We start from the raw sequence: 72089 nt of genomic DNA on the forward strand, positions 1-72089 counted from the left end.
ATTTTAAAAGACTATAATTAAAAAAAAAATATGTTCAAACATGTTTCAAATATTTATTCATATTGAATACAATAAATATATATATTATATACTATACTTCATTAACATATTATAAGAATAATGAAAATTATTAACTCTCATCAAAATAAGTTAAATTTCTGATTCAATTCTTGTGGGACATCAGCTAGTAATCATATAAAATGCAAATATTTATTAGATTGTGGGAATGATCCTTCCTTAAGGATTTTATTTATTAATAATGGAGGCCATAAAGCACTCCTTGGTAAATTGTTATCCACAGAGTTTTGAATGTTTGCATCTTCTCATGATATGGATCAATTCTTTAAGATGATCCTAATTATAAGAAAATATTTTTTGATACAGGTACAGGGTAGGCAGGGATCCAAACCGAACCTGAACCAAACCGTTAAACCTCTAAAAACCGGTATTTTATATTGAACCTAAACCGAACATAAACCGCTAAAAAATTCTAGCCGAACCTGAATCGAATCGCTAAAATGCCTCTGAACCAGTTTAATATGCCTATAAAATAATGTGTAAGTTATTACTAGCATATTGCAAAAATTTTAAATATATTCGAATTGTTTCAAAGATTATTATCAATCACATTTGATTGATAGGTGTCAGTCATAATTTTTATAAACTTTAGTATATTGCCATTTTACGGCATTTTTTAAATATTTTGAGCTTATAAATTAATGCCTATAAATAATTTACATATAGTATTATAAATGACCCATCAAAATGTAATATTACTGATTGTCAAATAAATATGAAAGACCATCATAAATCTTGTGGGCCACCTAAAAAGAAACCATCATCTAGAATTCGATAAAATTAACAAAATATCACAATAAAAGTCTAATAAAATAAAAAGGTTTATGCACTAAGCCAACAGGCGATAGAAGAAGCATTAAAAGAACAAACAATATCAGTGAAACTAAAATAAATAATAATCGATGCTTGTACTGAGTTGATCACAATGGCAGATCATTCAAATAATCGATGATAGCGATTTTAAAAATTTTTTGATCCTATATTAGAAGACTTGGGTAATATTAAAATTAATTCTCAAATATTTAATCTAATAGTGCAGAATAAGCCTTAAGTATTTGGCAAAATATAATAAAAGAAATAAGTGGTAAGTTATTATTTCTATAAATTGACTGTGTTACTTGTCTAGACAGGTCCATTATTGGGATTAATCTTCAGTATATTTAAAAAGCAAAAATTGTTTTAAGAACACTAGCAATTAAAGAAATTTTTGAACGGCCCATTGCAGAAAATTTACATACTTTTAATAAAAGTATTAAAGGATTATGAAATCAAAACATCACAAATATATACTATAACAATTGACAATGGACCTGATGAATTAACAATCAATCTTAATGATTATATTATAAATATAAGATGTGCATTTCATACCTTATAACTTGAAGTAGATTATGCATTAAAAAATTGCTCAGTTTCTAATATTATTATTAATGCTCGTCTGCATCCAAGAAGCTAGGAGACAAAATCGATATCAATCATACTAAAAAAATTTAACTTAAAAAGATCTAAATTGGATTATCATAGATTGTTATCAACCTGTGACATGAAAAGGAATGAATTAAAATGTATGTGTGAGGAATTATCAGTATCATACATGAACTTTATTTTACAGCTTTGGAATGGAGAGCAATTATATGGTTGATAAAATTAAGAACTTACAACTTAGGCAGATAACCTTAGGGAAATTTTATGGCATATGTCTAAAAGTTAAATTAGACATTTATATTTTACTTAACCCTTTGCTGGTTCAATAATAGATGCTATGAATTTTAGAGAGCAACTTTTAAACAACAATGCCTTTTGTCATGCCTATATCTATGTTTAAGCTATGTTTTAAAAATATATTATATATTATATCCTATATAAATTAAATTAATAAATTTATTTACCTTAATTCATAATTTTATTTTACTTTATATATTTTTATATCTATTCATAAAAAATAATAAGATTTTTTTAATAATATTTTTATTATTATATAGATATCAAGTGCTTCCGACTAAAAAGAAAAACCAAGTCTAGAGAGCATATTATTAAAATATGGCATAACATGGAATTAAACTATGTTATAAGAGTGAAAGATTCTAGTGAAGGTGAATCAATGCCGGTTAATGTATCTTCATCTGAAGAGGATTTGGTAGAAAGTCTTCTTTAAAAATAGATGGTAACAAACAAAATCTGTTGCAAAAATCGGAGAATATTAGAAATATTTTAGTTAATTTTTCATAAAACTGAATATTTTAAACTATTGGAGAAATCAGAGTAATCGATGCCCAGAATTATGTAAATTGTTTGATATCATACTGGCAGTGCCAGCTACCCAAATTAGTATGGAAAGATGTTTTTCAACAATTAAATTTATACCATCTCTTTATGGATGTAATTTGAGTGAGATGAATCTTGAAAATTTATTAATTGTGCGGCCTAATAAAAAATTTTTAAGTAAATAAAGTTAAATATTGTTCATATTAAAATTATTCATTGATATTTACTTGTAATATTTATAATTTAAATATTATTTTATAATGTGCAATTAATAAAAATAAGTTTTATGTATGTGTTTTTTATTTTATGATGAAATAAAAAAAATATCCCTATACATAATTCGAATGTGGATTTGAATACAAAAATGTTCAACCCGGTTTTTAGAGGTTCAAACCGAACCGATATTTAAATTTTTTACGAACCAAACCTGAACTTTGAACCGTTATTTTAATACGAAATTGAACCTGAACCAAACCGATATTTGTTATGGTTTTTATCCCTGGGGTTAGGTCATATTTTAATTTTTTAAAATATACCCTTCGGAACACATGAATTTTCATTATATTAATTTCATTAAATATGTAAAAATTATATTTATGTGCTCTAAAAAAATATTCCTAGATGAATTTTTATGTTAGATTAAGAAAAAAAATATTACCTTTTTACCTATGCTGAGATTCGAACCCAAAGTTATCAGATTTGTGCGCGAAGATCTTGCCTATTAGGCCAGATACGCTTTCAAAATTCACGATTTTTTAAATATATATCATAAATTGTGACATGTGACATTGTGAGTGTGACACGGCTTTTATATATATTATAGATACATGCTTTAATAAATGCCTATTAAACGAAGCTAAAAGAATATTGTAACTAATTAAATATTTTATTAGATATTAATGTAAAAAATTTTAATGGATATTTCTTTAACAAACCATAAAAGTTCTCTAAATAAAGCCTTGCTAAATATTTTTTAGGATTTTCTAACTATTGCTGAACGCAACTTCTCAAATTTCAAACTAATTAAGACTTACTTGAGATCCTGCATGGCGTAAGACCGGCCTCGTCAACCTAACCTTAATTTCAATCGAAAATGACATTGTATAGATTGTCCTCTTTTGTGGAAAAAAGGCGAGTAGGATAATATTTAAACTACTTTCTTTTAATTTTTAATGATTATATGATAAGCCTGTTATTATGTTATATTAGCTTTTTTTTAATAAGCACTAACTCATATTTATGATTAAAATTTAAAAAATTTTCCATATTTGTCAAAATACGAAAAACTTTCAAACGAGTTTATTAAAAAATTATGGTTTATTAAAGAGCCACAAAATTATTTTTCGCCTTGGGCAGCCTAAAGTATCGGCACGGTGCTGCTTATTCCCAAACACTCTTTAAAATAAAGCTAAATTTCTACACAACTCATAAGATAAGCTTATTTCTGATTTATCTATCAAATAAAGAAAAAATTTATGATTCCACCATCATATAATTAAGGCGAAAAATGTTATTTCCAGTCATGCCGTCGCGCTATCACTTAGTTATTCAATAATTATGGTCATTTATCTTCAATATCTGAAAGATGACCCTTATTTTTTTTTAACTAGATTTTTGGCTTATGCTACTATTCTATTGGTTGGTCCTATTACGACGATGCCTTATTGTAATTATTTTTGATTAAAGTTAAATTTTTTTTAATAATAACATTGTTTAATTTATTAGTTATAATGTCGTTTATCCAATTCCCAATATAAATTCTTTCGATTGTGATAGTATGGCTGTAGAAATCAAGAGTTATATTTTAAATTGTTATTCATTAAAAAAGATTTCGTCCTGTTTGTGTTTCTTATCAAGTCATTTGGATTCATTTCAAAGATTAAAAATGATTAGAATATTTGATTATTACCAATGGGCCCAATTAAAATGATAAGTATTTGTTTCAACTAAAAAATTCCTTGTGGCTTAAATATAAAAATAAAAACTGCGAATGCTAAATGAAATTTTATTTAAACATTCTTTAAATTACCAATAATAGCTAATTATATAAATTAAAATATTTTGATTATACACAAAAACTAATATTTGATAAATGGTATAGAAAATAGGTGTGTAGGGAATAAATAAATGTTGGAATGTGCAAAATTTAATAATGAAATTGTAAATATAATATAATTAAGTTATCACCGGTTTTTATTCATCTATAATATTTTAAATATGTTATTGATGTAAATTTTTTTATAATTCCTAAATTTAATATTGTAATAACTATTGTATCTTATAATAAGTGAATTGATTAATAAATTTAAAAAAAAAAAAGGTTTTACAATGAACCGTTAAGCGATATATAATGATAAGCTATTTATTTAAAGATATGAAAATAATTGAAGGAACAATTTATGTATTAAAAATAAGCTGATATTTGTTTGAAAAATATTTTAATGGCTTATGGTCTTCTGAAGGTGAGAGGCTTTTTCCTGTTTTTTTATATTTAATATAAAAAAATTATTTTGTTTAAAATTTGGCAAGTAATAAAATTTAAAGGAACTACAATCTATTAAAGTCGATTTTAAGTCATGCCAAGAAATATTAGACCTGTTTCTAAAATAGAACCGTAGGTAAAACGATTCAGAATTAATTATCTTATGGATGTGGAGGTGTTAATAGTACTCTCCACAAATTAAAAAAAAATTATAGTTATAATCTCGAAATATAACAAACTTCTCCCTTGTCTGTTAGAAGAGAAGTAGTAACGTTGCTACCCGTTCCCCAAGATCTGCGGTCTCTAAATTCTAAATTGTCTGGCTTTCCATCGTAATATCCAGAAGCAAAAACCTTTTAAATTAATACATTACAATAAGTATAAGTTAGTAATAAATAAGAGGGAAAGAATAACCAATAAATAAAGTTTGCATCTCCATTAAACAAGGCCAAGAAGATTTTGTGTGATTTTATATATTCCATAGAAAAATTGAAAAAAGATCCTTAAAGCTTTATATTTTTTAAAAAATTACTTTGACAGTTTTTCCGGGCTTAATGGTGAATTTCGGGAAATTGTAGATAATATTTTCTCGGTTGTCAATATTCCTTCTGATTTGCCATCCATCGATTACTTGTTCCTTTGTAAAAATTATAAAATCTATACGTTTATAAACATAAATAATAAATAAATTGCACATCATTCTATCTATAGAATAAATATGAACTGTATTTAATTTAGGATTGGTTTTTATAACTTGTTATTATTGTGCCAATGGTAAATTAACTAAAAACATTATATTATCTTTGATATTTATAACTACATGTAAAAACCTTCAGTTTGCTGGTATTTTCAAGCGATACAAAATGACCTTCAGGGTCAACTTCGGAAATTGTCAAAGGTCCTTTAGAAGTTCTTTGAAAAGTTGTTTTAGTAGAAGATTCGCCTGCCAAAGCTTTAGACAATGAATCTTGACCCAGAATTTCTCGTGTGCCTATCTGGCTTATAGCTTTCCTCACGTGCTTGATCGATTCAGGGGAGAGATTTAATCTGAATTGGGTAGATCATTTAATTTTTTATTCATTATGATGAGTACTAAAATGTTTAGGTTCGTCCAATATTTTCCATAAATGGTAATTAGGGAATTAAAAATTTAATAAATAGCAAATGGAAACAATAAAATCATAAATATATATCACTTATTTTGAAAAGATAGAAAGGCAGGAAGAAAATTTAAAATATCTCTTATTAAAATTTCTCTTTGAGTAAATTTTTTAAAATAACATACTTTCTTCAAATATAAAATCCTATACCTATTCTCTTCTCCTTCCAGCAGACGTCTGTAAGCAGCTATTTCTAGATCAAGTCTGAGCTTGGTATCCATTAACTCCCTTAGTTCGAACAACTGCGCCGCAATTCTCTCTTGAAGCTCTTGCATTTCGTAATCTCTTTGAGCCAACTGAGCTTCAAAATCAGAATTTTCATTGCTAATAGCTCTCTCAAGTTCCATGATCCTTTTTTCCAAGGAAGAATTAGCACTTCGTAACTCAATTATTTCTGTACTGATTTCGGAAACTCTTGATCTAGAGATCTGGGCGCTGCTTTTAGCATTCATTTCTTCGACGTTTTTCTTTTGAGTAAGTTCCATAAATTCTTGCATCTGTTAGTAGATAGAAATACTATTATTCTAAATTATAACAAATTATCATATTTTCAGAGTCCTAGGGATTATAAGATAAATAATATAAAAGCTAAAGGAATTAATAAGAAACAATCAATGTTAATCTATTAAACAGATAACTTATGCATGAATCTGAAATGGAAATTTTTATAAATTCTGTATATGATACCTTGGTCTTGTACCAGCCCTCGTTGTCTGGATACATCATTTTGGATATGTTTTCATATTCGGTCCTGATATCCTTAATTGCTAAAGATAATTCATTTTGGAAAATTCTTTTAAATTCTCCCGTATCACTGCTTTTGATTCCCTCCATCAATTCTTTTAAGGTCTGATTTTGTATAATAAAATTATATTTAGATTATAGATATTTTTTTATATTTTAAAGTGAATTAATATTTAATTAGTATTTATTAATTTTTATGTTTTATCTACTAAACATTTACCCCTATGAAAGATGCAAAGTAATCCTGAAATTAAAAAAAATAGTTATCAATCTATAATTTCTAAACGATATTATCTTATTTCATGACGATATTCTATAACTAATTATAATCAAATTTTTTAAATTAAGTTCTAAAATAAATTATAGTGCTCACAGCTTGATGAAGCTGTTGTTGGAAATCCAAATCTTCTTGAAGACTCTGTAATTTGTTTTCTAAATCAACTCTAATCAATAATTCCTCCTCATTAGTAATCTTGGCATTCATTAGTTCGTCTAACAAACGTGCAAGTTCTCTCTTGTATCTATCAATATCGTCGTTGGCTTGATCCAGTTTCTTTTGTAAATTGGCCAGCTCTCCGTCTTTTTCAGACAGCAATACTTCCAAACGAAGCAATTTATCGCGTTCAGTATGGTGAAGGCGGGAGATGTCATCATATCTTGATATAATTTGTATTATTTAAAACGTTGAATTCTAAATGAAATAACTTTGGTAATTCCTAAGGGGCAATTTATTATTTAAATCGTGAAAATATTTTTTCAAAAGATTTGAATGTGAAAATCAAAATACATGTTTATTTTAAGAGAAATTGTTAATTTTAATGACAGCATATATTACATTTGAGCAAAAATTTTTTTAAAAACTCATTGCATTGCAATGAAACTAAATTTCTACTCCCCCCCCCCCTCCCCTTGATTAAACATTGTATCGTCGTGATTAAAATCGTAAGGACAATTATTTTTAAATTTATGATTTCCAAAATAAATTTCGTTTTTTTACATAAAGGTGTTAATGTTAATCCTTTTTTGCTAATTTATATAAAAATTATTTGACGGAATCATTAGAATGGAGGAGAGCGTCATTATAATTTTTTTGAAATATCTTATAAGGTCAGTAAGATTTTATTGTCTTACCCCCTCAATCTTTTTTTACAACATATTTTTTAAAAGCCTTTATTATAAAAAAAAACAAGGATTTTAATTTAATTTATTTTAAAAATAAATTGCAGGGAAAAACTAAAAGTTCGATCAACTTTTACCTGCAAGAGCAAATAAAATTTTAATTTTTTTAAATTATATTCATTTGAAAAAAAAAAATATATTTCAAAAAGGTATGCAAAAAACAATTTGATATTTTAATAGATAATTTATATTTTTTAGCCTCAGAAAATGTTTTAGAAAACATACATCTTTTATTTTGAATTTAAGAATTTGAATTTATAACAAGGTATATATTTCTTTTCTAACAACGAGAATTTTTTTCGTAAAATGAACATCAAAGTTTTGATAAAATCCAAAAACTTTACCTAATATATATTGTAAAACTACTAAATTTGTTATTGAGATAAAAAAATGTTAAAAAAAAATTAAAAAGTTTTGCCATGAAATCCTCTAACTTAATTCCTTTCCTCCTCCAATGCATATTCAATATAAAACAAAAAATGAATTATATCCATTAGCACAGTTGACCTATATTAAAAACATATAATATATCATTTCACCTTTAATTTTACAATAAAACACAAATTTAATTTTTTTAAAATATATATGTCATTTTTATATATTATGACATAAAAATTATATTTTTCCCTGCATAAATATGTGATATATAAATGGCTTCACTCTAACCATAGATTTAAAAAAATATATATCCTTTTATTTTATTTATGCATGCATTTCATTTTTAAAATTAGTTTATATATTATTTACTTGTTAATGTCTCTTTAAAAAATGGCCTTTATTCGTTAGATTTCAAAAAGTAACGAATGGCGCCCCTCCCCTAAAGGAACGCTCATCGTTTTTATCATATGTTGGATTATTTCTTTTTTTAAATTAAAATTTTTATCATTTCAAAAAAAATTAAATTGTTTAGACATTCTTTATCGTATAGTAAACACTCGCATCCCAGAAAATGCTGTGTTAATTCTTTTTTAAAAAATTGAAATAAAATTAAATACTAATTTTTTTTAAAAAAAAATTAAATTGTTTAGACTAGAGGTTTCAAACGGGATTAAAAAAAATTGTAAGGTTTAATAAGATTTTTAAATAAAAGAGTGGACTAGCGGATGAATATTTTTTTAAAAACATGCGGGCGGGCAATTTTTTTCAAATTAATAGGCGGTTGTGTTAAAAACTTACCATAGCAAACCTCTTTACTTTTGTACCCTTTTTAATGATTGCTTTCTCTTCCAATAAGTATTCCAAAAGATTATGAGGTTGCACCGAGGATTTTATTTTTAATTGATAGACTATTTTTATTTTATAACCTTGGCTATTTATTACCTCTGACCTTTATTTTTTTTTAAATGATAAACAAGTGTCAAATGGCGTCCTTGAAAATTAAATTTCACTATAAATTTGACCTTTATATTTTTATGATGATAAAAAAAATCTAGTATCTTTTGTGTTTATATAAGTGTTATTATTATAATATAAATTTGTTTTCTCCTTAAAAGTCGCAATTTAAGGATTTGGGAAGAAAATAAATTTTATAATGTTAGTTTAGTGGATTCTCACTTTGATTTACTAAGTAATAAACTTAGTTAGACGTATTTAAACTTGAAAAAATCATGGCTAATATGTGATATAGGAAATGAAATATGTTGAATAACATTAAACATTTAAATTTTTATTCAGAAAAATCGATATTTCACTTTGTAAAAAAAATCGACAAAAAAAGTGAGTTTTACAAAAAATAATTAACCGAAAAACGACCTTGAAAATTTTTATTTTATTTTTTTAAGATATAAATATTTTTTAATACCATAAATTTATATTGAACAAGTGAAATGATTTTTTTGGCACAATAATATAAAAAAGTAAAAACATTTTGTAATTTGAGGTCGAGTGTTATATCAATGGAAGAAAATCCAACTATTTAAGCTACATATAAGTGGATATATAATGTATATTTTACTAAAAAATTTAAAAATTTTTAGGCTTTGCTGCAAATAGAAATTTTAGAGAGATTTGGGAAATAATTGTTAAATTTGTATTTTTAAAACATTCAAATAATACAAATTGAGAAGGTAACTTAGTTCGACTTAGAATTAGGCAACCAATAATGAATATGTAAATATATATCTTTTTGATATTTAGATTTATTTGAGATTTATTTAAAAAGATTAAGCTTGATTTCTAATTTTATATTGTCAAAATTTTCGGTTGCCAATACAAAAATGATGGCTTAAATGAAATTTAAATAATTAGATATTACCATAAGAAAACCTTATTATTTTCACTATACAATATTACACTTATAATATTAATTTTCATTGATTTCCCATTCTTAGCAATACTTTTATTCTAAATAGTTAATTTATCTATTAAAACTTTATATCAATCTACTAAATAAACTATATATCTTTAAAGAAATTTTTATATAAAACTTACTTAATTCGGTATTCATCTATATCGTCTTCGAGTCTATTGCAACGAACTTCAAGTCTAGCTTTATCCCTGGAGGTAACATCAAGTTCTTTTCTAGCGTCTCTTAGTTCACTTTCATATTGAGCTCTGACTGAACTAACTATCCTTATCAGTTCGTTTTTTATAGCTACAATCTCTTCGATAAGTTCGCCGTGTTGTTTTTCAAGTTTCCTTACTCTCTCGATGTAACTGGCAAATCTTTCATTAAGATCTTGCAATTCTTTCTTCTCCTTTTCTCTAAAGGCTATTGTAGCTTTGGGAGAGGCAGCGAATGAGGAATCGAAACCTAGGCCACCCCCAGATCCACCTTTTATAAAAGATGAGGAACTGTAGCCTCCTATTCCACCTCCAGAACTTGCTCCTCCGGACCGAGTAGTGGTTATCGTCTTTTTTATGATGGTTGAACTCGACATTGGTGTTGATGTAGTAATTGGATGTCCGTAATAATCGGTTACCTTGTTGTCAAAACTGCTATCAAAATCTTTTCCTAAAGGTTTGATTGAAGGGTTGTTGGTAGAACTAAAATAATCACTGTTCAAGTAGCTAGATCCTCCTGATTGACTAGATGGTTCAGAAGTTAGTAAAGGTGCTGTTGTTGTTTGGGCTGGTGGCGATTTGTTGGTTTCCTCACTAGTTAAATTAGTTGTGGTTCCAGTTAACTTCTGCTTAATTTGTTGTAAAAATGAAGGCGATTGGGTTTCTTCCCGGCTTTGTTTTTCGGTTTCGGAGGAAGATTCAAAAGTATTTTTATTACTCAAATTTGAATTATTATTTGTATTCGAAAATTCGTTTATGATCGAAGTTTCCTTCGAGCTACCTTTATTTATGTTATCTTTTACCTTTACGTCATCGTCAGCCATTATTTTTTTCGTATTATTATTACTTTTATTTTTGTTGATATTGTTTTTCTATAGCGGCCAAAAAAATAGATATATTTACAAATATAATCTTTTTTTTAGAAAATTTTACTTAGGTAAATATTTGTTACCTGCATTATACCTAAGTTATATTTTTTTGATTTATTCATTAATATAATATTTGTATTTCATATTTATTTTATTTAATGGTTGGATGGTTAACAAGGTAATTTATATAATAAAAATAATATTTATTATTATTTTCTTATTAAAGAAAATTTCCCAAGGTAAAATGAAATTGTATATTCGAAAATTTTTATTGGTTTCTAAAAATATTTTAAAAATCTAAAATTAATTTTATTTTTTTATGAATATTTTCACGTATAAAAAATGTCTTAATTTAAAAAGTGAATTAGAGTTAATCGAAGGTAAATATGATTACAAGAAAATAAGACAATTTTGTCTGAAATGTGTTTTTTTATACATTAAAAAATTAAATCCATGTAAATAGTTTTACCATTTTTAAGAAAAATATTTGGATGAATAATATTTTTTTATTTAAAAGTCAAATTTAAAATTTAATATAAGAGTTATAATTATTTAAAGGGATAAAAATGATATTTATAGTTATTTTAGATATATTGTATATTTTTTGAAGGTAAATAAAACGAATATTTTTGGGTTTTATAAGTTATTTAGTTATTATGCAATATATTTATAACAAACTATTAAAAATTTTATGAGAGGGGAAAAGGAAGGTTTTATTTGTTTTTGTTGTTACCTGTTGGCCTAATTGCATAAATTTTACATGTTAAGTAAACATTTCTTTAAAAAAAATTTTTCCTCCAAATTCTCTAAATTTTGGGGGAATAAATTCTTTTTCGTTTATATATACATTTTTTAAACTCATTAACATTATATTGTTTCCATACCTTATACAGAAAAAAAATATATTATCCTTTATTCGAACATTATTCAAAACAATAAACTTTTTTTAGTATATTTTTACATCTTAAAATTTATTTCATAATCTTATCCCTGCGAGCTAAATTTTTTAGGTTTTTTTAATAAAAAAGGTCTTTTATACAAAAGGTAATAACAATTATCCTAAATGATGATAAATATGTGAGCTTTCTGCAATAACATAAGTTTTATTATCTGTACCTAAAACCATAAAATAAGAGTTTAATTATTTGGGTATTGGCGAAATACTGATATTTTAAAAGTGGAGAGTTATAATATTTTAAATGAAATTTTTTTTAATCGGATCTATATATAAATAATTAATATGAAATGATTTTGATTTTCAGAAAAACTTGAATGTGTTCATTTTTAAATCTATACAAACAATATTTTAACAAATCATACATAGTTATTTACTAGTATGCCTAAATAAAAATATATACTTACATCTATAAATGAATATTAGTTTATTCTTATCGGAAAATAAACTTTGATGCGATAAATGAAAATTAAGTTATGAAACGATAATTTATATTGTCAAATTGGAATAATTTTTCTCACTTTACTTTATCAGTAAAAAAATATAATTAAAGCCTAAATAATATTGATTTTTAATTTTCATATATATATTTTTTCAGCAATAAATTCCCATCCAAAAATATCAATAAATTTGCCAAAAATGTTTAAAAAATATGAAATAAAAATATGGGCTAGATGAGTTTTTATCATTATTGGCGATGAACCACTAAATTTATGTAGATACCTTTGTTTGGGGCACATATATTAATTAGCTGCCAAAAATAAAATTTACCCCTCTGGAGTTAATAATGAAATTTAAAATTGATTTAATTATTTTATTCAAAATACAATAATATCAAAAAATGAGTTCTTTAATATATTAAGGGTAAAAGAAGAGAAGAAACGAAAACTAAAAGAAAGAAGAATAAAAGATTCAGTGATTTATTTGACTTGATTGATTAATATAAAATTGATTCAATCAATATTAACAATCTATAAATTTAATGTGAGATTATAAAGATCTTCAGCTAGTAGGATTTGATATAATTAGAGATTCTTAATATGTATAAAACGTGTAGTATATCCAGTCCCATTTTCCAAAAAATTTTCTATCTGAAAAATATCGTTACTATTTGCAAAAATATTCGAGATAAATATTTTCTGGATTTTCTATGTTAGCAATATCCGCTAATTCACTGTGGTGATTTAAACAGTGCAATGTAAAAGCAGATCAATATATTGCAAAAAGACGTGATTTAACTGCAGATTTATCGTCATAAATGGTTGAAATATTCATATGGAAAAGATCCTCAGAAAACCCGACGGATTTAATAATATAGAATATTGTAGAAATACTATTTGCATCTTTAGACTCCTAGTTATGCCAAATAATATATAATAGTATAATAATGAAGAGAACCCCATTACAGCTTTAATAAAGTATTAAGGTTTATTTGATAATGTTGTATAATTCATCCTTGAAAATATATTATTTAACAGGGTCATACTATGTCAAATCGATCAAGATACGGCTCTTCCAATTTTTAGAAAATTTAATATAAAAAGGTTCGTGTAACCAATATTTGAGAAATTTTAGCCTCCTAGCTTTTTTACTTTTGAAGATATCAGGGACATAAAAATTTACTTTCTTTTATGAGCGTCAATTTTCATACAATTAATGATGGATTAAAAACTAGGGCAATTGTAAATAATTTTAGATTCAAAATGTATTTTATAAGAAGAAAATACATTTAAAAATTTAATATTTTTTTGGGGTATCTTTATCCCCGAATTTTAAAAATGAATAATTTGCAACAAACATTACTGACATCTATTATATGAGTACAAAAAAGTTGGAGATGACCGTTTATGATTTAATAGGTAAAATCTATAAATACGATAACTAGTAAATATAAAAAAAAATAAAATATTTTATATTATTGGTTTAATTGATCAATCCTGTTTATATTATATTTTTTATAGATGATATCATATTTTTTAATGTTTGGGTCGCGGATGAAGCTTTGAACTGCGATTTAGCTTTGGGGCTGGTTTTGCAGATCTATCTCTAACATAAAAATATGCTATATATTCTTTCATTAATTTATTTTAACCAATAAATGTAGTTTACCCTTTTAAGTATTAGAGACCAGCTAAGCTCACAAGCTGGGCTTATGGTTTATGGGCTAGTTGGGCAGAAAATGAAACCATAAAAAATAGATAAATTTATTTATGCTATACAATAATTTTTAAATGAAGTTGAATTATAAAAATATTAAAAAATATATCCAATAATTAATTCATTGCTTGTTCGAAATTCGTCTGTTAAGATTTTATGAAGGTTATCTGGCCAGTCCCATACAAATATTTTAAAGAAAAAATTATAAAATACCTAAATTTTTCCAATTCTAAGAATATTTTTTTTTCAGAAATTCTGCAAAATATTTTACACCAGTTCGCTGCCTATAAATTTTAGCCCAGGTGGACTGGCAGGCTGAGCTGTGTAGACTGCATATTCCTAATTCTTAAAATACGGCACAACTACTTTTATTGATTTATAATAGAAAGAAATAAACAATATATCAACCTATACCATCTTTTTATGTTAGAGAGCTGCACATTGCGACTCAAAACCTAATTCATCGCAGAAAGCCACGCCCGAGTGCTAGGTATTGAAAATGTTGTGATATGAATCTTTTAGAATATTTATTATTTTTAAAAAAAGTTCATAGAAATATTATTAATCAATTAAGCAAAGAAAATGAAATACGTTATTTATGGATAAAATATTGCTTATTTTTCATTAATTTTTTATCTAATTTACCTTCGATTTTTTGTACTTAAATACTATAATTATAGTCATCTTTGACAATTTTTTAAAAATTGGCTCATTTTTCTCTATAAAGATTTTAAATTTTGTTCTGAGCAGAAAATTGCAATTTTTTTAAAAAGTGTATCCACCAATATCAATGTCACACTCCCTTTTCCCCAGAAGAGAATGATATACAGTGTTATTTAATTTTTATTTCAAAACAAACTTTCTTGGCGGAGGTACAATGTCTCCCGTTTGTATAAAATTTCAACAGAATTGGTAAAATATCAGTGCATTAGCTAGTTTGATTTAAAAATATAAATTGGCACATTTAATCATTGTGTTTCAACAAATATTTTTTTGAAGATAATACTTAAATCCATGCACCCTTACTTTTTTTATGGATTATATTGGATAATCCGTCAGAAATATCACAGATATTTTGTATATATGGGGTAAGGCGTGGTTACCTTCAAGGGTTAGTATATGTATTTATATTGGAAAGAAAGAGACAAGGGCTTATACGGCCCCAAGGGTCAGTCATTTTTATTAATTGTTTATTTATACCTAAATTCGATATGGTATAAGGCCTAGATGCCCTCAAGGGTTAGTGGTTTGATGCTGTTTTATTATATGAGATCTTCAAGGTTAGAATAATAGGTCATACTCATATTATATTTGAATGGCTATTTTTAATTATATTTATAAAATCTTGATTTTACTTAAATAAATATATGGGATGAGGCCTGGGTGCCATCAAGGGTTAGCAATTTGAGAAGGATAAATGATGTGGGCTAGTGTGAATAGTATATATAAGATATGGGAGAGGGCTAGCTTTTTATTTATAATGTTTCTGAAAAACTTATAAAACTATATATTATTCGGATTGTTCAAAAGACTCAAGCAGAATGACCTCAAACCTCTTTTTTGACTCTATCTAAAATTGCATCTTTACAATTGTTTGAATTAATAATTGATTATATGATGAAAAAAAATATTTTGGGTAAAGCGTATTTTTGTACGATGACTATTTATCAGGTTATGTCCGGGGTTCATTAAATTGATATCAGGCTTTTGATAAGATCGTCTAGTTGTACAGAAGAAACTTTAATTTACTAGAAATATTAGGGTTATATTTAATATATTTTAAAGTTTTCTAGTTGTAATACATAGTTGGAATAGATATTTTTGGTTTGCTTTTCAAAACAGCTTAAAATTAGATATAATTTATATTTAATATTATTGTATAAATTATTTATAACATAACATTAAATATAAAATTTTATATTTTTTCTTTATTATAATTTCTAATTCAATTTTCGTCCAAAAAACTAAATTTTTTTAAGATAATATTATTTTAATGACGGAATAAATTATCTTTATTTTTTTTATAGTATAGCAAACATTATAATTTCAATAAAAAGTCTAAATTATTCGTAATATAATTCTAATTTTTATTATGAGTCATAATATAAATATCCTTGAGAATTTATTCACGTTAATCGAATGTAAAATAATTACTTTGTAAAGAAGTATAATAATAATATTAAATATTTATCTTAAAAACACCATTTTTTAGTTGTTTTTTTGTAAAAAAATCTACAAATTAATCCTTTTTCGTTTTATAAATAACCTTCTCGATATCGATTGAAATATTATAGTTATATATTATTCTATAAACTATATAAACAATTTATAACCGGTGGTTAAAAAAAATAGGATTTCATCTTCAACAAAGCAGGCGCAAGTCAGAAATTTGTTTATGGAGGGGGGGGGGGATAATTTTATAAAAAAATTTAAATTCATCTTGAAGTTCTTTTTGAATCTAAAATGTCGTAAATTTATTAGGACTAGTGACTAAAATTTTGACAATTACTAATATAATACCTAAATGATCTGTTATATATCAAATATAATTTCTAAGTATATTTTTATTCACAAAAAATGATGTTATAAATTATTAAATGTAGATAATCGGCATATAAACCAGAGGCTAAGGATATTGCTAAAAATTTGGATTCGCCGTTTTTGAAATCGGTTATAATGGCTAAAAATGGGTAGTGTTGTTCAGAGGCGTATCCACAATTTTGTTAAGGAAGGAGGATGGGCACTATTAGGTCAGTTTTTCTCCTATAAATATCATTAAAGATTTTAAGGTCTATTGTAAACCTATCGCTATATATGATTTTTATTTAAGTTTTGACTTTTTTATATTTTTACTTTTTCTTTCTTCCTTATTGTGATATATCGTTTGCATTTTTGGTGCAAGTCAAGGTATCTGAATATCAAATTCATAAGGATTCGCAACTCACCAATCGCATAATATACGAAATTTATCATCAACGTTTTACCTAATTTCTTTAAGATTTTATAATACTTTATACAATTTAGCGTTCTATTTTGAATCTAGTGAGCCTTCTTCTAAAGGGAAGTATTTTCCAGGCCATTCTGCCAATTTATTATGAGCACTTGCAAACAGGGTTGGCAAGTATTTGAATTGACCGGTCAAATCACCCAATCGACCGGTAAATTTTTGGAAGTTAACCTGGTCAAATAATATGGTCAAATACTATAAAATAGCTGAATTAGAAAAAATTAAAAACATGTTTGAATAAAGAAAAACAATAAATACATGTGATTACAAGGGGGCATCTTACTAGTAGTTAATTTAATGAAATACGTGATATAATACAAGAATTAGGCATTTTATAAGGGGGTGGATCAAAATATTTCAAATATTATAAATTCCAAAAGTAAAAGCGACACGTTTAATAGAAAATTATGTGGAAAGCAGTAATTTTCATAAGAAACAATCAGATTCCAGCTTCAAATTAGCGGAATATGCTTTGCTCACCATGCCTTAATAGGAGGCATTTTACTAAAAATTTATAATTCTACTTATTCTTCAGAAAGAAATTGGCTGTAAAGATTTTTACAACAGGAAAATTGATTAAAAAATATTAAAGAAAATGATAATATTGAATATGAATCAGAACAAGACTCTGCTACGGAGAGTGAAACATTAGTTATTGAATGACAAGGAATTTAAATAAATATTATAATATTAATATTGTAGATTCATTTAATATAGACGGCAAAATAAGAGCCCTTACATCAGAACCCAAGGAATTTTATTTTTAAAACAAAATATACAAATTACCATTTTAATTATAATTATAATTATTTTTTTGGGAACTTGTAGTCCCACATGCGTTTTTATAGAATGAGTTTTTTTATAGTATTATTTGTGTATCATTTCATATATTAGGAATTTAATAAAGATAATTAGTCATAAAAAAATCTACATGAAGGATTATACCTTCGTCAGCAGATTTCCCTGTCCAATTTTTTAAGCATTCACTCTTCTCTAGGGTGATTTGTACCCTTTTTTTTAAATTTTTTTTCCCAGTTGCTTTTTATACATATATATTTTTTAATATAGGCTTATTTTTTTTAATATATATATTTTTAATTATTTAGTGTATATATCATTTTTTTAAATAAATAAAATGATTTGACACATTAAAAAAAAAAAATTATATACAAAATAAAGTTAATATTGCTATAAAAAATATTTATTTGAATTTGACCGGTCAAATATAGGTCAATTGACCGAATCATATTTGACCGGCCAAATACACAGCCCTGCTTACAATAGTATCCTCTGATTTCATAAAATACATGACTACTTAATAGTGAAGGCTTTAAAAAATACTTTAATCATCTGCATTTTTTGGCTTGGGGATGGGGTCCCTGCTCCCCGGTAAATACTCATTGAAATAGAGAATTTCAAACTCTACAGAGGATTTTATTGCATCTTAATTTATGACTAATTAATTAAATTCTATATTAACTTTTTTTAATGCTATATTAATTTAATAATTATATTTTATAAAACGATTTTAATAGGCTATAATTTTCTTTTTCTTTTTCTTTTTCTTTAATATGATATATATTTTTTATACATAAGAACAATATTGTTCATTTATTGATGCCTTATTATAATAAATCAAATTTAATGCTACTTAGTAGCGTTACCGTGTGGTGTGGGGGGGGGGGGTGCAGTCCCCTTAAAATTAGAAGAGCCCCCTGTAAATTTTGAAATTTTTTTATACTCAAAAAAAAAGAAAATGTTAAGCTAAAAAAAAAGGTCATTTTGAAAATAATTTTAAATTTTTTTTTGACCTGTAAAGACTAGTAATGTCCCTTATGCTGGACAGCCCAGAACTTTTTATCCGGTTGAATTCAAATTGTTATAGATTTTTCACATTGATCTGCAATGAGCGAGTTTTAACCAGAACGCTCCTCCCTTAACCCGTCCACCCAATTTTTAAGAATTTTGATGGTTGGTTTGGCTCTTTTTATTTTATTTGAATGTATTATTGTTTAAACTTATAAAATATGCAATATTTTGAAATAAAATGATTTTTTATAAATAGAAGTCTGTTCTACCCATTTCGCCCAAAAAATAATATCACCCGCTCAATTTTAAAATAATTTTTAACCCGTCCACTCACCAGCTCAATAAAATCTTGTAAAAAACTCGTCAACGCTCGCCCCATAGAATGGACGGGCGAGATAAAAACCTATCCTTACAAACTCCTAAGAAGTGCAACATTGCGGTAGGAAAATTATTCTAATAAAATATAAAGGTAATGTTTCGTATTTCTTTTGTTACAAACTGAAGGATGTTAATCAAATTTATACGACTAATTTTTAATTAAAGATGATATAAATTATCATAAATTATTATTATTCTATTTATTTTTAAAATAATAACTTTAAACCATTTTTAACAAATTATTTGTTATAAAGCTTAGCTATTTCATACAATCCAATAAAAACTATGCATCTTATAAAAGTCTATGATAATGGCAAGGATGCAGAGAGGGGCCTCCTTTACTCCCCAGTCCCTCTATCAGGATTGGGGTATGATGCAATAACTTCACTAAGGACGACTGTATGGATAGAGTAATTGGGTCGTTTTTAGTCATTATTATGTAAGCCTCGAGATTTGCCCAAATCTTCAGTTACACCTACAACGGAGAAGGAGAAGGGGGGGGGGTGGTTACGAAGCAACTGATTCTTAAAATTTGAATGGTAGTACTTTATTAAAAAATTTTTTTTTTATTTAATTTCATTTTTTGTTTTACCACACCCATCTATAAGCAAAAGTTATCTTGTCTTATCATAAAATTATTTAATTTCAAAATATGCCCATAAATATTAATCAAAAAATACAAATGATTAATTAATCATTGCACACGGCATAATATAAAATATGATAAATGGACATACCATATTAGAAAAAGACATGGTGGGCTGAAATTTTAACGATATAAAGAAAAACTTTGAAATAGGAGCTTTTATAGATATTATGAAACTAATTGCAGATTCGAAACCTGTCCTCTAATTGTATATTCAAAAAAAATGAAGAAAAAAGAAGGGAGAAAAACAAAAGGGATTATAATCCAAATTATATTCTAATCTATTGTCGTATAATAATATATATATTCTTATTGAAACCATGAAAAATATGGTTTTAAAAAAATTCTAAAAGAGTTTGATTTTAATAGGTGTTTTTAAATTATAGTTGATTGGTACATATGATGTTTCGAAATCATAAACTATAGCTTTGATAGTAAGATATATTTAAAATGGTAACACGACTGGTCTTGATTTTAAAAAATATAATAGGCCAACTTAGTTCCATGAATCTCCTTCGAATTCTTAGTTGGGCAAAGCTATCTTGGTGCTCCAAACATGAGTGGAAGAGGATCATAGGAGTACAGGTTATGATTAGAGCTGAGATTTCAAAGGCAGCTTTATTAGGTGCTAGTCATCGATTAAATCGAATTATTGTTCAATTATGCCAATCGATAAAAGAACTAAGAAATGTTTTAGGGATCTTAGATAAGATTCATATGCATTTAATGGTGTTAAAAGATATGCAGTGCTCAAAGCATATCATAGAGATGTACTGACAAAATCGCAACAATTTTTACGCATCAAGAATACCACTAGGTAATATTATCTAGATTTAAAATGTTTATTTTACATTTATGAAAGCTGACCATCATCATATAAAGCTATTCTAAAAAAATTTCTACTTTATAATACCTTGAAAGCAACTTTGACAAATTTAAAATTCTGAAGAATCTGACACTTCTACCATGGCTAGTGTTATTGTTTTTAGAATAAAAAAATTTGAATTTATTTTATCACTTTGTGTTTTGGATAAAATATTGTTAATAACAAGCTTGGCTTGGAAAAAATTGCAAACTAATTTGAGGATAAACCAAATTAAATTGGCAAAAGGTTGCCTGATTAATTTGAGAAGTATAAATTTAAATTATTGTCTTGTAATTAGTAATTTTATAATCCTAATAGATAATAACACAGAATTTATTTTTTCAAAGGCACAAGATTTTATGAAGGGGAGGAATTTACCTTTTGATTCTAAAAGTTCTAGACTTCAAACAGTACAATCCATAAAGGAAAGATATATATTTAAATATAATATTTTATTTTAACTATTAATGCTGTACTTGCTTTGATCATTATGCAGTTTCATTAAAGATTCAATGATGAAATTTTTAAATCTAACATCATTTTTTACACCAGAGGGAATGGGGAAAAGACATTTGTTAAGGATGATATTGAAAATATTTGTGAATTTTAACATAAAAATGTCTGCTTCGAAATATTTAAATCATGACTAAAACGAGAGATGTAATTATTACACATGATTTGGAGGTTAACGAATCTAAAGATTTTTTTTTTATTAAATTATTAGTATTAATACATTATTTAGCTTCTCCTACTAATGATGATTCTGAGACTTATGATTAAGATTGGAATTGACTGGAATTCGTTTATTTTACCTTATCATCTTTAAAATTTTTCTGCTTTTCTTAATTTATAAATTTTATGTAAATATTTATTAACCATTCCAACTACCTCATGTATTGCAGAAAGGGTGTGAAAAAATAAATAACTGTATTTTCAGGGTGGGGGGGGGGTATTCTGCTTTCATCTTTCATCTCTCAGAAAGTGTAGGGACCCCTGCAAATCTTTCAGCCATCTTTGAGCAAAATCTTCAGACTTATTATTTTGTCTAAAATTTAATCGGACTATTTTTAGAATCGACCCAAATAGACCTTTTAACAACACTAATCGAGATCATACTAAAACGATATATATAACATATGTAGCTTCTAGTGGTAGTGAATGTGAAGGCAATACCGCAAATTGAATTAATCATACTTTAATATTATATCTGGATTTTAGAATTTAATAATTTTATATAAGTAGGGAAGACTGGGGTTAGGTGAACCCCGGGGCTTGGCAAACCACTTAATCTCATTTTAAAATTAAATACGCCAGAAGGTTAAAAAATTTTTCTTAAAATAGTTTTTATTAGTTTACATCTATAGACAAAAAATCTTTGGAAATATTTAATTATTAAAATTTTATTTAAGAAATAAAATTTTAATAAAATTTCCAAAAGATTACATGTCAGAATTTTAATTTTCTTTTAAAATATATAATCATTTATATGTAAATTAAATTTTATAGCAAAGTTTAAACACTCTTCTATAATTTGGGAAAGTTTTATGAGTATTTATTATATCTAGATTTTATTTCAATCATAAGTTGTCAATTTAGAACTAGCGGGGCTTGCTAAACCATAAACGTCAATTATGGCAGTTCATAAAGAAAAAAAAATTCAAAATCTTGAAAAGGCAACATTGCTGTTTTATGATTGGTAGGGGAGACCGGGGTAAAGCGATTGACGGGGTAACAATGTTAACGCGAATAACTTTTTAACCATTGAGTATAAAGACCTTAAATTTGGTGTGAAGATGTATTTTTATATCTAATTTCTTACCTATGTTCATCTTTTAAAAAACTTACCTGGTTTTATATATTTTGTCAAAAAACTGTTTTTTACCCAAAAAATATAAAAATCAATCTCTAGTATATTTTGCTTTTAGTAAAATTTACATATCCTCAGGATTCAAAATTTGGCACACATGTTCCTTAATGTATTAACTATAAAATAAAATTTATCTGACATCTTTAGCTATATTAGAAGTTACGCAATAACGATATATATAATATATGTCACCTAGGGGTAAAGCTGTTATGGGTAAAACGGTTAAAATATAAAATTATTCACATTAAATTTTTCATTCATTCATTTATTATAATCAAATAAATATTGATATTTAATATTAAAGTTACCAATTGAGCATTATTAAAATTATGAAATTAATTCAATTTATTTAATTAATTATATATCATTTTAACTCTATGGAACTGGTATTGTTAATTATTAAAATGAAATTGTTTTATTTTATAAATAAACAAGATAAGAGGATTTGCATATCAGCTTGCTAAAGAATATGGCAAATCTTTCCCAGAAAGCTGGACAACTAATGGTATGGCTGGAGAGGACTGGTTTATGGGGTTTAGAAAACGACATTCCCAACTTTCGATTCGTACCCCTGAAGCTACTAGTCTAGCAAGAGCATATGGCTTCAATCCCACAAATGTCAATAAATTTTTTGAAAATTTAATTAAGCTATATAATTCTTATAACTTTGAACCACATAATATATGGAATGCAGATGAAAGTGGTTTCACCACCGTTCAAACTCCTGCAAAAATTATAGCACAGAAGGGTGCCAAACAAGTCGGCTCTATAACGTCAGGAGAGGAACGTTAGTTACAATATGTTTAGTCATCAATGCTATAGGCCATAGCATTCCACCATTTTTTATTTTTCCAAGAAAACGATACAAAGATCACTTTATTCGTGATGGGCCTATTGGATCTAAGGGTGTGGGAAACGCATCGGGTTGGATGCAAGAGGAGGAATTTTTATCTTTTTTGGAACACTTTAAAAAATATTCTAGTGCATCCAATGAGAAAAATGTCTTATTAATCTTAGATAACCATAGCTCTCATTGTTCAATTTCCGTTATAAACTATTGTCGCTCCAATGGGATTGTTATTCTAACACTTCCACCACATTGCTCGCATAAACTCCAACCATTAGACAAAGCAGTTTATGGGCCATTGAAAAAGTTTTATAATGGAGCTATTGACACATGGATGAGAAATCATGTGGGCAACAATTTTAGATTATGATATTCCAGGAGTGTTAAAAAATGAAATACCAAGGGCAGTGACACCAAATAATATATTAAATGGGTTGTTAGCATGTGGCATATTTCCTTTAAACCCAAATATATTTACAGAACAAGATTATATCTGCTGTAATAATTCAAATGCTAGCTCAAATATTGAATTTGAAAATAATGATATAAATATTACAGTGACTCAAAATCTTACAGTGACTCAAAATAATGATAGTGATTTATCTATATTATTGAACGAAAATGTTCCAGATGATATTGATGAACCTTATCATGATATGTTACCATCATGCTCAAAAAATTATAATAAAGTATTCAATCCTTCATCTATAATACCTATTCCAAAATTATTCAATATTTCATCGGATAAAATATCTAAAAAAAAGAATTCAGAAATATTAACATCTACACCTTATAAAAAAAAATAATTAATTCAGAGAAAAAAAAAGATATCAAAAAATAATTGTTTATGTGTTATTTGTAATAAAAACTATAAAAATAGTCGCGAGGGCGATGAATGGCTAAAATGTACAATGTGCCTTGAATGGGCACATTCTAAATGTGCTAATTATGATAATTATTTTACATGTCCTTATTGTATCGATTAGTTTTTAAATAAAAATCATAAATAAATCTTAAATTTGTAATATTTGTTAAATAAAACAATAAATATGTGTCAAATATTATTTTAACCACTTTACCCTAGTGCTTATCCATTTTACCCTGTACCCAGGGTAAAATGGCGAAAATGAGTAGTTTTACATAACTAATCATAGCTATTAAAATATTATAGATAGAGGGCTACACTTTTTTTTATCTTGTAGAAGAGGGATGGGGCTACACATTGATCTCTAATTTGTTGTGTTTGACTCTTGTTTAAAATTTTTATGGTAAATTAGCAAAATGCCTATCGTTTTACCCCGGTCTCCCCTATTTAGGATTTATGCTAAGAGATCATAATCTCTCTTAAAGATCCTTATTTTTTATGTCCAAAATGTTTATGAAATTAATCAAAATTAAGTTTCAATTTTTATTTATAATTTTCAATTTATAAGTATTATGATATTTTGAACAATAAAATAATAAAATTATTCTATCATTTCATTATTAATAAAAAAAATGCATTTCAATTTACTATGGCCTGAAAAAATCAATGGTTTAGGAAGCCCCTTGAAGTGGTTTGCCTCACTCCACTATTAGGGCTTGTTAGACAAAATTTTCACTTTTACAAAAAATAAAACTTAAAAAAAAATGATTATATTATTAAATTTTTTTATAAGGCACCTTTATAGAGTATAGTTTTAGGTATCTAATCATATATTAAGACAAAATTTTCACTTTTACAAAAAATAAAACTTAAAAAAATATAATTATATTATTAAAATTTTTTATAAGGCACCTTTATAGAGTATAGTTTTAGGTATCTAATCATATATTATATTTTATATTATCTAAAAAAAGCCAGGAGCTATAGCCAATTTTGTAAAAATCGGTTCGATTAACCCCGTCTTCCCTACATATTAACCATCCTGTTCAGCCAAAAGAGTGATGAATAAGATAAAATTAGTGGTTCTAGACTAGACAGAAACACAGCTGTAAAAATATTTAAACATTGGCATAATTTTATAAGAGAAGATACCCGCGTTATAGAATACCACCTATGGGAGTCTTAGAGTCATGAGCTCAAGAGGGATAAAAGGCACTTCTAACAATTCATTCGAACGAATTTGATACATATATCATAGTCATCCCTCCTTTGTCTTAAAAGTTTTTATAAATATCATTTTAAGTTAAATCCCATCTTCATACACAGTATTTCATTAAAATCAATAATTAAAAAAATAAGTATGTTAAAAGAAAATTTAAATAATAACTTATCAGAACCAGTTTATTGAAAAATAGTGTAAAACCAAAAACCATCTTTGTAATTTTTTAACCCAGACAGGAGTGCTTCAAGCTCCAATAAAATTTTGGGAGAAAATTTCACAAAAACCTTTCCCCTAGGAAAATTCCGACTACGTCTATAATACTATGTATATATTTCCTTAATTCATATTCTAAAGTTGATATAAAAATAAATTAATGCATATATATACTATTAGTTATGAGAATCTCTATAGAGTTTTATTCAAACTCAGGGAAAATTCCTGGCTACAGCCCTGGCCTAGAATCATAATAAACTTTACTAAGGGTAAAAAATATTAGTTTGTTATTCCTTGTCTAGCTCTCATTCAATAAAATGATTTATATCATTTGAACCGTTGGCATAGTAGTTAAGATTCAGCTTTGTTATAATGTGAAGCATTACAAGAATAACCCTCTGGAGATAAGTTGGGAAAAACAATAAAGCGAGGAGTAAAATGGAGTATAAATACTCTCATTTCAAAACTATTATATTATATAGCATTCATTATTTTTTTATTAAGTATAATGTTGTTTAAAATTTACTTTTGAAAAGTACTAGTTGCAGGCTATATCCCTAAAAAAACAATACTAATTACATTTTTTATAGTATCTAGTTGCAGTAACATTTCAAAAGTAACTAGTATTATTGGAGGTTATTTTATAAAGTATCAATATAACTCATCATTTTTAATATATTTCTTTTTTATTGGGTGAAATAATTTCCATATTATAATACTTATTTATATAAAATTATTGAGCTTAGGATAATTTGATTATAACAATAAAATAGTTCCAAAATTGTTGTCTAAAAGATGTGCTTGTTTTTCTTTAAAAATAAGCATCCCTGTAGTAAAAAATATATGAGCGCTTTAAAATTGTAAGTGCGACGTTATATTTAACAAGCAATAAATCTGAGAAATCATCACATCATACAAAGATAATAAATGAAATATATATTATGAGAGATCGACAGCGACAAGTGGCACCTGAGTCCAATCCTATTATTTTTAAAACAAATTATAATCTTATGTATTTATCGCAAAAATTTAAATAATGTTCGATCTACATCATAGAAAAAGATATCTTTGTGTAAAGGTACATTAATAAATAGCTTGTGTGTTGTATGGAATAAAATTTTATGAAAGCAAAGAGGAAGAATTTGAAATGTACGATGCGCCTAAAATGGGCACACTCAGAATGTGCTATTTTGATAAATCTTTTTGCATTCCCGTATTGTAATGAATAGTTCATCTATACTTAAAAGTGATAAATAGATGCCAGAATGCAATATATTTTTCAATAAAACAATAAAGTTACGTTCAATTTTCTTTTAACCACTTTTACCCTGATGCTTAGCTCTTTTACACTGGTGGGGTAAATTGGCGAAAATGGCACACTTCCATAATTAATCATAGCTATTTAAGTATTATAGGTATAGAGCTAAACGTTTTTTATTTTGTAGATGAGGGCTTTGGCTTCATATAAATTTATAATTAGTTCAGTTTTGTTTTTGTTTCAAAATTTTATGGTAAAATGCAAAATACCAATCGTTTTACCCCGATCTTCGCCACTTACTTTTGAAATATAACTGTAGCAAGTTACTTAAAAAAATACAACTAGTTACTGCTTTTTAAAAATGTAACATATAACTGCAATTACTACTTTTCAAAAGTGACTGCAGCTCATTATTTTTCAAAAGTTTAACAATATTTATACTTATAAATAAAAAAATTGAATGAGATATAATCATATTAAAATGAGAGTATTTATATTTATACCCCATCTTACCCCTCGCGTTATTATTTTTCCCCACCACCTTATCTCTATAATTAAATACTTACACATGTTTAAGCCAGTTTAAACTATATATACACAGATTTTGGTACCCAGTAACAAAAGTTTATTATGGTACTCTGGGTTCATAAACTATTACTTAATAGAATTTCTAAAAATAACTAGTTCCACTATTTAAATGAACTAGTTATATTTGTTCTTTTTATAAAATAGTTTATGAGCTTTTAAAATAGGGCTGGAGTGCGATACTCAATTAATTTATTAAAAGTTTTTAATTTGTAAAGAATGAAAGAAGTCTTTAAAATTAAAACTAGTAACTTGAGCGTGATTTCATACAATTTTACAATTAGAATGTTAAGGGCAATCAGAGACCTGCAAAGTCTTGTCCTATCAGTTAAGATGTGCAGAAGTTTTCCTACTCAGCCCATTATTTAAATCAGACCGACAAATTCTTTTTACTAATTTTCCGGACTGATCTGGCCTGTCCCGTTAAAAGTTTCGATAAGTCAGACCCGGCACGTTTAATTTTTTTTTAGATAAATTTTCGGTTAGCTATGGTGTATCTACTTTTCCCCAAAGTCAATTAAGGCTCTTATATCTCTCTATGGCTATCTATATCTGTAATAGTTTTATAAATCAATTGTTTTTTTATATCTGTATTGTATATTTGTAATTGGACAAGATCATAAATAACTTTTTTAATTTTTTGTAAATTTTTGTTAGAAAGCTCAAAATATAAAGAAATAAAAATATTGTAATTTATTTTAAGATAGTATTGATTAAAGTTAAAAAATATCATATCGAAATAATAATATATCAAAATTTGAATGCCCGGTTTGCCCCATTAATTTTTACGAATTATCAGAAATCTACTAGGCCTGACCAGATTTTTTATGTCTTAATTACCCAATACGCCCATTTAAGCTGGTTAAAAAATTTTCCCGGCTCGGCATGTTATAATTTTTTGTCCCGACTTTCGAACGGGCGAGGCTGGGCTTTGCTTATCTCTTAGGGAAATAGTTAACATTTAATGTAGAAAATGTTTCATAAACTAAATATATAGACTTTTTATAATTAATATAAGAAAATATCTTGTTTACTTACTTTATCTTTATATTCGAATTTAAAATTTTTATGGTCACTTAAAAATTATATGTTTGAAAGTATGTAATGTGTTCTGTTGTAGATGAAAATATTTTTTTTTATAAAACTAAATTTTTTAAACAAAATGTATTTAATGATATAAAATAAATTTGTATAACCTGCTTCTGATCCCCCCCCCCCTTACAATATAATTTGTCCAAAATTAAAATCGATAATCGTGTATAATGTTTTAAAAAATAAATAAACTATAAATTTGTTTGATGTATGAAAAAGACAAAAATTTCAAATATTTATTGATTTATGCATTTAAGAAACTCCTTGTTTTCGTTACCTTATTTGCACATAGAATGTACAGAAAATAACCTATTTAGCCAAATATTGGATAGGTTAAAAAATGATAATTAATAAACAAAATGGGAATTAAACCCCTCTCAGCTAAATAAAAGCTCCCTCATCAACTTACATGACCTTTAGGCTCATTAAGTTAATAATAATAAATGATGGTCTTCTGATTATCGAAAAACTTTAATCTTTCAAATAAACCTGTTTACCTCTAAAATCGGTTCTGGATTTTTTATTATCCTAACTTTATAATAATAATGTATAATTCTTTCAAGTAAAACGACTCATAATGCCAAGATTGCGAATGATGAGAAATGGAAGAGATCGAGAAAAGAACCCTATGGATCATTTAAAATGATCCCTTAATTTTTAATATGAACACATATTGATAAAATAAATTCTTAAATGAAATAGTAATAGTTTACTTTACCTTACCTTGTATGAATTGATATTTAAATATTTTTTATATTCAAATGAGGTTTGATAAGAAGGATTTGAAAAAATCAAAAGTTACAATGGTATAATAGAATGTTCCTAAATTTAAACCATATAAACAATTTATAATTTAATCATATACAATATTCCTTTAAAAAATAATTGAATCGCAAAAAAATAATAATTAAGTCAAGTGAGGGCAAAAATCAAGGGCATAACTATACAGTTTTTCAAAAAAAAAATCATTATGCTACCTTTTGAATAATTTTGCACTTAATTAATCAATTAATCATAAATATATTTTAATTTTACACTCTTTTATATTACGATTGGCATAGCTAAGTGGTAGGGAAAGATGAAAAACTCTCCTTTAAAAATTTGTCAACTTTCATAAATATTTTAGTGAACAAATAAAAATTGATGCTCCTAACCCTTTCCCTCCCCCTTTCACCTTTCTCCCAGAAGGGAATTATAAAATAATATTTATTTTAAATGATGACTATAATTTAAATTTTTTAGAAAAGCTTATACAACTAAACAATAGTGAAAAGCTAACTTTTAGACTAAAGGAAAAATTTATTCTAAGTTAAGCCAATAAAATCATAGGGAGCTCCCCTCTCACTACCATATTTCCTCAAATCCTGGATACGCTTGTGCATCAATAATTATATATTTAATACTATGGAAATGTCAGTTCTTAGATCCCCCTCCAGAATTTGAACTTAAAATTTAAATATAATAAGATTGAACAACATTTTTATAATTGAGGTGATCCAAATAAGAAGGTTATTTTAACATTAGAGACCAATTTAGAGATGGTATCAGGTGAGGAGATTTGCCTCCATACCTTTGATCAGTGCTATTGGCCCACCTTTTCCCTGCTTTTTATCTTAAAAAATTATCTAAAATCATTGTTTACAAATATTAATTTTATCTATTTTATGAGGAAGGTATTTGGACAGAAATATCTCAATCATAAGAGACATCGACAGTGGCGTATTCGGGATTAATTCAATAATAATTATATTAATATTTTTAGCTTTTATTTACTAATTCGCGATTTTGGATATTTAAAGAAAATTTTTTTTTATTATTTTAAGTTAGGTATATTATATTTAATATAAAAATTTTTAAATGTAAAATTGAAATAAAGTTTAGTGTCATTTTTTAAATAAAATTTGCTTTAAAAACTAGCCTCAACTTAAATTCTCATACAATGTAAGTAGAATAAAAATTTTTATTAAAAATATTACTTGTAGTGTGTATAAAATATTGACTAGAAAATAAAAAACTTTACATGATAATCAACTTTCAAAACTTGGACAAGAGATGTTTTGCAATTTTTATACCGGACAAAATACCCCTCTCATATATTTTTTTAATGCTTAGAAATGGAGAAGTTTTTAGGTGAGGGTAGAGTTAAGGTTGGGTTAGTGTGTTAACGTATAATCCAGAGGGAGGGGGGGGGGAAATCGTCCCCTTATCAAATTTGTTAGTTTTTCCTAAATATCATTTTAAGGTAATTTGAATTTCTTTAATTTTTAAAATTTTTTAAATGAAAAAATGTAATCTTACCAAAAGTCAAGAGAATGAGAAATAAATGCAATCCACGCCCTTACGAAAATCTTGGACACCCTTAAAGGATCAAGGTTTGGAGAGGTTTAAATGGGCTTAAGATATGGGATAGAGTTAATATACTATATTAAAAAGGGGTTTAATAAATGTAGTAACCAGATCAAACCTGAACTCTTTTACCAGTATTAACCGTTATTATTTACAGAATCTTTGAACTATCAAAAGTTTTATCATTCGAACCTCTAAAAAGTTCTCTTAACAGGTTTGAACCTTTATATCAGAAAAGGTTTAACGATGATCATATGGATTGTGAAGTATCAGTAGGAATATATATTGCTATTTGTGTCAGCAACACAAATATTAAGGTGTGTTTTCAACCATAAAATTTATTCTATTTCCTTATAGATAATTCGACAGAAGGGAATCTTGCAAATATTCTAATTGTACATGGCTCAGTATTTATTAGGGAGGATATATTATCTTTAATAAATGCTGTTTTTATTTGTTATAATTTAAAAATTGTAATGGGAAAGTGTTGGAACAGAGAACCGAACCAATATTTAAGAACCGAGCTTGAACTTATGATTTTTATCTGACTTTAAATTTGACCTATTCAATATTCCTTATGTTTTGAATCCATGCGTATATATGAATATATAGAAAATTAAGATTTCTATTAGATTATCAGAATATAATCACTTAAAATATTTGATTTTAAAAGCCCTAAGTGTGTAGGATATATAGGGATTTCTATTTGTTTATGAAAAATGATATTTAAAAAATCTGCAAATTTTGCAAGGGGATAAGGGAATTAATAATCTGCATTGAGTCTAATTTTTTAAGTCCACCATTTTTTTTATTTGTCCACCTGAAACAAGTATAAAAATTATTTCCCGAATTTATTTAAATATAAAGATTCATTTTTTTTCAATATAGTTTTACATTTGAACATAATGGGTGGGGCATAATGATTGTAATTCACAAAATGTGGCATGCCAAAAATGCTAAAAGATAAAATTACTAAATCGTAGATATTAATTTATTCCTTTCTAAAAGAATGCATATTATCTTATTTTGGCATACAAAATACATAGCCTAAAATATTATCGAATATCGCATTTAAAAAAAAAAACTAAAAAGGTCTTTACTCTCTGTTATAAGTTAAATTTTTAATATTTTCTTTTCATCCATGTTTGTATTGTAAATTAAAATTCAAACCACAGTTTTATTTTGTATATTATAAAAGTTATATTAGATATTCTAGTGTTGTCAATATTTTTTGTTGAACATTTTTTGAGATTTTATATATTTTTTTAAACTAATTATGCTAATATATTTTGGCGCCTCTTCTTTTTATTTTTGATTAGATTCGAAGAAATTAAAATATTTAGATGAAATAAAATTTAGATTTTTTTTAAAAAGTAATATGCTTTTGATGTAAAACATTAAGATCTTATAATCAGATAAGTGAAAACGCATAATTAAGTTAATAATATGAATTTTAGCGTTGTTCATATTCGATTAGCTAATATAATAAAATTCGTATGGAATATTAATAATTATTTATTTCCATATTATACGAATAATTTAATAAAACTTAATACCACCCATTATTTCTATTAGAAAATATCCTTTAGAATCGAAATTTTTGGGCCCATGTTTTAAATCTACCTTGGCTCAAATTTTTAAAAAAGATTATTGGGAAGAAATCTCAAACTCAATATATTTATTTTATTCTCTATTTTAATATTATACATTAAGGGTAAGTGTACGTCCAAAGTCAAAATTTTATTTTAAAAAAATTAATTTTTTATTGAAATTTACTACGAGTTTTGACGCTTAATGTATAAATGCGATAATAATTTTTTTTGAAAAATTTTTTGACTTTGGACCCTAAATTTAAAAATTCAGCAAATAACCTTGATAATTTAAAGTTTATTTATTGTATTTTATTCTATATAATAAAAAATAAAATATTATAAGAAAGTTAATTTTTCCAAAATTTTTCTTATTTTTTACTCACATTCTTACAAGTGTAATATTTTATCAGGCAAAAAAAGGAATAAAAGGAAGGAAATATACGTTAATATTTTAATTGATTATGGGCTGGGTCTATATTTTATTGATCATGTTACCATTGTTCCTGCAGAAATCTGCATATACTAATAAATTTAGGAATAAGAAATGATAAAAATGCTAAATTTCTTACACGAGAGGAATCAAATTACGAATTATTTATTGATAAAAAATATTTAGATTTTCTTGATTAAAAATCTGAGGGAAAAAAATGTTTATAAAGTTTTGAAAATCTTAATTCTCGCAAGCAATTCTTAATTTGAAAAAAAATTATATTGTCTCTAATAAAATCTCAAACGTTTATATGTTTGAGTTTACAAGGATATTATTTACAATTGAATATCCGTGGTTAACCTTGATTTTGATATATAATGTAAATTTTAATTGTGTATTGTGTGTTTAAAAAAAAAGATTCATAATTATTATTGTTAGAAATCGATTTCTATATATTTCGCATTTTTGAAACACCCTTAAAATTGATTTTTATAATTTAAAATCAAAGATTTTGATTATTTTATAATTACCGAAGCTTGCCTCCAACAGGATTGCATTTGTATTAGTAGCAGTGTTAGCTCTTAAGCGGTCTCGAACTCACCCAGTTGTGCTAATACATTTACAATCCTGAATTTAGAAATTTATCCAGCATGGTCAACATTTAAGAAATTTCACTAATTTTCAAACGAAATTAGTTTAATTATAAGTTGAATTAATGAAGGGGAATTTTATAATACAATAATAATTCAATTTATTTAAGTACGACTAGGGTAGAACTAAATCCGAGGACAAAAATTATTTTATATGAAATCAAGTTAAAGGGGGATAATTTACTTGGTTTAAATTATCGTTAAGGAGGAGGGGGCAAAAGCGTACTAGGGCGATATTTTAATTCGAATATTTTCTATCCTAGAAAATGTTTCTACAATTTTAAAATTTATGATTTATTGCATAGCTTAAGTCCAAGGCCCATATAATACAGATGGTGGTGCCAAAGGATGACCAAACTGTGGTGTTGATTTCAAAGACTGGGAGAAGAGATGATTTTGTTTAAACAATAACTTTCAAGCAAAATAAAATATATAAGACGTGTCCAATTGAGAACCTAAACCAAATACTGGATCTCATTCCGGACTGACAAAATCTTATCTTCAGAAATTGACACCCCTAACTGTTGATCTAATTTAATCCCAAAATTGTTGCTAAATTTAAATATATTAAAAATACAACATAAAATTTAGATTGTTATATATATCAAAGTGTGTACTTTGAGTCTAGAATATCATTTTATTTTTTTATTTCATAGTATTTTAATCCAATTTTTACAAAAATTTTTATTGTAATTTTGGCAGGGATCCAGAAAGTAAAACTTTTATGATAAAATAATTTCCACTTAAGTTACATTTTTATTTACAGTTTAAAAATATCAAATCTCATTTAATTAAATTGTTTACTTTTGGATTTGTAACACGTACTTAGATAAATGACATAACGTTTGACAAATTAAACAAATAAATACATTATATATTCATCTACTACCTTAAATTCATTAATTTTGCACGATGGTCTACGACTATTTTTTTAAAGAACTCACACGTGATGGTGAATTATGCGAGTCCTCACATAATCGCGTCGGTTTTTTTTGCAAGGAAGCCGATAAAACCTTGCTACCCTGCATTCACAGTTAGTACGAATTTGCAACAGTATACAAAAATACATCATATTTTGTATAATTCGCCCTAGCTTTTTATTTTTATATGTTAGCGGCAGTGTGATTTTTCCTGCAATGTTTTATTTTTTCAACTTTAAATCACTTTTTGAGTGCTTAATCGGGAATGTATTCCATCATTTTTAAAATACTTACCATATGAATTTCACTTAATTTTGTCATGAGCTTACTTAATATAATTTATATTGGTTTTTCCATATAAATTGTTTCAAAAGTTAAAGGTACAAATATCTACAGTTTATAAGATAGGTATTCTAAACATGCTGGAATACATTTCAGGTAAAATAAGATTTTTAAATTTAAAAAAACTCGCTCCAAAAATGATTTAAAGATAAAAAAAATTTCACAGCCGGAAATAACACAACAACGCTAACATATATAAATTAAATTTAATATTTTGTAAAATGTAATAAAATACAAAAACCTTATCTCTTAAATTTTATAATGTAATATTTATAAATGATATAAGTATTGCGTCTTTTTCTTGCAATTATTCACATAAGGAATTCTTACAATTTTTTCCAAACATTATATTCTTTAAAAATATATTGTCTGTCCTAAAGTTAAAAACACTATTTGGGGTTCTATTCTAAAAGGTAGACTATTCCTCAATTATGGAAATTATTTAGCATAAATTCAACTAGTAAAGAGACGGTAAATTTTTATGTGTAAGCATTCGTTATATCTAAGTTTTTAGAATTGATTTCAAAACACCTGATTTTTGGTTATGTTATAGCTTGTTTTAGTGTGCAGTAGTGTTGTTAAACTGCTCGTTTTGAGCCAAACGGCTAACTTAATATTTTAGCCAGAAAAATATTGCCAAAGTCTCAAGATTTTGGTTGTAGAAGGAACAAAGGTTTGGACATCTATTAGCGAAATTTCGAGGCTTGGGCAATATTTTTCTAGCTAAAATATCGAGTTAGCCGTTTTTAAAAATCGGCTCAAAACGAGCCGTTAAACAACACTAGTGTGCAGTGTATATTAGTTCAATAAAATTCATTTTTCTGCGTATTCTATTTTTATATTTTTAAGATAAATTGGATATAAATATAATTAATATTTAAACGAAATAAACCTATACAATTTTTCGGAGACCCCAATCTATCCACATCCTCTTAAATTTTAAGCAGCTGAACTACAACCGACAAATCCCCCCCCCCCCGAACCGCAACCTTTTAAGATAAAGGTTGTCCCTTGATTTTGGTAATATTTTACTTGTGATTTGTTATTTATATGGCGTTTACAAATTTCCTTATAAACTTTTTTATGTATTAGAAAAATGGAATTTTTTTATGAAGGAGCTCAAAAAGTTTGATAATGGATTTGGATATTATGGTTATATTATAGAGAGTTTTCAAGTGATAGATATATTTTATTTTTACTTTACTATGAAAAGCACCGAATGGATTAAATAAGAATTCCATTTTTATATCATCTATATAGATTATAAATAATGCTATGTTTCTATCTAAAAGAGGAGAAGATTCAAGTGAAACCAAATTTAAAAAAATAATTAAATTTTTAAACTTAATTCTAGTTCATGGTTCAATAGCAAATTATTATACCACATGCTTTAAATATTTATACATGCAAAATAAAATAATTTTTTAATTTTCTGACCTCAAAATATAATTTGCTTCAGAATTTGAACTAAATTTTTTATTTAGTTTAATAAATCTTAACAGAATTATAAGAGAGAGGAGATCTACTAATTACTATTCAATATTTATGAGTTATCTATCGCATTTAAACAAATTTATTTTTTTTGATTAAGGCCATATTTAGGGACAATATATTTTTAAATTTACTATTTGTTTATAATTTAATTTTTTTTTTATTAATCACTTATCAAAATGAGAAAAATTATATGTATTTATATTTTAAATTATACTTTTTTGGCAATATTCTGATCGTTTTCTATCAAAGATGAATTGCCAATAATTTCAATCTTTTTAAGCTTTTTATCGGGAGACATCTTTCCCAATAGTTTAGGATTATGAAAAAAGTGGTATAAGCAAGACAGATAAGTCAGTATTGATTTCTCGTCCGGATATACGCTATTCACATCTTTCGAAGATTTAAGAATTGATTTAATATTTTAGAAATTATATTGATGATTTTTCAAATTAATATTTATTACTTACGAAAGTTTTGTACTTAAATTTATTTAATAGCTTCATTCTTGTAACATTTGTGTTTGTCTTTACATATTCTAAAATCTAATACTCTAATAAATGGAACATTAACCCCAAAACCTTAATTGAACCATCCGTTTTTTTTGCAAATTTGTTTATGTCGCTTTTAAATATTTTATTAAAATTTTTATTTAGTATAAATTTATTGTTTTTTAAAAAATAAGTTATTAATAGTATATAGTGGTATCGATTGTTTAATTATTATTAAAGCACCTTAGTAGCAACATCTATTCTTCTATCTTAGACGGTTAGTCTAAATTATTTTTATTAAAAATATGTCATATACCATTTAGTACAATGGTATCCCGTGATAAATGAAGTGCGTGAAGATTTAAAAATGACACTGTTGTGTTGATTACTGTTTTATCATATCATTCACTGTTGCAAAGTAAATATATGTATTTTACATTTTTACATTTATTTATTTGATATTTATTTTATATCAGGAACATTTTGGACAATGATAATTCAGATAGTATCCCCGAAATTGTTACGAAATGTTTCAAAATATAATAATATAAAACTTCAATTTAATTTATTACATAATAATAAATATAGTATTTATTAATATTAGATTTAGATTTTCATTCTTTAGGTTGTAGAAATTTTACAAAATTACAATAAAGATGTTATGGCTGTTTTTTTAAAATAAGGTAAAAGTTTTCAAATTAAATTTTTTGATGCTTTGGACAGATTAATTCCATTTTTCTTAAGATAACTTAATTATTTTTCATTTTTTATATAATTTATTTTAGTATTATTATGTGATTTTAAGATTATAAAAACATTTTTTTCAAATCCAATTTAAAATAATGTTGTCTGGTTTATAAAATTATAATTATATAATAAATTTTTTTTAGTGGATAATTTTATTAACAAGTTAGTGTTGAGATGTGTTTTTGACACTCATTTACCGATTATAAAAATGTTAAAGAAGGTATATAAAGTGATGACCAAATGAATCTAACAAATGTAATATATTACAACTCTATATTACTTTTAAAAATATGGTTTAGATCTTTTGAAATTTCATATGGATTACAAGTATTATATTATATTACTTTATATAACGCTATAAATTGGATTACTTATTTATTTTTTTCTCTTTATCTTTCACCTTTTCTGGTGGTAAGCTCCTTCAACATTTTTCTCCACTTTATGTTATTCATACATTCTCTTTTATCTAATTTATACTTCTTTATATTGGCTCTAACTTTATGGCCACATTGAAGTTTTGGCTTCCTCTTTTACGTTTGCCCATCACTTCCAAACTCTCAACCTTATTTCCTATGTAGTTCATAGGCCTTCTCATTGTGTGCCCATACCACCTAAGTTTGTTTACCATTAACTTAGTCTTAATGGACACTACCTTTAAACTACTTAGTATTCTTGTACTGCGCACGTTATCCTTTCTTGTTAAATCATCCTCAGCATTCTCATCTCCATAGTATGTAGACTTCTCTCGTCTGATTCCTTGGTTGGCCATGTTTCCGAACTAATAGAATAGTTGGTTGTACTATGGCTCTAAATTTTTACCTTTAATTTGTGTGGGATTCTTTTGTCAAATAGCACTTCAGATAAAGATCTCCACTTTAACCACACTTGATTAATTTTACTCTATATCTCTTTTTCTATTGTGCTGTTTGTTTGTATAATGGAGCCCAAATATTTGCAGCTTTCAATTGCCGATATCTGCCATTCATTTATATCAATACTCTCTGTTTCATTTCCTCCTATCACCAAATAATCCGTCTTTTCTCTATTTACTTTTAGTCCGTGCTTTTCTAGGATATTATCCAACTCACTAATCTCTTTCATTTCATCCTTGGATTCGGCAAGTATCACAATATAATCTGCAAATATCATATTTCACTGGACTGTTTGAGGTATAGACTGTGCTAATAAATCTATTTCGGCTATTGTGAAGCCTGCTGAAGTACCTGTTGTGCTACGGACCATTGTTGTATGCCCCATATACATATCCTGTACTATTCTTATATATTTTTTGGGAACCTTTTTGTGACATAGCGCCCACCAGATAAGTTTTCTTGGGATTCTATCGAAGGCCTTTTCTAGATCGAGAAAGACCATGGGTAGCTTTTTGTTCTTTTCCCTGTATTTTTCACTCATTTGCCTAATTGCGTGGATAGCATCAGTTGTTGATTTTCCAGGCATAAAGCCAAACTGAGTCTCTCCTATTTCGATTATGTCTCTTAATCCTTTTTCTATTATTTTTTCGTATAGTTTTAGACAGTGTGACATTAGTTTTATGCCCCTGTAGTTTTGTCAATCGTGTGGGTCCCCTTTATTTTTGAACATAGGAACTAGATAGCTCTGCCTCCATTTTTAAGGAACCTCTTCATTTCCAAGTATTTTATATAGATTTGTGAGAAGATGTATTCCACCATCTCCTATTGCTTTAAGGCTTTCTATTGGAATATCATTTGGACCCCTAGCTTTGTTGTTTTTCATATGCTTGAGGCATGTGATTATTTCTTATTCTGTTATTGGTTGTACAAGTTACTTATTTGCTTATATTAATTTTTTTCTGAATGTTTAAATTGTAAAAAATTAACTAAAGGTTTTGAATATATTTAGATATTTGATATATTTAAAAAAAAACTATATATGAGAAATAAAGTAAAAGGGCCTGAAATTTATAATTTATTTTTATTATAACAAATTAATATAGAATATAATCGGAATATGGATACAATACAATAAAACCATTTATATAATTTATTAATATATTCCTCTCCCTTTAATCACAACTTATTTTTCTAAAAGAATTTCATTTAAACTTCGACTATTCGGTTTATATATTGATCTCTCACTGCGGTGGAAGTTGCATATATGTACGTCCCTATACTCACAAATAATATCGATCTCAATGAAAAATCTCTTAAATATTGTAGAATTTCCAATTATGTTTAATTTTTATTTGATTCTAATATAGTAAATAAATCTTTAAATGAAAAATATTCACTATCTTTCGGTTGCACCAACATTATTGGAACTGGGAAAAGACTTTGCAATTTATTTTAAGCTTTAAAGCTTTAACAACATATCGTTTGTTTCATGTTTGAGAGATGAAGTTATTCGTATTCGATAATTAATACCATGAATTAAACTCCACATAAACTGGTTCATACCGAGCATCAAAACAAGTTGTTCTTATAATCTTGTGTATCATTTAAGCAGATTTCCGTGTACCTAAGCAAAAAGTGGAAAATTTACTCATTTATATATGATGTGCAGTAGTAGTAGTGACTTCGTTAGATAAGCATTTTGGCATCCGTTGTTGCAACCAGGCTCCACGTACGACAAGCACGCCTATAATAATATAACAAAACAATCTGAAAATCTTGTTCAATGTTTGTGAAATTGGGAAAAAAATGTAATTTTCTTATAATTCCTCTTTTAGGTGAATATTTTTTGTTTTTATTAAACTTATAAATTTTAAAAATAAGTGTTATCCGATGTAATAATATCATCCATATTATATCTTCTCCTCTTTTATAAGATGAAAATTTTTTTTCGATGTATTGAATAATATCATCCACATTATATCTTTATTTAAATCTATTCAAAATATTTCATAATGATGACAAAATCTTTAAAAGCCTTTACTGTTACATTATCAATCAATGACCGTGCCATATTGGAAATGGCATATTCATCTTATTTCTTCCAGAAATAACAGTTTTCTTGATCTTACGGACAGTATTCTGCCGCAAGACATTCTTTAGAAATTTTTTTTAATTCTTTGTACTATCCAGTTAAGAAGGCGCACTTCTAATAAGTAATATTTATTAAGATAAAATTAATGATTCCCACTTTTTTAAACATATTTTATTTTATTTTTCGCTTTCAACGCAACTTCCACTAAAACTTAAAATATCTATTAATATTTCATTTTCAGACATTTTATATACCCTCGAAACCGTAAAAGAAAATAAATTTCAATTATTTTTAACCAATAAAAAGAATCCATTATTTTCCTTCTTTATTATGGGAAATCGTATATTGAACATGTTTAAATACAAATATATAGCTATTTATTTAAAATTTATATTTAAATTTTTTGTTCAGATTTTTATTAAAATTAGTTTAAAAAAAATGTAATCCAATATTTGGGATTAAAAATTATGTTAATCAAAAACTTGTAATATATTAATGACCTAGATTGCTTTCAATATGGTTCCGATTACAAGCGTTATATTAATAATATAATGTAGTCTCATTTAAAAAAAAATTGAATGTGCATATTTAAATAATTGCTATATAAATATACTAATTTTTATGATCAAACCTTCAGGGTCTAATAAACGATAAATCCCTAAATACGACTCCGCAATCTCGAATGCTTCCTTTAAATTTCGGTTAGCATTTTCGGTTTTATAATCTTCAAAGTCAATGAGATCTGGTCTAATGTACAATGATAATTTAAGTATTTTTATGGATTTATAATTATATATGACTGCTCTATGTTTAGTGCATCTTGAGGATGTTGAAAAATTGTTAATTAAATAAATAGAGAAAACTAAATCAAAATTTTAATAAGAATACTAAAAAAATTTTACCTAGTTGAATAACTTAGCTTATCATATATTAATGATTAATTTTATATAATTAATCTAATTTTTGAATATAGCTGATTAAATCACTTAAATAATGGTTAAATAATACTGGACATATGAAAAATAACTCAGCATAGACCCTCTGTATCCTACCTATGGTTGTCCTAAATATTTATTTCGAAGCAACAAATAAAAATGGATAGAAGAAAAGAAAATTAATTTATTAATTTGAAAATTTTAGCATTATACATTAAAAATATATTATAGTTATATATAGGAAAAAAGACATAAAAAGAATATTTTTTAAAAAAAAAAGGAACAAATGACATTAAATTAAATTAAATGCCAAATGAATTGAGATACTATTTGAAATATAGATTTAAATGGTCTTTACCTTGAATAAAAATTTATAAGAGGAGAGGTGGTAATTCACCCCAATCTTTGTCTTATAGTTATAAGAAATTGAAGTGCTTAGGATACAACCAACTGTTTCTGAGATTTAAACTTTTTTTATTTTTGTAACTTTTCGAGTGGAAGAAATTAGCAAGTTTGTAAAAGAATTTATTTAGGTGCAATTCTAGGATGAAGCCAATATATCAAGTCTAGGTTGATAATCATGCCTGAGGCCGGAGGATTCAAGAGAAGTGGGAATATTAGTAGTTCTCAAAACTCTATGAAATAAATCATGAAACACTACATTAAAGAAGGTGATGTAGTGATCTGCATCGGGCTTAATTTTATTTTTTTTAAAGTTTTGCCGGCCTGGTCCGAATTTATTTAAATATAGAAATTAATTTTTATAATTACTCAAAATAAATGATATATGTTATATGGCGTCTAGTTTATATAAATAAAATCAAATATTTTTATTTTACATTAAAAATTCAACATAAAATTTATAAATTTAGATATATTAAAAAAAATTCCAAAGCCCGACCCGGCCCAGCCCGAACCCGATTTCTTTTTTAAAAAATAGGCCCGAACCCGGCCTGAAGCCCGTTTAGGCCGGGCCGGGCCTACTTTAGCAGATCTCTAAGGTGAGGATCAAGTGCCTAATCGAAGACTAATAACAATTCTTAATTCTTATGTAGTTAATAGGGGGTAAAGATAGATGTGTAAATCACTATGGTGGTTTCAAGGCCAACGAGTATAAATATATATTTAATATTACCTATAGGAATGTATTATTGCTAAAAATCCAAGTCCATCTTTCCAACTGGATGAAAAATTTTGAATATCCACATTATGATATCTAAAAAATTTTATTTGAATATTTAAAATATAGCTTTATTCATTAATTCAAAACACATATAGACAACAATAAATCCATATTTTATTATATTAATTTTATTATTTAAAAATTATTTCGAAATATGGTACCAGAATCTAAATTTATTCATAAATTAAATTTTATATTGGATATGTTTAATTCTCATCTCACTAATTTATTAAACAAAATCATAAGAAAAAGGAAAGTGATCGTAGAACAAATCAAAATTTTATTTATTATTTATATAATTATTTTCTAGGCATTAGTGATTCAGTTTTCAAGAGAACTAGGAACCTGAGCAACTATAAATTGCCTTTATGTTTATCAAATGACTTAAATTAGAGCCATAAACCTTTTTAAACTATCTCACTAAAGTTAGCTTAAGAGTCATTATTTTATCAGACTTTACACGTAAATTAAAGTAGTCACATTTTCATTATAAGTTTTATTCTATTTAAAAATAGGTATTTACAAAAATGTAACGCTAGTACTAATGACGTTACTTTATAGATGTTATGAATATATTTTTTACAGTTGTTAATAATATTCACTTAAATATGTTTTTACCCTTTCGTTCTTCTTTTACACCAAATTAAGAGTGCATTTTTGGATGTTACTTTGGCATCTAATATATCGGAGTATTTTTTTGATTTTGGTTCATTTTTGTATAATTTTTGTCTTTCTTCCTGAGTCTTTATTTTATTTGTAAAAATTTATTTTAAACAAAATATATTTCTTTCATATACTCACAATATAAGGCTTTCGAATTTTTAATATTAAAATATTATTATCTAATTAAATAATATTATTGTAAAATTAAAAAATATCAGGAATTATAGAGTATAGTTAAGCAAAATTAAAAATTTGGCTTATATAGAGCCACAATCTACCTAATGAATTATATTGCGGGCCCATTATATTGTATCTCATCCACTTCTAACTTTTTTAAAAGTTTTTTATATTTCAACATTTAACCAGGAATTATTATTGGAAAAGAAAAATGGCTAATTTTTATTTTAAATTAGGCAAAATGGGTACTAATAATGATCGTGATGTATAGGAAGGAACAAACTGTTATAATGATAATTGACAACGATAGTGAAGGTTTTGAAAAGGCACGATAACCTATTAGTAACTCTACACTCCCAGTTAGCGCGAATGTGCGGTGAAGTATATAAAAATTCACAAAAAGACAGCGTATTTTATATAATTCGCCGCGAATTAACTATGAATGAGGGGTAAAGGAATTGGTAATTTAATTAAATAGATGCGTGAAGGACTTTCATATGCCAATGATATTGAACTGATTATAAAAAAGTTATACGGAATTGAAACATAAAAATTGATGGAAGAATGGTATGTGCGAAGTTTGAAAATGAATGAAATATAAGAAAATATGGAAAAAACAGACATGTGACCTTACTGCTTACTTGAGAAAGTTGTTGTAGCAACTCTATCAAAATTCATCAGCTAGTGAAAATTGGTTGATAAAATATATAGTAGCGAAAAAGAAAGTTCACCCCTAGCATACACGACATTTGTTCCCAGGTTCAAGATGATATTGATAATTTGTATAAAAATAGATAAATTTAAAAAATTATTTGCTTTGAGGACATTGGAAACTTTATTACTTGTGGTTCTTGAGGGTCGAGAGACAAGTATTATAAAATGTGTGTGGAATAGATTACAAGAATTGTAATCGATTAAAAAATATAAAATACGCGTCTATCTGATAAGATTTTACCTATGCTCTGTGGGAGGTTGTGGTTAATAATAGTCAGACATGACCAATGATAACGCTATATAAAGCAACTAAAAAGAGTCACTAGGAGTGTCATGGGTAGAAATAAATTGATGATTTGAACATATTGAACGAAAATCATAGGATGATTGGAAGAAATGGAAGGGGGGGGGAGTAAAGCGAAGATCCAGCATAAACATAGATGAAAATAGTAGATAATTACATGAAGAAAATATCTGGCCAGTGGCGAGTCAGAATTGTGGAGATATAGGGAATTTCAATTGACCTAACCTTATAAATATAAAAAAAAGTCATTAACCCAACAAAATGAAAAGTAAATAATTTAATTTCTAAAATAGCAAAAAAAAATTGCGTTTAATATGATAACGATTTCGGATTCGATCAAACGGCGAAAATCGGCTCGGATCCTATTTAAAGTTTCTCAATTAAAATGAAATGATGCCTCACTATGATATTTTATTTTTAAAAAATGATTAAATTAACTTAAAAATTAAATAACCCTAAAATAAAATTATAAAATAAATTATATACTAGTATAGGATATTATCTTAATTTTAAATATTGTCCTATTAAAAACAATTAAATATACAAAATATAATAAAATCAGAGCTATGTGAACAAACTAAATCGATAGAAATGTCATCTATTTGATAACGAAGGATGATGGTCCAAATGAGGCCTAATATAAGTCGTTCGTTGCCATCTACAATATCTTCGGAACCTATATTCTCCAGATGAACCTAACAACATTATGTAATTTGATGGCATATTTGAAACTTTAATTTGTATATATATATATATATATATATATATAATTTATATTTTAAATATTTTACAGTCAATATGGAAATTAGTCAATATACGTGCATTGTCTTAGTAAATAGGTGTAATATATTAAATCCGGGTATTATCATTATATAAATAATGCCAAAATAAAAAATCTATAGGATAGCTATTCTACATTTACTGGAATACATTCCTAGTAAAATAAAAACGCGCTCAATATTTCGTCGAAAATGTATCCCAGTATGTGTAGAATTGTTACCCAATAAATTTCAAATAATATTGTAAGATTACTACACGTATAATGATTATACTATAGTAACAATTATAGCCAGATTACGAAAATTGCAGGTATATAATTTATAACGAGATTTGGAATCCAATCTCTAGATATAAATTATTTTTTAAATGCGATTTTTTAAATTTGAATTATCTGATTTGACCGGAATGTATTCCAGCATGTATATACCGTAGTGATCTGCAAAACCCGGCCCAATTTGAAAACCCAGCTCACCCACTCAACCTGTGTGTTAGATGGAGTTGAGTTTTATAATTATTTTTATTTCGGATTGAATTTTAATCAGTAGTGATATCAATAGATTATATATTATATGTTAATTTATTTTGTTCATTTTAATATTATTCCTTATAATGTACAAAAAAAAATTTTTAGAGTAAACTTTTTTAAATTGATTTCCGGATCATCTTTGGGTTGGGTCGATTCGGTTATGTAATATTTGTTAGAAAATTTATTGGATTGGGTAGATCTGGTAAATGCTTTTCCTCTGAGTCTAGTGGGATTGGATCGAAAAAATTGCCATTTGCGGATCTCTAGTATAGAGTTTTACGCTGTAAATTTTATTCCAAAGAGCTTTTGAATTAATCTTAATTTATGTTCATTATTATATAAATTTTTTATATAATATCAAAAAATACATTAAAGTACACGATATGCTGGTAGTGCTATTATACGGCTTGTTTAGAGCCCATTTTTAAAAACGGCTAACTCAATATTATAGCCAAAAAAAATATTGCCTAAGGTTCGAGATTTCGCTAATAGATTTCTAGACATTTGTGTCATGTTAATACATTCGAAATTTTTTTAAAATTATATTAACCTACTGACTTGTTATATTATTTCTTTCACTTAATATAATATTAATCTAATAGTTACATTGATTGTTATTTACTTTTGAAAAGTATATATAGAATTTATTAGGTTAATAGTGAGTTAGTTATATTTTATAATAAATAAATTTAAAATAAAATAAAATAATTTTATATCAACATCTTTTTAACTATTACACCATATTGGCATGATGGCAATGGTTTTATCCGACACTACTTATAGTTAGGAACCAAATAATAAATTAAAAGAAAGATGTAAAATATTAAATCTAAATTAACTTCGTAAAAAAACTAAAAATCTAATAAATCAGTCTGCAGATCCTATCTAAAAAACATATAAAATAAACATACTGGCTTCTCAAAATAAAAAATAAATAAAGGTAAACACAATATAGTACCTGATTGCCTATCACGACTACCCTTGAAAGACATTGAGGAAACAATACACGAGCTAGAAGAATTGGATAAAAACAATTTATGGGATGTACCGATGAACTTCGAAGAAATAGCAGCGGGAACCATGCATGACAAAAAACTATCGCAGGTTATAAATGATGTGAGGAAAGGCGATTCAATAAAGAACACGACTTATAAAAAATAGAAAATGAACTAAGTATAGTAAAAAATTGTCTCTACAAGGCGGAAAAAATAGTGATTCCTAATAATATTAGAAAAATTATACTGCATACATGCCGGATACTTGGGAGCAGGAAAAACTAAAGCACTGGCAAAGAATTATTTATGGTGGCCTGGCATAAATGCAGAAATAGATTTAAAGGTAAAAAACTGTGAATTATGCAATATGTGGTCAGATAACCCGAAAACCATACAACATCACTTAAACCACTTCGAAAGATTACATATAGATTAAGCAGGTGCATTTTTCTAAGATATTGGCTAGTAATAGTGGATACATACAGTAAATATCCCATCATCACCTCGATGAAATCTATAACCACCGAGAGAACATTAAAAGAGCTCATGAAAACAATAAACTTGTTTGGGATACCAGAAACCATCGTTACATACAACGGCACTAATTTTACCAGCAAATTATCTAAAAAATTTTGTTATGATCACGGTATAAAGCATGTACTATCATCAGCTTACCACCAACAATTAAATGGACAGGTGGAGGATGGTTAGGACATTCAAAATGAGTATGAACCCCAATATGGAGGACAAGAACACAGATGCTGATATAGCGCTAGAGAAGTTTTTGTTCAATTACAGAAACACACCTAATACGACTACGGGCATATCACCCACCAAATTAATGTTCAACTACGAGACTAAAACCAAGTGGGATCTATTGAAGCCTACGTCTATTACTAATGACGATATTAAAACTAAGACCATTATTTCTCCGAATAGGATCATAAACTCAGGGGATAAAGTATGGTTCAAAGTATTTGGCGAAAACAAATGGGATAAAGGTACTATCAAACGAAAGCATAGCGACCTTTTATACGAAGTCGACACAGGTAACCGCATCATAAGACGGCATCTGGATCAAATAAAAAAAATCATATGACACGACCAATATTAATGATCACGTTCAGGAGGATTTCTTCATGGGAAAGGATGTTGTCAGTAATTCAACACTGAGTCTTATTTGAATATTGCCAAGACCGGTTCGAGCATCAAAAAAACCCGAGAGGTTTAAAGATTTTATCATGTCCATAGATGAGACATGTATAAGATCTCAGCACATAAAACACTTGTAAAAATACACTAAAAAATATATTCAAACGCCAAACTAAAATATAAAGATAAATATAAAAATAAATAAAAGGCAAAATATAAAAATCAATTTAAGCGCCAAACTAAAACGCAAAATATAAAAATAAATTTAAACGCCAAACTAAAATGCAAAATATAAAAATAAATTTAAACGCCAAACTAAAACGCAAAATATAAAAATAAATTTAAACGCCAAACTAAAACGCGAATCACATATCAATTATTCTTTTGAATATTATTCTATTATTCCAATTTTATCATTCTTATTCTTAATTCCTTTTCAATTCAATATTCTACTAATAAATTCTATATTCCAATTCCATTATTCTTATTAGATATTCGACAAATTATTCTATACTAAACGACGAATTAATGATAAAGATTTAAACAGAACGGGATCTAGGATAGAAGAGATAGGAGAACGTACAAAAGCAACAAAGGATTGGAAGTGAGTTCCACGACGACTGCGAGGAACACAGAAAGATTGAAGAAAGAACAAAAGGGGGGAATGATAATACATTCGAAATTTATTTTAAATTATATTAACCTACGGACTTGTTATATTATTTCTTTCACTTAATATAATATTAATCTAATAGTTACATTGATTGTTATTTACTTTTGAAAAGTATATATATAGAATTTATTAGGTTAATAGTGAGTTAGTTATATTTTATAATAAATAAATTTAAAATAAAGTAATTTTGTATCAATATCTTTTCAATTTTTACACCATATTAGCATGTCATCTACAAGCAAAGTCTTCAGACTTGTGTAATATTTTTCTGGATGAAATATTGAGTTTGCCATTTTTAAAAATCGGCTCAAATCGAGCCGTTTAACAACATTATATGCTTGAATACATTTCCATTCAAATCAAAAAATCGTCCTCAGTAAATGATTTATAATCGAGTTCTGAATCCCTATAGATTCCATATACATATCTCATTAGGGCATATATAATATGCTCCCAAAGGCCAAAGTCAAACAGTTCGCCAAAAATAACTTGTGCAAGTCAAGTCAAAAATCTAATATATATTATGGTAAAAAGATTATTCAATTTAAGATTTATATCATATATATGAATAAAGAAATTAGACACGCTATAAAATTGTAAATTGTATTAATATTACATTAAAATTCAACTCTAAAATTAATTTAGCGATTCACAAGGGTGCCATTTTATTAAAAAAATTCAATAATTTTAACGCCTTTGAATTCGGCTAGTAAGAATTATTTTATGCTATCCCATATTATTATTAATACATATAAAAATTTATTTATTCTGAATGGATTATGAGCATAATACTCATTCCTACAAATCAAAAATCAGAAAAAATAAAATAGAGAAACGGTTCGCCACATTATAAAATTGTCCAAAAATTCTCAAGCAAACAATTCTAGATGCAAAACGGGTAAACATTTAGTGACAACTAAGAGAAAAGAAATGATATAAGCATTTAAGCATTAATGAAATAATATAATTGGAATTCTAATATGTATGGATAAGACGACTGTTTAAAAAAATACCTGCGAAAAAATATTGCATGTAATTAGGGTTGTTAAACCCGGGCATGTTTCTGGAAATTCTTAGGAATATTTCTGGGAATTTATTAAAAGGAAAAGGGATATTCCCAAAAATTCCCAATTTTTTAAATATTTTTTAAATCATTTAAAAAAGTTAAATCTTTTTTCTTAAAAAATCATGAATAGCTTGGATACATTCATCTAAAATATTACTCGTAGCTCTTTAATAGTATTTGCTTCCTAAGCCTAATAACATATATAATTTATTCGACAACACATACAACTTTTCTCAAATAAATTCCTTGGTTAAATCCTAGTTTTTCCTATAAATAACCATGAATAGCTGCATTCATTCATTCAGGATTTGTGAATAAATTCCCTGGTAAGGATATTTCGGATGATCTAATAAAATCTGCTGATTCTCTAATAAATTTGTAATTACTTTTTACCTGTTACAACCCCATACCTTAAAATTTGCTAAGAATTTAACAGATCTTTTAAGACAATTCGAATTAAAAGTTTCTTTTATATAACTAAAGATTTTATGTGTGAATATTCCAAAATAAATCTTGATTCATTGCTGAAAATAATGCTGTACTATTGTTGCAATACATCACAGATTTTGTGTTCTTTTTCTGAAAGATCTTTTTTCTTTTGGAGGCTTGGTAATAGAGACATTTTTTGACCTTTGAAATTAGAAATAAATAGAACTTATGTACTTTTTAGAACAAATAATGCATCACATGTAGGGTCTAAAAATTTTGGGGAAATTTTATTACGGTAACTTTTTCTTGGGAATAACCGGGCTAAAGGAAATTTATGGGAATTAATGATGTAGCTTAAATTGTCAATTTTATACTATGTTTTATTATATTCGAGTAATAATAGATAAGTTATAATGCAAATAATAAATATAATAATAATATACATTAAATGTTTAGTAAAATGCATTATCAAAACTCGATTTTAAATAAGATATACTTGTTATTAGGCTTAGGAAACAAAAACTATGTGGGCTAATATAATGAATGAATAAATAAATAAATGCGTCCAAGCTATAGGAAAAATTCGTATTTGACCTTATTAAGCTCTTAGTGTAATTAAATCATACAGTATATTTTAGGAAGTTGTTAAGTCAAACATAATATATTTGTTATTAGGCTTAATTAAGAAATAATAGCTATAAAAGGTGAGCTGAGGTTTTGTTAACTCACGAAAGGTTCAATCCGCTGGCCATTCATCGAAATCCACTAAAAAGTATAACCTGCATGTACTCTTGGTTTTATTCCAATCAGAAATATTTAGTGAATTACGAAAGATTATTTGAGAAAGAGTGATGGCAAAGAGGTAACTAATCGAAAAAAACGAATAGTGGATTAATTCCTCTAACCCTCTCTGTTCACCAAATTTTAAGCAGTTATTTGACTAAAGGAAATATTACTGAACTATAGAGACTATGTGAAAAATGTAAAAATATTTTTAGACGCGAATAAAAAATAAAATAAACTAATAATATATAAAACTTTAGCGTTTAGGAACGTTAAGCACACGTTAACATTTTCCAACTTTTGTACTCTATGTTTAGCCATGTTAGGTTTGCCTAAAGATTCACCAGATAAAATCTCTAGCAAATGCCATAATATGATCCCATTTCCTATGTCTGAGTATAGTTCATCGATCGATTGATTTCTCTTTAATAAATATATATTATACCGTTATAGTTAATAAATCAGAATAAATTTTTTTGTTCTTGGAAGATTTTTAATTTAATTTTTTTATACTATTATACATTATCTAACTATATTTGAACATAACATTTCCTTATTGATTATTTTAATAATATTCATTTGAAAAGTTTAGATAAATTTATTAATTAAATGACAACTTAACATAAGCCTATATTTTATTTTAACAACAGGACATATTGGGTACAGGGGAATGTCAGTCCACTCCTTTATAATCAAATCTATTATTGTATAGGAGTGGAAATAATCTATTATAGATAATTATGCCATATATCAATTTTAAAAAATTATAACATTTTAATATTGTACTTTAACTATAAAATTAACAAAATATAATTGAAAACTTAATCGTTTAGAATTACAAATAAAGCCAAAATCCCAATAATAGATTTATAAACGATTTTTTAGTCTAACAATTTTTGAGAATCATAAAACACATTATGATTTTAAATGACATTTTATAAAATTAGCGGGTTGTGGTTAGTCCTAGGTATGCTTTAATTATTTTATATTCATATCTTATATTATTGTATAAGAGTGGAAAATATAGATAATTAAGTCATACATCATTCTCTTAAAAAGATTTTAAAAACATTTTAATTTCTACTGAGGAAATGGTACTTTAACATAATAAAGTTAATAAATATAATTTCAAACTTTATCATTTAGATTTACAATAAAGCCAAAATCCCAATAATAGATTTTAAGAAAATATAAACTCTATTTTTTAGTCGGACAATTTTTGAGAATCATAAAACACATTGTCATTTTAATGCCATTTTATAAAATTAGCGGGTTGTGGTTGATAGGTATGCTTTATATTTATATCTTATTTTAAATGTAGATTTGTCCATCTTAAAATTTTCATATATACTTTAAATGATTTATTTACAAAAATTCATAAAAATGTCTGATTTTAATTTTATTTACTTAATTATTGCATATTATAATATCAATAAATTATATACTCTTAGTCTCTAGTATTTAACAACATCAAAAAAAATAATGTTATATTTAGACCCTCATTTCTTTAGTGGACCAACTAGAACCTATTTTTGCACCAAAATACCCAGAGTACGGGAACGTTAATCCAAATAAAATGCCTTTTTCCAATTAAATTTTAAAAAAAAATTGTTTTTATAAAATATATATTAACTCTTTCAAATACTCTAAACTTCGAGGATTTAGAATATATTTATTTGCCCAGATTAATTTTATTAAATTATTTGAAATTTCAACAAAAGGTGAATTAACCTTCCCCGATCTTACCTAGGATCAGATTTAGATATTATTTATATTTAACTTTTTCTAGATAAGAATTACACCATTTAGTGAACGTTTTTTTCTGTATATTTGCTAAAGCCTTTTGCAATTTTTTAAATTTCTCATCCTGTACTTCTGAGTCGGTCCCATGGTGTCCATTAATAATTTTTATTATAGAGTTATTTTCATCGAGATTTAAGAAATTTAGATTTTCTTCAATTTCGCAAAATTCATTTTTTTCAATGTGTTTGGAAGCTATAATAAAAATTAATTGAAATGAAATTAATGATCATGTAATGTATAAATGTTATTAACTAAACTATAGATTTGAGTTCAAATTTGTGAAAACAATTATTTTAATTACAAATCTTTATAACGTAGTTTATTTCCTTTTGTTCTGGCTTTAATTTTCTTTTCTTTATTTAAAAAATACATTGTAATAAACTTATCATAGTTTATTATACATTTATAAAAATTATTAAACAGATTTAGTATAAATAACATTAAAAGTTATTATTAAGATATGATAGGGAAAACAAATTTTACTTATATATATGAATTCAATATTTATTATAAATAAATAAAAAAATTAATTTACGTAAGGATTTAGAAAATTTGGGTTTTTGCAATTTTTTAAAAAAAAATTATAGCATATTTTTTAATTCTGAAAGTCTCAGAATCGTATTCCATCATGTATAGAGTATTTAACCTATAAATTATTTCAATTTACATTGAACTTTTGAAATATTCATAATTTACATAACATTTCCTCTGGTAAATATTATTTCAAACTTTTATATCATTTTAAACTTAAAGTGTATTAGAACCTGTAAATTTTGACCAAAATGATACATGTAAAGTTTGAAATAATACTCTACTAGGTAAAATGCTATTAAAAATACGCTAAAATTCATAGCGAAATTGTCGAAAACTCTTAAGGTAGATACTCTATAAATTCTGTAATATTATTTCAGAAAAATAAGGTTCTTCAAAATTAAAAAACGTGCAATATCTATTTTAGTTTTAATTTTCTAAAAACTCGGGTCAATGAAGTATAACACTTAATTTATTAAAACCCTACGACTAGGTTATCACCTAAATCTCCATTGAGGAAAATATTTTGAGATAATTTTTTTTTAGGTGATACGTTGAGAAATTTTCGATCAATCTTGGATACATTGCTAACTAAGGAATTACTGAAATCAACGATATCTTCCCGGTTGTTTTGCATAAATGGATGATGATCAGTGTTCTATGTATAAATAGAAAGAAATATCGGTAACAAAACAATGAAAAATCTATATTTTTACTAAATTAATATTAGTACTAAAATAAAAATTTTTATAAGTTGACGAATAAAGTTTTGTATATAAAAAAAGTTATATAATAAAGAGTTGTCTCTTAGATTAGATAATAATTTGTTTTTTCTCACGAAGATTTCGGCCACCTATATTTTTTATTTATTATTATTTTTTCTCAATTACTATAAAGATTGGAGATAAAAACATATAGTGGCTAAACGGTCCAATTTGGGTCGATTTTTAAAAAAGGCTTGATTAGAATTTTAGCCAAAGTAATATTTTGTAAGCCTCGAGATTTGACAAATAGAGGTCCAAACAGTGGCCTAGCTAGGGATTTTCCTTAGAGGAGGTCCATACATATAAAAGCCTGGGGGACTTCGCCCCCCAGACCCCCCCCCCCCCTATTTTTATCTTAAAATCATATTTAATAAATATATTTTTTAAATGCAACAATTATATGTTATTATATTTTATTAGATTATTCTCAATGACTTTGTAATACTATCCAGACTATTTCAATAGTAATATAATATCCTTCCACAAACATCAAAACCAGAAAAATATAAATATTCATGGTATTTATTTGATATAAAGTCACTTTTGAGTCTTTTGAAAGTATAATCGTCTTTTGAAAGTATAATCTAAAAAAAATGGGAGGGGTCCAAAACCGAAAACCACCCCCGTAGCTACGCCACTGGGTCCAAACCTTTCTTTCTCCTATGAACAAAATCTTCAGGTGTACATAATATTATTTTGATTAAACTTGAGCGGTTTTAAATATGGGCTTAAATCGGGCGGTTTAACAACACTAAAACATATATACAATATATACTCTATATCAGGGTCAATATTAATTTACTATATATAATGTATTACTGTTTTTTAAATTGAATATTTCTAAAAATAAGAATATATTAGTGCTGTAAACATTTCTAAAAAAATCGAACGCATTCGCGTTCAAAGTTCATTGACAAAAATCGAACGCATTCACGTTCACTTTCAAAAAAAAAGGAACGTGTTCACGTTCGTTCAAAATTTTATGATAAATTTTTTTTTTTAATTTAATTTAATATAAATTAATGTCATATTTTTTAACATAATATATTAGACATGTTAAAAAATAATATAGTTTTATCTTAATAATATAATTATAACTGCGTGTCATAATAAAAATTTTAATCAAAAATGTTTTATTTATTTCATAAGAATTATTCAAAAGAATCATTAAGTTTTATATTTTATCATTATTTATACATATTATAACATTATCGATCCCGTTTATTGCAGACCTATATTACTTATTATTCATCTCTTAATATGCGGTCTTCTTTGTTTCAACTATCATTTTTTGGCTGTCTACGTCGCCTACTGATTTAGAAGATAATTGCACTACTCTTTTTGTAGGGCCGGGTCGGGCCTTGGAAATTTTTTAAAATATATCTAAACTTATCAATTATATGTTGAATTTTTTATGTAAAATAAAATTATTTTATTTTATTTATAGAAACTAGACGCCATATAACATATATCTTTTATTTTGAGTAATTATAAAAATTAATTTCTATAAAATTTCGATTTGGGCTGGTAAATTATTTTTAAAAAAAATCAAGTTCGGGCCGGCAAAATTTTTAAAAAATTTCGGGTTCGGGCCGGGCCGGCACTTTTTAAAAAAATTTTGGGCCGGGTCGGGCTTGTAAAATGATCCCTAGTTTAAGGTATCAGCCAAATTGCGCATTAAAATTTTGACTAAGAGCAAGGCCGGATGATAAGAAAACAACGCGATTATATATAAAATCAGGGCTTTAGACGGTTCTGATAGGGTAGTTGAATTATTATCAACTAGATTTACAATATATTAAAATTAGGAGAATATGCCTCGAAAAAAATTTACTTGCTTCCGGCAATAAAATCATATAGAAAAATGAATTATTTTTACAAATCATTTATTTAATAATTTCATGTCCAAAAAAATTTATAATACATACCTTTGTAATTTCCATTGAATAAAACAAATAGATAATTGATGTTCGATCTTGTTGGGTTAATTTCAAAATTGGAAATTCATATGAATTTTAGATTTATGGGACTTTTCCTTATATGTTATCAATATATTAAGATATTTTATTTTATGATTTATTTTTTTAAATATAGAGGCAATTTGTAGATCTATTTTTTTTTAAAAAAAAGAGTTTTTCTTTAAATATTGACCTATTTACTGATATTGTAAGTTGTATTGTATGTAACTACTTTTATTTATAATTTTACATAATTTTTTTTGCCAATAAATTCAAATCTTATCGTATTATTAAGTATTATTACTAAATGCGCTTATTTCGACTAACCTTGGATTTTTTTTTATTAATATTAAAAAAAAGAGCATTATGTTGCCATGTTTGCAATTTATTATATTTATTTTCATTCATTTTTATTATAACTTTAACTTTATTAAAAAAGTCAATTATTTCTAGGCCCTTTTTGTAATTTGAGCTTCAAAATTTTTTTATAAAATAGTTTTCATTTTTAATATAATTAAAATTTTGCAAAAAATGTATGATGGAATTGTTGGAAAAATAGAAAAAGAGATCTGGAATGAGAAATGATTATAATACCTGTCACTGTCAATATATGATGATAGAAATATAAATAAAATTGAAAAGAAAAGAAAATTGTTAAATTTTTATTTATGAATAGATTTAAGGATATTTGTATTTAAAGTTTTTTTATAGAAGAATCAAACTTATAATTTATAAAATACACTAATGTTTTTACCTTATATGTTGGTTATGTTTGATGAACTTAACTATGGTTGAATTCAGTGGCGTATCCAGAATTTTCTTATAGGGGGGAGGGGGAATTTTTGGGGACTTCGCCCCCAAATCCCTTTTACCTGGCCTTCGGCCGGGTCTTATGTTTTAGCTATTCTATTAAATTATTCATAATTTAATAATAATTATTCATAATTTAATAATAATTATTCATAATTTAATAATAATTATTCATAATTTAATAATAATTATTCATAATTTAATAATAATTATTCATAATTTAATAATAATTATATTTCTATTTTTAACTATTATTTACTAATTCGTGCTTATGGATATTACAAGCCTATTTTATATTATTTCAAGTTAGGTATATTATATTTAATAAAGTTTTTTAAATGTAAAGTTGAAATAAAGTGTAATGTCATTTTTTTTTATAAAATTAGCGTTAAAAACTAGCCTCAGCTTAAATTCTCATACTAAGAAGAATATAATTTTTTTATTGAAAATACTATAATAGTAGTGCGTATAAAATATTGACTAGAAAATGATTAAATTAACAAGTTTTTTTAACTTCTTATCAAATACAATATTATACAAAATATTTTCTATAATTATAATGTGATTTTTAATTTTCGTGGGAATGTTGCCAATTCATCAAGAATTTCGTTTGTCGTTGTAACGAAATCTCTGTGGATATTTAACAGAGCTAACCCATTTAGCCGAGATTCAGTACTTCGTAAATATGTTTTCAACCTTCTCAAGTTGGAAAAAGTCCTTTCATTCGTACATGTTGTAATAGGCAAACATGCAAGAATATAAAACAACTTCAAAATATTTGGAAATTGAGACAAGGTTTCTTTACACCGATTGAGCGCATCAATAGCATACTCAGGAAAAATAGCTAAACGTAGTAAATATTTATGCCACAATTCGAATTCACTGATTAAATTTATTTCAGTATCAATCTCATAGGAATAAAATTTTGCTAAATATTTAATTTTACCAATAATGGCATTAGAAAACGAAGAAGGATCTTTGGGTAATAAAACTTGAAGATTGCTAAAGACTTATTTTTTATCTAAAAACCGTACTTATTTTGTGATAAAAAAGTATCTAAAAATGGGATGAAAATAGATATTTTATAATATTCTTAGTTGAGCCAATATTTATTTTACATCTCAATAATGGCCTAGGTGCTAGACGAGGTTTAATTAGTGTTATATCATAAAATTTAGCCTTCGATTCAACGTCTAGATAAACATTATGAAAATATTTATCTACATTCATTCTTATTGTATCTACCTGTTCATATATATTTCCGCCAAATCAATAACCTGAACCAAATCTAAACTTGGTTTTTGTAAATTTCTACAAAGTAGTGAGCTAAAAATAATTTATTGATGCAACTAGCAGCAATGATAAACTCTGATTGATCAATTGAATTCAATAATGATATCGCTTCTGACAACACATTACTTTTTTTCATGCTCAGCCTTATTTAACTTTTGTATTTCTATTTCTTCTGTTCTACAAAATGGAAGTAAAAATAAAAAATATTTAAAAAATTATAGATATATATATTAATAATTAAAATATTATTAAAAATACTTATTAATTCTAACTCACTAATAATTTTGAATTTAATAAAATAAATTATCGTTTGATTTCAATCTCTTTGACTAAATATTTTTCCATTTTATTAATATTTTTGAATAATATATGTTGGAAAATTGATATTCAAATATTTGTAAAATTTCGATTGGGGGGAAGGGGGGGGGGGGGGGGGGTAAAATTTTTATTAGCTTAAAATAATATTTATAAAAACAGCCAAATTTGCGATGGGGGGGGCCATTGGTTACGCGCCTGGTTGAATTTAACTATAAGTTAGAGGACAAATCTTACTTATACAATTTTAGTGGCACCATGTGGAAAATAATTTTTTCAACTTATCCCTCACCCCCTCTTTGAATAAAATGTATTTTTATAGCTTTATATATAATAAATGCTCATTTGGAAAGCAGAGTAGGGGGGATTGGCATTCGACACCTAAAAGCTAATGGCAATAAATCAAAATTACTTAATAATTCTAAATAAATAATATTCATATCTCATTTTGTTCCCCTTTTAAAATTATAAATGTATTATACTTTCATTACTATAATAATTTTTCCTCCAAAAAATAGGCAAAAGATGTATCTATATTCAGAGAAGGGGGGGGGGTGCATAGGGCTTCTGTGAAAACTAAAAATCATTTTTGCATATATAAAGATTTATTTATGTAAAATAAATTTTAAATTATCATTTCTGGTCATACTGTAAATTTTAGAATTGATGTAAAGCCAGGCGCGTACGCAGGAATGGGGGGGGGGGGATAATAAAAAATATTATTGTTTTTTAAAAATATCAAGCATAAATATATTAGGACTAATAACTATTTCTAATACACAATTTTAAATTTATGTGAATTATAAAAAAATTATATGTTGAACCACTTAAATGACCCAAAATAGAAATTTGAATTTTTTGAGCCTTCACACAAAAAGTTTCTTAGGAATAATTGCATTTTATATGTTATATATTTACAATGTAAAATCCAATCTTCGTTGTGATTGAGCTAATTTTTCAATTATCTCAGCCTTGCTTGTCGTCAAATGCCTATGAATATTCAAAAGATCCAAAACTTTCAATCTACTTTCAGATGTTGTACTTCTTGGTATGTTTTTCAGAGACCTGCAGGCCCGGCCCCCGGGCTGGACAGTATTTTAATTTTTTTAAATATAACCGAGCCGGGCCCGAATTTTTTTTAAAAAAACACCCAAGCCGGGCCTGAAAATTTTATTTAAAAAAAAGCCGGGCCGGGCCTGAAATTTTTTATGAAAAACACAGGCCTACCCGTAAAAAATCTTTAAAAAAAATCCGGGCCGTGCCCTGCAAATGGTACTTCTGCAGGCCTCTGTTATTCTTCTTAAAAAAGAGAATGTTCTCTCATTAGTTTACTAATGGGAAGAGTTTATAAACCCTTTTAATACATTGGGAATTTAATCTAAAATGTGTTTGAAATAATGTAGAGCATCCATAGCATTTTTTGGGACTATATCAACCATTGTTAATCTTATAAACATAATTTTTCAGTTAGTAAGGCATCATAAAATATTTTAACATCTTCATAATAAAAATATAACAAATATTTTTTTTTCTATCACCATCTGAAAAAGATTGGGAAGGCTTTTGTGGAAGTAATATTTGCAGATGTAAGTGCTGCATGATGAATTAAAAATTCATTTATTTGGGTTATAAATGTATCTGTATTTAAGATATACTCTTCTACTTACCCTATATAAATGTTTTAACGATGAGCTTGCCTTGCTACAAGTCGAGGGAGCCAAATATTAAACACGTGTAGCTCTGCTTTTGACTCAACAATAAAATATAAAATATGAAATTCTTCATCAACATTGCCCTAATTTTCTTGAGTTCTGATCTCTCCGCTATTCTCATCTTCTTAACCAAGTCAATGTCATGTTTTTGAAAAGTAATACTTAAAATAGTTATATAATTAAATAATACATTCTAATGAGAAATAAAATTTGGAATAAGCATTGAATCCAATAATTTTCTTGCTTCTGAGGAAATATTTCTTTCAGGCCATTGTGATATTTCAGTAATAGCAAATAATTGGCTCTTCTAACTCCTTAAAAGCTGTTACTGCTTGATGGCAGAGACTCTATCTCGTTGGACAAGGTTGCAATTTCTTTTTCCCTGTTGGACAAGAAGTTTCAGAAATAATAATTATTTGACTAGAAATTTGAAAATGGTAGATAAATATTACGGCACTAAAAATTTGAATATAATAAGTAAATATTACACCGGAAAACTTGAAATCAATTAATTGATAAAATAACTTAGTAGATAAATGTGATAATAAACGAAATATTAACAAATATAAATTAATATAAACAATAATATTTTTGAAAAATATATCCGGCATCTGCATTTTTTGGCTTGGGGGGGGGGGGGGGGGGATTTGTCTTCCTGCCCCCCCCCCCGCTGCGTACTCCAATGTGTAAAGGTGATATGTACGACCAATAAACTATTTTTTAAAGTATCATTTTATGTAGAATAAGGTTTATTCTTTTATATCAGAAGCATTTGAAAAAGTTACTTTTTTTACATGTTGTCTCATAAATTTTTAAAATCCTCGGTCTTCCAAATGTGAAATAAAGGATAGTTTAAACTCAAGGATTAAACGAAAAATCTGGTTTGGCATAAAATGAAACCTACGAATTTATTTCTATCTTTAAGCCCATAACCAAGGGGGAAACTCCCCTCCCCCATCTCAAAATTGCCTGTTCTCGTAAATATCATTTAAGCGAATATTTTCCTTACACCCAAGCCACCACCCTCACCCTTCAATAAAATGTATAAATGAGAAGAATTTGAAAGAAAAATTAGTAAAAGTTCATAACTTTATAAAATAACAACTATAATTCAAAATTTTTAGAAAAGCGCTTTTTAAAAAATTCAGCGAAACCTCAAAATTTTTTTTATAAAAATATAATATGGCCAAAGGTCTTTAATAAGTAGACCGAAAGACCTCGAATATAATTTATAGCGGAAAACTGCCAGATAGTGCCCCCTATAGGAAAATCCTGGATACGCTTATAAAATAGAATTGATAACATTCATGCAAGGGAAATTCCAGCCTTATAAAAAGGTGTTTTTAAAAAGCAGGGCTAAGAACCCGAATCCTGAGATCCAAGATTTTACTGAACCCGACCTTATTATTTAAAAATAAATTTTTAGTTTCAAGAATTGTTTTTAAAAATTTACTTTCAATATTAAAAATAATTTTTTATGATAATTATTTAACATGGAATCCTTTTTATTACATTTTATGTTAATATTATAAAATTTTACCGCCATATTTTTTAGATTTTTTTATCATAGATAATATATATTAATACATAGTATCTTAGGGATATTTTTGTTTCCAAAAAAAGAAAAAAATCTCAAGGAAAAATTGATTTATCAAATTCAAGTTGTGATGCACTCTCAAAGTTAGGCAAAAAATATATTTTATTCTTTTATCTTTAAGGATATGTCCTGGTCTTATCCTATACAAGCTAATGCAATTTAAAAGAGGTAACTGATTTGGTTAAAATTTTTTATGTCACAATTTTTTAAATGTACACCTATCATTTTAAATTTAAATAAAACTATGTTATTTCTTCTTTAACATTCAAAAATTATAGAATGCAAATTATCAAATATAATTTTGATTAATAAAGATATAAATATAATCCAAAGTGGTACCTCAATTTATAAAGTATTTAATAATCAAAAAAATTATTTTCTAGAATATGGCATAAGTAAAAAAAAGAAACCTCGACTTCTACAAAATAAGTTATAAGAGAATCTAATAAAATTGAGAGATTTTTTATTTAAAAAATTTATATTATGATGTCAGAAGAAGACCTGACAGATTCTTTGGTTGAGGTAGCCAGAATGGCCATCCTTTTTAATTATTGAAGAGTCAGGGTTTAAAAAACATAATTGATCCCATTACTAAAGTTATCAAACTGATGAACTTAAAGAAATAGTAATAAAAATTAAAAGTCGAACAAAAAATAAATTGGCAGTAAAGTTAATCCTGCCAAAAGAGAAAATTATTCTGATGATTAATATTCAATATTTACGAGGAAAAAAAATTCATACGAAGAAATTTAGCGATGAAAGAAATAGAAAGAAATATAAAGAAAAATGATTTTAGTAATCTTGGAATTCCCGAAAAATTTATTAAGGGAGGGGGAGCTAATAAAGTTGTTTCGCCACTGGCCAGTTTTTAAAGTCATGTCACAATTCACTTCACTGTTAATAATAAAGGAACATGAGTATTAAAAAAACAAAATTAATAAAAGGATTGATTAAGCCAATCATAGGTATAAAATATAGTACGTTTTTATTATGAATTTGATATATATTTTAATTATAATGTGTATATATATATTTTGCTAAATTTTATTTTATGATCTTAAACAGTTATTCCTCCTTAGTCCTCAACATAGATTTATTTAATTATAATAATGTAAAATAATTAAATAATTAGAATCAGGTATATTTTAATAATAATTCCATTATATTTTTGTTTATTAAAATGTAAAATTACGTAATTTAATTTGGCAGAAGACTGGACTAGAATTAGAAAAAAATATAATTGGAGAAAGTAGACTTTAAAATTGGTTAAAATTAAATAAAGGGACTTAAACGGTTATAGATTTATGGGGTTGGGCTGAGCTAGTACATCAATTAGAACTTGCAGACCTCTTAATACATCTGGGTTTAATTTTGTGGAGCTAATTATGAAAAAAATCCGAATATTTAGTCCAAATTGATTTTTAAGGCTGTGTTTTAAGAATTTAGCAAATATATATGGAGTGATGCATTTTTGAACAAAAGAATAAGAAATTATTTAATTTGAAAGCCAAATATTATATGTTATTATTTTTTGTTTTTTTTACCTATTATTATTGGAATGCTTAGTAAAAAAAAAATGTGGCGCCTCGTCTTAAATAGAAGTTATTATATATAAAATAAATACAGCGGGCAGGAATTAATTATAAAATTTGGAAGATCAATCTAATTTTTATATTATTATAGGTTCAAATTAAAGTCCATCTTTTCATAATGTAATATTTGAAGAAAGAAAAAGTTCGAAAGTTTTATTTAAAAAAATTCAGATGTTATTATTTTACTATTTTGGTTTTATTTTAAGTAATATTTTTTTTAAATATACAAGAAAATTTTCATATTTATTTCATCTTTTATTATTATTTTATTATTAAAATATTTTACAGGTATTAAAAAATAATAATTTGTATATTTGTTTGTTTTTATTTAATTTGGTAAAAAAAAATCGTAATAAATAGGTAAATTATATTTTTTAGAAATGTTTATTTAATGAAACGAACTCGTGCCCGAGCTATTGATTTATCTCACACCTCTTTGCCTTTTTCTTCAAAAAAATATTTACAATCAGCTTTATATTATAGATGTGTATTATTTGATGGTTTTATTTAAAAGTGTAAAAAAAATATACACTGTAAAACAAGTATAGTTATTTATAATATAAGTGTGAAGATGAGGTAACGTCAAAGATATATTCCGGGCCACTTAAACGGAAATTTAATAGGCTCATTGTAAAAAATTAATCATGACATTGGGCGATGAAGAAAATAAATATAAAATAAAAGTAAAAACTTATTACACCATGATATAAGTTGTAACGATAAATTATCGAGAGTTAGTAGTTTTAATAAGTGGCTATCGAGAAGGGAATTACTCGCCCGATAGTTTATGCATAATGGACCTTATTAAACCCATTGGAGAAAAAATATTCGATAATTGATAGAGAAGTGTTAGCTTTAATTCATGGTGGCTAGGTTCTTTATATGTTTATGATGAACGTTTCGTTCTAATTACCGTTTATGACAATTATTATATATGTATTAGATTCTAAAAAACGGCTCATCAGCAGTCGTCTCAGATGTCTGGCTCGTTTGTCGATTCATGCTACTTATCGAGTGGGTTCAATTAGGAGATTTTTACACGAGAAATTGACTTGAATAGTATTTAATAGTAAAAACATCGTTTAAACCGATTAATGGTCAACGTTGCTGGTGCAATTATTTTTCGATTTTACATATTTTCTTGACTAAATATAACAGTATAAAATTTCCTACTTTTAGATTTTTTTAGATAAAATAAAATAAGCATATGATTAATTTTACTATAGCTTATTTTTTTTTTTAATTTTTAGTTAAATAAAAACTATTATTTTATCATACATTCGATAATTTTTAGAATTTCATTTATTACCTTTCCTCCAACCATTTTTATAAGTTAAATTTCCTCAATAAACTTCTTTGTTAATTTACAGTTTCTTGATGAATAAGGTATTATAGTATTTGTACCTCCTTCATTTACTGTCACAACAATTTCTGTACCTCCGATAAACATGAGTCGGAATAATTAAACTATTTCTTAGTTGATCTGCATGTTTCTGCAATTTTCTCCCGGGAATTTCAAAGATATATGAATAAAACCCTGTCCTCTCTTTTATCAATCCCTTTCTCTTTGGTATTTTTATTGTTTAACCAAACAGGTTGTGAAATCTTGAATTCTTTCTCTTTCGATTGTATCATAATTTTTAGTTTGTCTCTCATTTGATTTTTTCAATCTCATGTATTACATTCCGTTATCTAATCCAAACTAGTTTTCAATTGTCTTCTAAACATAACCTTGGCAGTAGATCTCCCCGTAAAACTATGTTCCTTCAGTCAATAAAACTTGTGACAAAGTCTCTTCAGTAGCAGAAATTGACTCTCTTGCTGAGTAATATTGACCTTTCAAAGTATTGTACACTAGGATTAGCCAAGATTTTCCTAAGAGGAAGGGGGGGGGGGGGGTAATTAATAAATTTCTGGGGGCTTTGCCCCAGACTGCCTTTTTATCGGACTTTAGGCTTATTTTTACCTGGTGATCGGCCGGCTTTCTTTAGTCTATAAATAACTAGAAAATATTTTTATATGATAGGAGGTTAATTTTAATAACAACTTATTTTCATTATTTAAGATGTACGGAATAGTTACCAAGAGATGATATCAAAAAATAAGCTGAACAAATAGAAAATATATTTAAATTAGTTTGTATAAAGTATAATAAAATCCATATATATACATTGATAAAAAATAAAATGTTTTTCCAAAAAGATATGAATTATGATCATTAGTTTTAGTTTAAAAAAATTATTAACTTTTACATTCTTTCATTCAAATTATTGTTTAAGATATATGCATACATTGAGGGACAGGGGATGGGAAGGGGGCTAAGGAGGAAATTTTTTATTAAAATAATATTCACAAAATGTGACATATTTTGGAAGGGAAGATTTCCCTTTGCCCCCTCCCCCACCGCCACACCTATGTAGGGTACGCTCAGCAAATGCATTTATTTTCGGATGATAGGATGTAGAACGTATATAACATATGTATTTAATTCAAAGTAACGACCTGACTTTTCAAATATTTTGGTATTCCAAAATTAGCAAACCATTTCTTTAGACGCTTGATCATCGCCTTACCTAGGGCATTTTGCATCAGATCAATCTCTAGCTATTTTGAGTAGGAAACTACCCCAATTAACCAGGAAGGCAAAATCAATATGAATTCGCTCCAGAGATTCTTTACCTATAATTCATGAATGCAGCGGTATTTCTTAAATTCCTGGTCTATTCTAGCATCCAGAATATCATCTCATATAAATTTCAACGGAATTATTTCTAGCACTGCATTCCTTAATTTAATATCATTCTCCTATTCCATTCTATGATATCACAGTCGACAGATACTCTTCTGATTAAAAAAATATAATTTCTTTATCTTTATGGTGATCAAAACTTCGCCAACTTTGCTGAATATGCCATGATATATTATTTTAATTTATTGTTAAATCTTGTTTTGACTCTTTTCGTAAACTATTTTCTGACAAATGCATGTCATCTAAATTTATCGTTCGAATTTACAAAGCATGTTGAAAATCTTGATTCTCTTCCATACCCAATATCGGAGTCTTATTAATGCTTCCACGATCACATTACTTTCAGGTCTATATTCGATTGCAAAATAATAAAAAGCCAAGCCATTCTCCAAGCCTAACGAGTCAAACGACTATTAGAAATTTTAGATCTCGTATCTTCCTAAATAATCGGTCTAATGGTTTGTGATCAGTTCGAAATAAGAATTTTCTACCAGAAATAAATGAATAAAATATTTCTATTCCAAATAAAAGGGCTCGAGCTATTTCTCAATCGAAGCGTAGTGTTTCTCTTATTCCGTGATGCGAAAGAGAAAAGTTTTTTCGTATACGAATTGATGTAACACAGCTAGTGTTGTTAAACGTTGAGCCGTTTTTTAAAAACGGCGAACTCAATATTTTATTAAGAAAAAATATTGGGTATGACTAAATAATGTCTTGCTTAACTGTCTTGCTAAAAAGCAATTAATCATAATCAATCATAATTTGATGATATAATTGTCCTAGTATGTTATTTTAAAAACGCATAATGTCAATCATATGGATTGAATACATCTGATTGGGGGAAAAATTATTATTATTTAATGTAAAAAAATAATAATTATTATTCATTATTAAAGTTTTGAAATTTAAAAAGAAAAAATATAATTATTATGAATTTATTTTTTTCGATATATATTTTTTTGGAATATGGATTTTGATTGATTCTTTCTTTTTGATGATGAAAATAAAAGTTTTGAAATTTGAAGAAGAAAAAATTATTAGAAGAAAAAAATCATTTTATAAATTACGATACGTGTATAGTGTTGACCGTGACTTAGGATTCGATATACCTATTCGTTATTATAAGGTAAAAACCACATTTTTATTTTACATATTATTATTACAAGTTAACTTAAATATAATAAAAATGGCTTTTACTCTCAATTATATAACTTAACAATCCAACATAATTCTTTCTAATAATATTAAATAAATACCATTGACCATTAACGCCTATCCATATTTAACATAACCCATTTATTCAAAATTATATTTATCCATAATAAAACAATATAATCTATTAGGAAAAATATAATATAATCAATCATAATTATCTATTTCTTCATCTCCCAAAGGTCCATTCTTAGTTCCTCGCTGACATCTTCTCGAATTAATCCAAACTCTTCATTCCAAAATGGCTAACCAAAGAATCCTTACAATCCATCCATCATGTGATCATCACCTCCTCTTCTTCCCCCAAGGAAAACTTAATTTTCCTGTCAGAAAATAACTGATATTTGATGTATTATATTAAATTTATTTCTTCTTTTTTTCAACAGTTACAACAATTATATGTTTCCTTAGGACATTAATATCTTTTAAAAAAAAAATTTCAAAAACTTTTTATTTTACATAAATCAATTTTTAATTAATTAAAAAATTGATATTAAATATCAAATAATTTAAAATTCTATTTTTACTAAATATTATTGGAAAAAAAATATATTTAATAGCTTATTACAACTTAAATTTTATTTTAAATTACAAAATTTTACAAATTTATATCCATAAGAGGGCGTTAATTACATAAATATGAAAATATATTCTTAGGAAACCAGAATAAATATTGGAAAGCGCTTTTTTTTTGTATTTGGGTGTAAATACATGTGAAAAACCGAAAAAAAATTTAAAAAATAGAGGTTTCTTTTAGATTTAATTAATGAGTAGGTTTAGAATCGAAAAATAGTAGAAAGTTTGTAAGGAACATATTGCTGGCGTTATTGATCAAAATCTCTTTATTTTTGGTTTATACGTGTATATTTAGGTGTTAAACATTATCCTAAAAAATATTTTGAAAATATTATGATTTGACCGAATGCCGAGCTGACCACTTACTAAATATTCGATCTACCAAATTTGGTAGTAATAATATTTGTAAAATGCTCATTTTTGGTTTAGATATCTATATATACGTGTAAATCATTGTCCCAAAAAATATTTTAAAAATATGGTGATTTGACAGAAACCCGATTTGAAACCGGCCCAATAACTAAATACTGTCTTACTGGCGTTATACATGGAAAATTCTTTATTTTTGGGTTATATGTGAACAAAAACGTGGTAAGCATTTTCCTAATTAATTTTTTGAAAATATTATGATTTAACCGAATGGCGAGCTCAAAACCGACCACTTACTAAATATTCGATCTACCAAATTTGGTAGTAATATTATTTGGAAAATGTTCATTTTTGGTTTAGGTATCTATATATACGTGTAAATCATTATCGCAAAAAATATTTTAAAAATATCATGATTTGACAGAAAACCGATTTGAAACCGGCCCATTGACTAAATACTGTCTTGCTGGCGTTATACATGGAAAATTCTTTATTTTTGGTTTATACGTGAACAATAACGTGTAAAGCCTTATCTTAATTAATTTTTTGAAAATATTATGATTTGACCAAATGGCGAGCTCAAAACCGACCATTTACTAAATATTCGATCTACATAATTGGGAGTAATATTATTTGTAAAATGTTCATTTTTGGTTTAGATATCTATATATACGTGTAAATCATTATCCCAAAAAATATTTTAAAAATATCCTGATTTGACAGAAAACCGATTTGAAACCAGCCCAATGACTAAATACTGTCTTGCTGGCGTTATACATGGAAAATTCTTTATTTTTGGTTTATACGTGAACTATAACGTGTAAAGCCTTATCCTAATTAATTTTTTGAAAATATTATGCTTTGACCAAACGAGCTCAAAACCGACCACTTACTAAATATTCGATCTACCAAATTTGGTAGTAATATTATTTGGAAAATGTTCATTTTTGGTTAATTTATCTATAAATACGTGCAAATCATTATCCCAAAATATATTTTAAAAATATCGTGATTAGATCAATAACCGATTTGAAACCGAAATACTGCCTTGCTGGCTTTATACATAGAAAATTCTTCAATTTTGGTTTATACGTGAACAATAACGTGTTAAGCATTATCCTAATTAATATTTTGAAAATATTATGATTTGACCGAATGGTGAGCTCAAAACCGACCACTCACTAAATATTCGATCTACCAAATTTGGTAGTAATATTATTTGGAAAATGTTCATTTTTGGTTAATTTATCTATAAATACGTGCAAATCATTATCCCAAAATATATTTTAAAAATATCGTGATTAGATCAATAACCGATTTGAAACCGAAATACTGCCTTGCTGGCGTTATACATGGAAAATTCTTTATTTTTGGTTTATACGTGAACTATAACGTGTAAAGCCTTATCCTAATTAATTTTTTGAAAATATTATGCTTTGACCAAACGAGCTCAAAACCGACCACTTACTAAATATTCGATCTACCAAATTTGGTAGTAATATTATTTGGAAAATGTTCATTTTTGGTTAATTTATCTATAAATACGTGCAAATCATTATCCCAAAATATATTTTAAAAATATCGTGATTAGATCAATAACCGATTTGAAACCGAAATACTGCCTTGCTGGCTTTATACATAGAAAATTCTTCAATTTTGGTTTATACGTGAACAATAACGTGTTAAGCATTATCCTAATTAATATTTTGAAAATATTATGATTTGACCGAATGGTGAGCTCAAAACCGACCACTCACTAAATATTCGATCTACCAAATTTGGTAGTAATATTATTTGGAAAATGTTCATTTTTGGCTTAGATATCTATATATACGTGTAAATCATTATCCCAAAAAATATTTTAAAAATATCGTGATTTGACAGAAAACCGATTTGAAACCGGCCCAATGACTAAATACTGTCTTGCTGGCGTTATATATGGAAAATTCTTTATTTTTGGTTTATATGTGAACAATAACGTGGTAAGCATTATCCTAAATTATTTTTTGAAAATATTAAGATAAGACCGAATACCGAGCTCAGATAATCTTAATTATAATTAATTTTTAATCTCCAAAAAAAATAATTTCTATAAAAAATCATCCCTCCCTTCACTTCCATCGAAAATTCTCGGGTTCCTGTTATTTTTTTATTTCATATAAATTAAAAATTTATACAAAATTATAATTTTTTAAAAAAATAATTTGGCATATTCCTAAAAAAATAAAAATTAATGTGCATAAAAAAATAATAAACAAATAAATAAATAATTTTAAATATTTTCTGTTAAAATTTATTATTATTATATAATTATAAATATTCTTTTTGTGATAAAATGCCTGATTTCCTACCCTATATGAATCGGTAAGTTTTATAAAATTATAAATATTAAATTTTTTTTATATTAGATTAATAGAGAAGCCATCTCCTGAGGTGGCTCTCGAAATTCTTAAAGAGATAAAAAGTGAAGATATTGTGCCTATGATGTATCATTCTTCAAATGGACTAGTCGGGAATGTTGATGTAATTACTAGGCATATATTAGAGAGAATTCAACCAACAATATTATTGAAGTAAATATAAATATATATATATTACAAAAACAATCAGACTTTTAACCTTGGCCCCGGGTATATGTAGCAGGTTATATTTTAATTTTTTAAAATATAAAAAAGACAATGGCCGTACCAAAAAATTTTACCCGGGTTGGTATTTTTTTTAAAAATTTGGCCAGGCCGTTTAAAAGGAAAATCTGCTTTTATATGAATATTGATTAGATAATATGAACTATATTAAACTTTTATTTGAATCATTTTTAATTGTTTAAAAAATAATGAATATTTTTTTAAAAACAAACTATATTATTAAGATTTTCACCAAGGAAAACGATTGGTGATGGATGAAGAAACGCACCACATTTATTTACGTATTATAGCCGCAATCGAGGTCATACTCAATAGAGACTTTTATGATTTACAAAATGTTAATTATATTGTACCAGTTTCCATGAGAGAACGTATTTTATTTTATTCTTATAATCATACTTTAAATAACATACTTAAAATAAGGGATTGGTCGGGCATGATTATTATTTTTGTTTTAAGTGGTATACGCCTATTAAATCTTTTTGTCCCCCTTTATCATTAAATTTATTAAGTACCCCTGATATATATGGTCGGGATATTAGCAGATGTTCTGATATAAAAATAACATAACGTGGATTCTTGTAGTATACCCGATGATATTTTAAGTATTTCTATAAATCATTTTATTCATTTACAAAAGCTTAATTTCAACCCACATGATAAAATAGTTAATATTGATAGTTCATTTGAAACTATATCTATTAATGAATCCCATGATTTTATAATTATTACGGATAATGTTAAAAAATCGAATTTAAATTATAT

The 72089-nt window shown here is 26.3% G+C and overlaps 1 protein-coding gene and 1 long non-coding RNA gene across 3 annotated transcripts; one reads left to right on the forward strand and one right to left on the reverse strand.

The window, feature by feature from the left end:
- Positions 1-4334: 4334 nt before the first annotated feature.
- Positions 4335-53390, reverse strand: LOC135923224 (intermediate filament protein A-like). 2 transcript variants are annotated; one of them, XM_065457866.1, is made up of 15 exons: positions 53272-53390; positions 51654-51821; positions 45573-45689; positions 43755-43879; positions 43089-43169; positions 41650-41765; positions 37034-37209; positions 10339-11282; positions 7103-7385; positions 6673-6834; positions 6136-6482; positions 5656-5872; positions 5358-5462; positions 5065-5178; positions 4335-4820 (listed from the first exon to the last, which is right to left on the reverse strand). In XM_065457866.1, exons 2-15 carry the CDS (start codon positions 51717-51719, stop codon positions 4782-4784), a joined length of 2892 nt encoding a protein of 963 aa, XP_065313938.1. In that variant the 5' UTR covers positions 51720-51821; positions 53272-53390; the 3' UTR covers positions 4335-4781. The 2 variants fall into 2 exon arrangements, with proteins under 2 accessions (XP_065313938.1, XP_065313937.1); XM_065457865.1 differs by having other exon boundaries at positions 53179-53390.
- Positions 37478-37821, forward strand: LOC135923226 (uncharacterized). Its single transcript, XR_010571155.1, has 3 exons — positions 37478-37584; positions 37631-37725; positions 37784-37821. It is a non-coding gene; the product is annotated as an uncharacterized LOC135923226 (long non-coding RNA).
- Positions 53391-72089: the final 18699 nt, after the last annotated feature.

The sequence above is a fragment of the Gordionus sp. m RMFG-2023 genome, chromosome 2, assembly GCF_954871325.1.
Source record: "Gordionus sp. m RMFG-2023 chromosome 2, tfGorSpeb1-WG-v2, whole genome shotgun sequence".
NCBI lineage: Eukaryota > Metazoa > Nematomorpha > Gordioida > Chordodea > Parachordodidae > Gordionus > Gordionus sp. m RMFG-2023.

Bases quoted from the DNA above. Each gene is read 5' to 3' on its own strand.
- LOC135923224 (XM_065457866.1), bottom strand. From the start codon at position 51,719: ATGGCTAAACATAGAGTACAAAAGTTGGAAAATGTTAACGTGTGCTTA. The intron at 6,483-6,672 runs GTATCATATACA...ATCTACTAACAG, and splicing joins AGGGCTGGTACAAGACCAAG to ATGCAAGAATTTATGGAACT. The intron at 5,179-5,357 runs GTAATTTTTTAA...TTAATTTAAAAG, and splicing joins AGCCCGGAAAAACTGTCAAA to GTTTTTGCTTCTGGATATTA.